The sequence below is a fragment of the Solenopsis invicta genome, chromosome 13, assembly GCF_016802725.1.
Source record: "Solenopsis invicta isolate M01_SB chromosome 13, UNIL_Sinv_3.0, whole genome shotgun sequence".
NCBI classification, from domain to species: domain Eukaryota; kingdom Metazoa; phylum Arthropoda; class Insecta; order Hymenoptera; family Formicidae; genus Solenopsis; species Solenopsis invicta.
Window position 1 is genome coordinate 12,868,366 of NC_052676.1, and position 72,089 is coordinate 12,940,454.

Sequence of the window (72,089 nt, forward strand, 5' to 3'; positions counted from 1 at the left end):
TTTCTGTTTGAGATAAAGGCAGCTGTCACCAGTCGTGGCTCTGGAGCGTGTGATAACACGTCCGGATACACGACAATTTATTTATACGGGCAAAAGGAAACATTTTGGGAAGGTATATACTTACGTGATTAATAAGCAGTAAATTTAGAAAAATCTAATAGCGTTTTATTGACATGAAAGAAGTTTTAACATGCGTGATTGAGCTTGGCGTGGGATTAAATAAGCGGTGACGCGTGTGCGATTGTTAAACTAAATATGTACATATATTTTTAATTATGTAGGAACGTATGTAAGAAGGTAACTTAAATACAATATAATTATCCGTGAGAGAGATGGAGGTGTCCGTGTCGATCCTTAGTTATCCTCATCTTAATGACTATATTTTTGACTACTACCGGGGTTTTGCGCGGTGCGCGCGTCTTCGGCCCATACTCTCTTCAAAAACGGCATGATGCTTAACATGAAGGATTGCCACGATGTAATACGAATGAGTAGATGACTTACCGGTCTTTCCAAAAGAATTAATTTTAAAGCGTTAACGATTGAAAGAGAAGTCAGTGCGAGTGATCTACGAATTTTAGTGAGACAAATTATTAATGATTGAAAACCAAATGGCAAAGAGAAAAACGAGTATGTGTTGAGAGAGACGAATTTGCTGGGTCGGAGTGGACACCCGTTAGAATGCCTTTTATAAGGTGGATATTATGTAGGAAAAAATTTCGAGTCACCGGGTAGAGAGACGGTGAGTGAGTCGAGGAGTCGCGTCTGCGAGTCTTCCTCGACAGGATAAGAGAGAAAGAGAGAAAGAAGGTGTCGAAGAGTCTCGTTAGCAAGTCTTCTTTGACCCTGTAGGAGAGGGAGAGAGAGAAGGAACACGTCGAAGAGTCGCTTTCGCGAGTCTTTTCCGACGCTCGGATGAAAGGGAGGAAGACTGAGAAACGAGTGAGACACTCAAGCTAATGCCCGGTGTAGTTCAACCCTCTGGATCTCTGGCGGGAGGGAGAGAAGAGAATTATAGTAAAGGAGAAAGGCAATTCGACCGGGGCCACCCCGAAGACCAACGTCTTCATCGGGAGTAAAACCACTCGTCGTTGAGATCGTACCTGGAGGTCTGCACGCTGGCGGTCGCCGATGGCAGCGAGTCCCGCTCGACCAACAAGATCTGAATTTTGGAGCTCCGATTTCGTTCTTTATATAGGCAAGGATATGGGCAAGAGGTGTTGCGGGACGATTCCTCAGGTTCGCGGAAAATTCAGAGCGATAATTTTTCGTAACGCGTAGTCCTGAACCCGCCCCGTTCGGCGACCGCGCGGCTCGCGCTTATAGTTCGCGCGAAGCGCTTGTCGACGGTTCCGGGGGTTGCGACTCGCGGGGATACCGCATACCACACTTCGATGCGAAATCTAATACTTGGAAAATTAATATAAATTAAGTTTTTTATAGGATCTCGATGAAGCGTACATGGTAGGGAGGACCATGTACCGAAGCATTATGCAATGTTAAATTCTATTGTTGCTACTACGGGGAGTTAATTTTAACAGGAAAGATTTCTAGAATTCTTTTATGAGTGTTACTTTTTGAATTATCGTACTTGAGAGTGTACGAGACAATAGCGCCAAGTACACGCTATCGTTTTATGCGTAAAAAGTTAAAGTTTTGTTGTTATCTATGAGAGAGCAGTCTTTATATTAATTCAAAATCTTTCAGCGTTTTTATTGGTCGCGATTTTAGAGTTGATTTAATTTGAGTTGCATGGTGCGGTAGTGGGAAGCATCCATGAAAGAATCACGCTTCAATAATTATAATTTTGCTGTTCCTAATATTTTATATTAAATTAGAAAGATGAATAGAATTCCACAGCGCGCAGCTTGGTGATAGAAGGGGTCGCGAGCCGAGGGGTCGGCGCACACGAGGTTTGCCCAGCGCCGATAGACACTCGCGGTGTTGCGCGTCGAGGGGGCGGCGCCGCGATGTTGCCAAGCGGTTGCGCATGTAAAAGCCGTATGAGCGATATCGAATTATAATTTTGATGTAGGATTTACTTAATTGATCGGAGGATGTCCCCAATTCCTAATTAGGCTATTATCAATACGGATGGCGCAGGAAAATAAAAATTTTTTCCGCCAGACGTAACAATATAATTCTTTTAATTTTTTTGGAAAGAGAAAAAGAGAGAGAAAGAGAGAGAAAGAATCAGTATTTATTACGCGCTCTGGGATAAGATCCCCTCAAGCGCAACATCAAAATACATTTTTAGAGATAATCATTATTTAAAGTTGGAAGTCGCAGAAAAGAAACTATGACTACTTACAGTAACGCATGTAAATATATACATCAAAATTACACTTAAGGTGAAAAATAATAAAAATAGAATATAAAAATAAAAATAAAAACAATGATAATAATAGTAATAGTAATAATAGCCGCACAGAGACCAGAGAACACCACAAGGCTGAATCAAGAAAAGGAAAGAAAGCGGGAAACGACGATAAATCAGCGGTTCGCACTGAGCAGAAAATCATAGAGTCTGCTCTTAAAAACATCTAAGGATTCGGTATTTCTAATGTTCAATGGAAAACCGTTCCATAGCTCAATAGAGGCACACCTGAAAGACCTCTTGAATAACTCGGTTCTACATTGTGGCAATGATAACGTATCGCTCGGAGCCCGGGTGTCGCGAGACGTGACGTCGGTACGGTGAACGTAACCTTTATGGATTACAGCCGGTTTTTTCGTACGTAGTATACAGAAGGTAAGGCTGTCCACCAAGTAATTACGTCTGGAATATGCCTTAAGCCATCCGAGTCTCTCAAAGTAGGGAGTAATGTGTTTATCCCTCCTTGCCTGATAGATGAACCTCACACAGGCGTTTAAGGCCCTTTGCAACTTAAGATTTTGCTCACGCGTGATATCTGTAAGAGCAGCAGAACAGTAATCGAGAATAGGAAAAATCAGCGTTTTTACCAACCTTTCCCTAAGGGAAATAGGCAAAAGATTTTTGCAGAGCTTTAATTGGTGTAGCAAAGCGAAAATTTTAGACGTAGTCTTCGTAACCTGATTTTCCCACGATAAGTTGTTTGTGATAGTAAAACCAAGATAGCCGATCGAGTCCACAAAAGGTATGTTAGTGTTGACCACTATGTTAGGAAGCTCATTTAAAGCTAGGCTGTTCACGTACCTCGCCGTACCCATTACCATTGCGGTAGTTTGGAAGGATTCAGTAATAGACAATTACTAGTGGCCAAGGCAGTAATGCTCTTGATATCCTCGTTTACTAACAGTATAGTGTTATACAGATTTCGAGCCTCAGTGTGTATGTAAATGAGCAGATCGTCCGCATAAAAACTGTAGTTACAAGCCTTTAAGATTCCCCTAAAGTCCAGGAGATATAGAACAAACAGCAAGGGGCCAGGAACATAGAGCCCTGTGGCACCCCAGATACGATGTCTCTGACCGTAGACTTGCCACGCGTGATTGGATCTCTCACCGCTTGCTTCCTGAGAAAAAGGTAAGCACAGATCCAGCGCAAGGAGGAACACGAGAAACGTGTCCCACCCTCCTCAGCTTCTCAATTAACATGTGATAGCAGACATAATCAAACGCTTTCGTGAAATCAAAGAAAACGCAGACGGTGACCTTACGCGAGTCCGCCGCTTGACGCACATCATTGAGACATCTAATCAAGGCAGTCTGGGTGGATGCGCCCTTCAGATACGCAGTCTGATTTAGATCCAAGATGTCATGCTCCCCCAGATAGACCCTGATTTGGTCTGCCACAACACGTTCCAAGGCTTTGGAAACAACACACAAAATGGAAATCGGTCTATAATCCTTTATTTGAGAAGGGGACCTGACTTTGGGTATTGGGCAGATGACAGCCGTGCACCACAGATCTGGATACACTCCAGCTTCAAAGCAGTAATTAAAGATGTGTGTTACCGCTGGTAAAATGCACGGTAGTGCTATCCGCAGCAGCCTCGATGCCAACCCATCCTCTCCAACCGCCTCAGACTTAAATGATGTTAAGGCCTTGAGAACCTGATGGGGCTCTATGTTGTTCCAGTAAAACTTGGAGTCATCATACGATTCTTCTCCGAGGTAGACAGCATTGCATCCTCGCTGCTCCGACGCCACAGCGTGGCTGGTGTAGAAATTATTAAGGTCCTCCGTGGAAAAGGGCAGTCTTCTCTCCATTGCCCTTGACTTGATCAACCCTAGATGTTTAAGCCTCTTCCACATGGCGCCGGACTCTTCCAACGCGCTGAAGGTCGCCTGATAGTAGTTTTGTTTCGCTATGCGTATCATATTTTGAATCTCGTTTCTCAGTCTCTTGAAGGTGACGTAATCCACTTCTGAACGACTCCTCCTCCATCTCCTCCGACTATTGTTTCTCTCCGCCATCCTCCCCCTAATCTCCTTCGTGATCCAAGGAGACGGTAGATGCTTCGGGACAATATCCTTTAAAGGAGCGTGTTTGTTCAGAGAAAGTTTAGATAAGCTTTGGAAGAAAGGATGGGAGAAAGAAAACATGCAATGCCGAGAGAGAGGTAAAGCACAGGCTTTATTCAACTTCGTACTTGCAACAGTGTAATGAAATGCGCGAGATAAAGACTTTTACATTAAGCGAGAGCGAGTGATTGTCTGCAAGCCGAATAGCGAAAGACTGGCGCGCTCCGGAATGCGAGCAGCGAGGATCCGCGATTTTGGCGGCAGGCAGTGGCGCGCGGAACCCGCGGATTGGCTCTGTTTGGAGCAGATCACGCGAACATGAGCGTGTTTGCGCGTGATGTTTTCGTGAAGCGACGCGGCAGGCAGGAATGCTCCGAGTCAATATTCTAAATAACGCGTGTTGGAATTGATAAAAGACCGATTTTGCTCTGAACATTCCCGCCCGCGTCGGGGTCTGACAAGACGCCGAAACGAAGCACGATACATGAATGAATGAGTAGCTCGTCCTGCGGCAGAGACAATGGCAAGCTCGAAGCGCGTTTAAACACCGCTGGAAGCTTCGGTCGGTATGGGTAACGGGCAGAGTTTTGCAATGGGTCGCTTGAAAATCGAAGTGGCCGTGCGCACGGTCACGACGCGGATGAGTCCATCGGCGCCAGCATGCTTCTCAAGGACTCGTCCGAGTGGCCACTTGGCAGGGGGATAACGCTCGTCCCTAATCAGGACAAGGGATCCCACCTTGATTTGTCGGGAGGAATGTTGCCATTTAGCGACGTCTTGCAGCCGTTGAAGTTATTCGGTGGACCAACGCTGCCAAAATCGTTCGACCATAAGTCGAACCTGTTGCCACCGGGAGAGTCGACCGAGCGGGACATCCGTTAGCGATGGTTCTGGAACCAGCGTGAGCGGGTCCCCCGTCAAAAAATGAGCGGGCGTGAGCGCGTCGATGTCCGATTGATCCTCAGACACTGGGCAGATGGGGCGAGAGTTGAGCACGGCCTCGATTTGAACGAGAACGGTGGTGAACTCCTCGTAGGTGAGGAGAGTGTCACCGATAACTCGCTTCAGGTGGAACTTGGTCGATTTAACGGCCGCCTCTCACTTGCCGCCGAAATGCGGCGCGGCGGGAGGGTTGAAAATCCACCGAGTGCCGTCGGAGGCTAAGAGGTTAGGCAGTTCACCCACATCTTTGGAGGCGGAGGAGAACATCCTTCGCAATTCCGCATCCGCCCCAACGAGGTTGGTGCCACAGTCGCTTGCTAGTGTGGCACAGATCCCACGACGAGAGCAGAATCTTTTGAAGGTGGCCAGGAATCCAGCTGAATAGTCGGTGGCGAGCTCTAAATGCACGGCGGAGGTGGCCATGCAAACAAAAAGGACCAGGAAGGCCTTGTAGCGACGAGCACAGCGACCGGGCCACGATTTCAGCAGGAACGGTCCGGCGTAGTCCACTCCGGCATTGGTAAAGGGCCGTGAAGGAGTAACTCGGGAAGGAGGAAGTTGACCCATAAGTTCCTCCGCGGCGGCGGTCCGATAACGTGCACATCGGACGCAACGCCGAATGACCTTGCTGATGGGAGCTCGACCGCCGAGGATCCAAAATTTACGCCTCAGAGTGGCGAGGACGAGTTGAACGCCGCCATGTAGGGTGCGGAGGTGAGTCTCCTCGATTATGAGGTGCGAGAGGAACGAATCGCGCGGCAAGAGGATGGGATGCTTAGCGTCGGGATCGAGCTGAGAATTCTGAAGCCGCCCGCCAAGCCGGAGGACGCCTTCCGGATCGAGGAATGGAGTAAGGCGCAGGAACGGATGTGAGCGAGGAAGCGCGGAGCCTTGAGAGAGAGTGGCAAGTTCAGCTGCAAAATGTGCCCTTTGAATGTGCAGCACCCAGAACTTTTCGGCGGCTGCGATTTCCTGCGGTGTGAGCGCGAGGGCGTCGGTGTCTGGAGGGCGTCGTCGAAATCGAGCGGCAGCCCGAAACAGCCAGGCAGTGATACGGATCAAGCGCATGAATTTGGAATAGCGGAAGACGAGCTCCCAGAGAGCGCCTGGTCGAGTTACATTCTATCACGGTCGAGCCGGTCGCTCCTCCAAATCGACTGCACCATCCGGAGGCGGAGCTGCGGTGTTCCAGGACGCAACGTGAGAGGAAAGCCAAGGTGGGCCATCCCACCAGAGTCGATGCGTTAGGAGCTCTCGAGGAGAGAGGCCCCGCGAGGCACAGTCCGCGGGGTTGTCGGTCCCGCTGACGTGATGCCAGGAAGCGTCAGGAGCGAGATCGTGAATGGCGACGACTCTGTTCGCCACGAAGTCCTTCCATCTGGATGGGTGGCCTTGCAGCCATGCCAAGACCACGCTGGAGTCAGTCCATAGATGCGCCGGCGTGCTCGAGAGTTGAAGAGTCGTCCGGACTCGGGACAGAAGGCGAGACAAAAGCAACGCTGCAGAAAGTTCGAGGCGCGGTATCGTCGTACGCTTGAGCGGAGCAACCTTACTTTTTCCGGTGATCAATGACACCGTTGTTTGACCTTCGATCGTGATACATCGAAGGTAGAGCACAGCTCCGAGGGCGGCGTTTGAAGCATCCGAAAACCCGTGGATTTCCATGGAGGCGGATGGATGGATGCCGAGCCAGCGAGAGAGAAAGATAGACGAGATGGCATTTAGTTCCGCCTCGAAGTCCAGCCATCGTTGAGCCCACGGTGCAGGAAGTGGCTGGTCCCACGGCACTTGAAGCTTCCACAGACCTTGGAGAAAGATCTTCGCCACGACGATGATGGGAGCGATCCACCCTAGAGGATCAAACAGTTGGGCGACTCGTGAGAGCACCACTCGCTTAGTCAACGTGGTGGACGCCCGCGGCAAGTTCAACTGAAAGATAAAGAAGTCATCACGCGGATTCCAGGCGAGACCGAGAGCCCGGGGCAATGCGTCGAGCGAGAACGCTCTTGGTGCAGTAGACGCAATGCGAGCATCCTCGACCTTGGTAAGGACGGCGGGATCGTTTGACACTCATTTGTGAAGGCGAAAGCCGCCCGCCATGAGCAGATTGTTCAATTGTTCAGCCTTGGCTTGCGCGAGAGATAGCGTATCCGCGCCGGACAGGACGTCGTCGACGTACATCTCACCTTGAAGAACTGGGGCAGCCAGTGGAAATTGAGGGCCGTCATCGGCGGCGAGCTGCGACAATAAGCGCAGGGCGAGGTACGGAGCGCACGACAACCCATAGGTCACCGTACACAATAGATACTCCTGCGGAGGCCCGTCTCTGCTCCAGAGAATCCGCTAAAAATGGCGGTCGTGTGGATGGACCTCGATCTGTCGGTACATCTTTTCCACGTCGGCGAGAAACACGAAGTTGTACCGACGCCAGCGGAGCAAGACATCGGTGAGATCCTGTTGGAGCTTTGGGCCTATGTGCAGGCATTCGTTGAGGGAGACCCCGGACGAGGAAGGAGCGGAGCCATTGAAAACGACGCGCAATTTGGACGATGAACTGCCGGGTCGCAACACCCCGTGATGCGGCAGGAAGAACGACGCGCCAGAATGCGTGTCTGCTGGCGACGTCTTAACCATATGGCCGAGAGTCTCGTATTCCTGGAGAAAATCGGCGTAGAGTTGCGCGATTTCTGGATTGGAGGCGAAGCGCTGTTGCAGTCGGCGGAGAGCACGCTCCGCGCGTGAGCGAGAGCTACCGAGAGATGAGACAGAGGTTTTAAACGGTAGGCGGACAATGTATCGGCCTGATGCAGAGCGCCGGTGAGTGTCACGAAAATGCGCCTCGCAGTGAGCTTCATCCTCCGTGAGTGCGGATTGAGACGTGGGTGCGACTTCCTCCTGCGTCCAGAATTGGCGGAGTAGAGTCTCGAGCTCCCGTTCTGGGCAGTTGCTAGTGCCGTGCGACGGCGATGCAGTGGGCGTAGACAGGTTCGGTACCACGCCAGACGGGCCGTATATTACCCAGCCGAGCTTGGAATGCTGCGCGACTGGTTGTCGCGGAGTACCACGACGGAAGGTTTCGCCGAATAGATGGCCAAGGACGTCCGAGCCAAGGATGAGGTCCAGGCTTATACCAGGTTGGATCAGCGAGAGGCAGATTGCCCAGATGGCTCCATGCGGTCGGGTCCACCAGCTCTCCAGGCGCCCGGCTCATCACGCAAGGCACAACGTAAGCAGCAGCGTCGAACTCGAACGTGGGGTCGACGCAGGATTGCAATCGGAGAGCAAGTGCGCCATGCGTGGTGTACGATGGTAAGGACCCGACTCCGAGTAGAGGAATGCTCGCGCGATGACGAGAACACCGCAGGAGCTGCGCGAACGATTCACGGACAAGGCTGAGCTCCGCGCCAAGATCGAGAAGAGCGCGCGCTTCAATTGCCTGCCCGGAGCGATTCAACACGCGGACGCGGGCGGTGGGCAGCAACGTCATCGCCGGCGCATCCAGGCGACACCCGGACGCGTGGAGTGAGATAGCGCCTGAGCCTGTGGCGACGGCAAATGCTGCAGCGGAGGATGAGGCTTCGCTCGCGGCACTTTGACCGGGCTGCAATGCAGCACTCGAGGTCGCGGACGCACGATGAATGAGAGTATGATGATGCCCACCGCAGAGCCGACATCGTTTAGCGGATTTGCATTCGATTAACCGGTGATTGCCGAGGCAGTTCGCACACAAGCGTTTTGATACAACGAACTCGCGTCGATCCTCCGTCGGTTTGGCAGCGAATTCGTTACAGGAGGCTATGAAGTGAGAACCGTCACAGAAGGAGCACTTGAGCAAGTAAGCGTTGACGGCGTTAACGCGCGAAGCGGGCTTCGTAGCGAGCGTTTTAGCGGCCTTGATATTCTTGCTGGAATTCCCGGGAGCGATCACCTCTAGAGCGCGAATGCGCCCATCCAGAAAATCGTCGAGCTCGCGGAACGTTGCCGGATCCGTGGCGGTACCCTGACGCAGCTCTCATGCCTCGCGCGTCTCAGGATCGAGTCGACGAGTAATGAAGTGAACCAAGATGAAGTCCCACGAATCGATAGGCGCACCGAGAGCTCCGAGCCCACCGAGCGCTTCCTTAACGGTAGATACCACACCTTTTAAATCACTGACGGATTTGCGCGCGATTGGGGCGATAGCGAAAAACTTGTCCAAATGAGCGCTAACGATAGCACGTTTGTTCTCGTACCGAGCCACGAGCGCATCCCACGCTGGACCGAAATTATCGTCGGTGACCGGGACGTTCGCGATATGCCGAGCGGCATCCCCAGTGAGACTGCTCTTGAGATGATAGAATTTTTCCACCGCAGGGATGTCGTCGTTGGAGCCGACCATGGACTGAAAGAGATCGCGAAATGACGTCCACGACTCGTAATCGCCCGAGAATTTCGGAAGCGTGATTTTCGGGAGGGATCGCGCGGTGCTAGAGACAAGGCGAGAAGTGTTATTGCCGAGAGAAGTATTGAACGCACACGGCGAAGCCGCACGATCGCGCATCCGAAGCACTTCCGCTTTGACGTCGATGTAAGCGGTCTCGCACTGATCATACAAGTCGTCTTGAAAATACTTGTGAGAATCGAGCTCCCTCGTTCGCTTACCGAGAAGGACAGAATGAGCGTCAGCGAACTTCCTCCATTTGGAATCGAGCAGCTCGAGCGTGGCGTCTAGATGCTGCCGAGTCAGGTTGTCCTTCCCCCGTTTTTTGAGATTCTCCACCGTGCGGTTGATTCGATAGAAGATATCGTTCTGTTGCAGGACGGTGGACTCGAACTCGGCCATGACGCTTGCGTGGAGCGGAACAGTCGATTAACACTCGAAGTCACAACTCGCGGAGGTCACTCAGTCCGAAATTAGTCAGTCACACTAGATGAGAGATTCCCGTCGAGTTGGAGAGTTAGAAGATAGGCGCGAACTCGCGAGTGTCTGAGCGGCGGCGAGATTGGAGTCACTGATACGGCCGGGCGCGCATACGCGATCGATCTCACTCGCGAATCCGGCTCGAAGGACCAGAAAATGTTCAGAGAAAGTTTAGATAAGCTTTGGAAGAAAGGATGGGAGAAAGAAAACATGCAATGCCGAGAGAGAGGTAAAGCACAGGCTTTATTCAACTTCGTACTTGCAACAGTGTAATGAAATGCGCGAGATAAAGACTTTTACATTAAGCAAGAGCGAGTGATTGTCTGCAAGCCGAATAGCGAAAGACTGGCGCGCTCCGGAATGCGAGCAGCGAGGATCCGCGATTTTGGCGGCAGGCAGTGGCGCGCGGAACCCGCGGATTGGCTCTGTTTGGAGCAGATCACGCGAACATGAGCGTGTTTGCGCGTGATGTTTTCGTGAAGCGACGCGGCAGGCAGGAATGCTCCGAGTCAATATTCTAAATAATAACGCGTGTTGGAATTGATAAAAGACCGATTTTGCTCTGAACAGTGTTTGTTAAAGCACCCCAGAACATAGCTATTAAATATGCTGACCTGTTTACATTATCCTCGCGATACAAGGCTTCCCAGTCGTACATGCTGAGCTCATCAAGGAAAGAGTCTTCATTGAAGGAGCAAAAATCTTGCGCTATTATGCTCTTTTTGCGAAAGCGATCTATTTTGATTCCGTACTTGATTTCAATCAGTTGATGCGTCGAGAGGAAGGTGACATCGTGCTAACCTTGCATGATAAGTTTGTCACCGTCATCAACCATGCATAGGTCAAGCCACGTAGAAGAAGAACGAGTGTGATGTGTTGGCTCAAAAGGCACCAGGAATAAGTTAGATGCTTCAACAAAAAACCGAATCTGATCCGAATCGTAAGACCGTGAACATAGATCAGCGTTAAAGTCACCGAAGATGATTGAATGCTTGTATAAGGTAGATAAATCTGTAAAGATGTTCAAGAAATCGGTCAAATACCCACAGTGTGGAGGCCTGTAGACCACGCCAAGGAGAATCTTGGACGCTCCATCCGGAACCATCTCCGTCAGTATGTACTCAGGTCTATGACAGTAGTCATTACCCGAGTGCTGCAGCAGTTAGACGCGCAGATGCTCACGCACGTAGAGAGCCACACCCCCACCCTGCTTCCCGTGACGGTCACATCTGAGCAGATAGAAGCCATTCAGTGAGATCATATGATCCGAGATTGCAGGTTTAAGCCAAGTTTCTGAGAGACTAATGATATGATATTTAAAATTTACAAAGTAAGCTCTAAATTCATCAATATGCGCGAGCAGCAATTGACAATTTACGTGAACTCGAATGTACTATGTCTCTTCACAGTCCATAGTCAATGATCTTGATACGGTCGGAGACCCTTTTCCGCAGGATAGGGCAGTTCTTGCAATCCAACGCTGAGTGAGATCGCTTCTCGTGAGGAAGCCATCTCTTACAGTTGCCACACATTGGATTTCTTGCCCTCGAGGCACAATCTCTGGATTTGTGTCCGTCCGCACAATGGCCACAAAGGGGTGGAAACTTGCAATGTCTAGCGAAATGACCGAAAGCCAAGCATTTAAAACACTGCAGAACCTTCACATAATCAGCGACCTTGCAAACAGAGTAATTTACAAAAATGAGCTCATCCTTGAGCAGCTGGACATGGATTTCGGGTGATACTTCTATGATGCAACTCGTGGATCTGCGATTATCCTTGGGTGGGAAAATATAAATTACCCTAATGTCCGGCGATTCAACGTTCTTCAAATTTAAAGAAATCTCCTTCTTGAGATCTTCACTCTTCATAGCGCAGGGAATACCGTGTACTATTAACCTGGGATTTATTTTAGCTTCCTGCTCTAGCCTGAGACCAGCCCTGTCCAGCACCTGCGACTTCCTCAGTTTAGCCAGATCCACAGAATGGGCCTCGATACGAATACCGTTCTTCCTAACTGATGATATTTTACATACCTTTAAGTCGTACTCGGAAGGCTTAAGAGTTTTTTCCAGGGCGTTTCTAGTTTCGCGGGAGGTCGCAAAGCCCGACTCATCGGAGGGAGTAACAATAAAATTTGTCGTCTTTGGAATGTCCAGTACCGGACCACGGGACACGCGGATCACCGGTGCGGAACAAGCGGACGCGTAGGTTTTCGCGCTTATATTTGTAGACGTGCTCGGAACGCAGGTAGCTCCGTCCACCGAGCCAGCCAGATCGATTCGCGTCCGCAAGGAGTTGAAAGCGTCAGATGCCTTATTTATATGGCTTTTAAGATCCTCCGATAGCGGAGGAGGGGACGCTTTGTGTTCTAAAGCATTTAAATAGGCCGATGAAAGTTCGAGAAATGCGTCCCTGCAGACGCAAAAAGCGGACTCGATCTGCCTCCGTCTCTTTAAAGATTCCTCGCTACTTAGTAGAATCTTAGCCAACTCGTCACTGTATCTATTTACAGTTTGACGTAAAGCGAGGATTTGAGACGCGCTTACGTTCGTCAAATTCGGGGCGAGAGACACATTTGTAAGAGATATCCTTTTCCTTAGTCCCTTATTTTTGTTTTCATCGCGCGCCGCATCAACACTATACTCGTCGGCTCCGACAAGATCACTCTCTGACATCGTGCACCAGTAGAAAGCCAGGCAGCCAATCACAGTCCTCCGCGTTGTTTGTCGACTCGTCTATGCCGTCGCAAGTAGAGATTTTCCCGGAAGATCACAGCGAGAAAAATCAAAAATCCCGGACAAGAGCCGCATAAACTCCGCAAGCAGAAAAACAGAGCAACCAAATAGCTTTAAAGAAACTCAGAGCTGCAACAAAGACGCCCCGCGGGGCAGAAAACTGCAGAAAAAGAGTCCAAAATAGCAGAACGAAATGACACACGACTGTACTCACGTAGCGCCAGAGAGAGGGAGAGAGAGAGAGAGAGAGAGAACTTCTAATTTAGATTTTAAAGACCTTAACATGAAGTATTATAGCTTCTTGCAATTCTACTTGAGTTGGTTTAAAGAAGTTCCTGCCAACTTTTGCTTTTGCAGATTTATTTGGTAATAGTGAAAATAATAGGTAAATTTTAATTAAAATTTTTGAATCTAAAAGAAAAAATATATTATTAGTTGATGCTTATGCAAATTATTCCATTCTTTAAAGTATTACCATTTGGAATATTGCCATTTAACATATCCAGTAATACTTTGTTAGAACAATCCAACTTCTTGCCTTTCAGTTTTAGTATACCATCAAATAACGAATGAAATTTTTCTTCAACATTTTTATGCTTTTCTTTATATAACCTTAAGTAATCCTTTTCAATCTGTAATTAAAAGATACAAATTAAAGTTTCCAATATTTTTATTCTGCAAGGAACATTATAAGGAACAACTCAATAGTAAGAAGTTAAATAAATATTAGTAACTAATACATTTGCTTAGACGCTTTAATTAAATAACTATTGCAAATTTTGCAAAATAATATTGATGAACATGACTTTTCATTTTAACTACTTGTACCCTTTTTTTGATTCACTAGTCATAGTCACATTATATCGGACACATTTTATGTATATACATATATGTTAATTACCAATACATAGCCCTGTTAAAATGTTAAAATATTCCAATCATCAAAGATTGAGCTCAGATTTCGATAAGTCGTATGGTCATGTAATAAATTTCTTCTAAGTTCAAACGATTTTTTCCAATGATGCAAAACCTCTTCCCAAGGTTCAAAATTATTTTTAAGCTAATTGCAATTCCGCTCTGCTTCCTCGCGATAATCTAACAAAAAATACAAATAAAAAACTACATATAAAAAAATTGTTACAAATTACATATGAAATAAATTATAAAATATGTCCTTCACACGAACCTTCATTAATTTCTTCATCTTTAGAATCATGTGTTGATGAAGATTTGTTCAGTGGAATCAATTGACATTTCCTTAAAAATGCTAGCATATTTCTATTTTTATCAACTAGTTTTTCTTTGGCAATACCATACTTCTCATTTTTCGAATCTTCCTTTTTTACTGATGGACAATAATATACTTCCTTACATTCTGCAGAAAAGAGAGTAATTATATGATCCGCAATTTTCTTTAATGTTTCATTATTTAATTAAACACTGAAAGAGTAAATATAGTTACATATGTAAGAAAAGTAATATTATTTTTAAATATGTGCTTACTTAATGTTATCAAAAAAATGGCTGATAATAATGTTTGCCAAATGTTATTGACATCTTGATGACAATCTACTCCTTGCATCGTACGAAGCTATAATGGCTTGTCCAGTTACTGTTTGTTGAAGTAACATTCTTTAAATCAAAGTTTTCTAACTGTAAAAGAAATGAATTGAAAGCATATTTATGAAAAGAAAATAGAAAACCAGGGTAGAAAATAGGACATTACTTCATTCGTTCTTTATTATATTTTAAACATGATAACATAATCCACATTAACCTGCTTAAAAAGTCGAATAAGTAATGATAGAAACATATAGAAATTTGATAGAAACTTATAGGTTCAGATAACATTATATAAGATTTCTATTAAATTTCTATGTGTTTCTATTATTTTTTATCTGTTTCCTTATATTTTTTAAGCAGGGTAGAAACAGCAAATAGCAATGATCATTTGTTAGTGAAGAACTGTACATATTATATTATCCACCGTTTCAATCCTTTGTTTTTTATTGGCTGGTTCGTTATCAGTTAATATTATAATATTTTATGTATTAGATGTCTTTAAGTTAGGTTCAATATTTTCTATACATTCTTCTATATTATTCACTGACTCATTGTCAAGAGATATTGCTGCATCTAATATATCTCGTGGTGTAATATTGGCGAGTGTCAGAGTTGGGGTCGCAGAAGGCGTTGAAACAGAAGATAGAGAAATGTGAGAAGAAGTTTCTGTTTCTTTGTCCAAATCATTGTTAATAAAATAATTTTGTAGTGCAATTCTCGCACCTACCGATGGTATAACATCGCTTAATTCTGGACACCAATTTACAACCATATATTTTAAAGTATCCCAGCAAACACAGTTACATAACAGCAATGTTAATAAAATAAAATCGAAAGTAACACGCAATATAACATGCGCGTTACATGTAATGTCCATGTTAGTTGTAATTTCCCACTCATAAGAAAAATAACAGTTACATAACAGTTGTATCATATTTGTTATACAGCCCTGCCGAAAATGTACGATTAAAACCGATAAAAAAAAAGTAATCCAAATCGATCAGGATTTCTGCACCGAAAATATAGTATTAAAACCGATTGAAAATAAAAACCCAATCAAAATCCAGATAGATTATTAAAACAGAATACATTAATGTAAATGTAATAAATGTTTAATTTACAAAAACATTTCTTGTACCTTTTTCGTTAACAAGGATTAAAAAAAGATTAAATTTGAATTAAACATTTCATTTAAGTACAAAATTAAATAACAATACAAATTACACATAAAAATATAAAATTTTATGTGGAACAGCGTTCCACACATACACATCATGTTTGAAAAAAGTGAGAGCGAGTATTCGTCTCGAGGTTATAATAAGCAGCTCCTAAAAGTCTCACTGAAGTATGAGTTGGCGAGTCGGCCGCCGTGACGCCTAGATATAACGCATGTGGCCGCATTCGACTCACGAGAAAATCTCCCACGGCGTGGCCACCTAGTGGTGGCGCCAGAACTCACTTGTTAAATCCATTTTAATTCAAAATTACAGAATTTCATAAATTATAATTAAATCAAATTTTAATGCAATGTGACACGTTGAGACGCTAACAATTCTTATGTACCATTTTTAAATAGATATTTTGAAGACAATACTATAAATCACGTTAACAAATTTGTAAAATTGTCCTAAAGCTATGTTTTTTTTTTGGCAATTAATAATTCTTGACAACCGTCAAGAAAAAAATAGTTTCCGAACAATTTTACAAATTAGTAAAAATGATGTACAATGTTATTTTATCAAAATAGCTTTTTATTTAAAAAATAGCACACAAGAATTTTTAGCGTTTCAGCATATCATTTCTCGCTACTAATGTCAGGATTTTGAAACGTGGTCGCTGAGAGTATTTAGGAGTCTTAATGCAAATGAATTAAAATATTAAAAAATTTATATATTATGCATTACACTTAAATAATTCACGAAAGCGATATTAAAATCAATTACGATTCGTATATAATTAAAACCGATTACTTTTTAATCCGCTCGTGGATTGAATCGATTAAAACAGATTAAAATTAATTAAAAAGATTCCGTTTTAATCAGTTTTAATCGCACATTTTTGGCAGGGAGGAGTCGTATTAATAATTTAGTTTTATAACTGTTATATTATTAAAATGAAATGTTTGTTATACAAACCTGATAAACGGCAGTTATATAACTGTTATAAGTTATTGTGTTGTAATATCAACAATTCAATTTTACATAACTACAATATTGCTAGAATGTAAAAATTCGTTATATAACGTGACACACACAAGTTATATAACTATTATTTACTGTGTTTGATGGGATTATACTTAATATCATTATCTAAAAATTTGAATTAATAAGATAATAATATGCATGTAAACATTATTAATTCTAAATTATTTAAGGGGGGAAATCCAATTAGAACTTTCAAAAAATCGAATTTTTTTTTTTGCATAAAATGTTTATTTAACAGTGTAAGAATATGTTCCCAACGTTTTAAATCGAAATTCGCAGCCATTCGGAAGTTATGGCCTCCGAGCGCAACAAATCTCTTGAGCAGCGTCGAAGCTCTAATAGCACGCAGCAGGTATATTCACCCGGAGCGGGGATTTTACCTTTCAGGACTGCGATCCAAAACGTATAGAGATGTAACTAGAGTTTTACTGTAAGATTTGGAACGCACTCCTGGTAGACGGCTTTTATTTCTGTTGTTACGTTTAGTCGAAACCGTTGGGTCCGTTGGCGCTGGCATCGAGCAGAACCGGTTCTCAGTTTAGCTCCGAAGTTCGGCCTGTACAAAACGACAGTGCAAATTCGAAATGTCCTATCCGAAAGGCACACACGCCGAACCAAAACAATCGAAACCACGCAAAAGAAAGTTCCATGGTAATCAGTTTTCAAATAAAAAGAGTGCAGATGAAGAAGGATGTAAAAGTACGAGTGCAAGAAAACTCTCCAATGCTAGTGCTGAAGATATTCACTGGAATCCATTGCATGGCTATCGTTTGATTGAAATATTCACCGTTTTTACAGCCTTGACAGAGCTCCTTGTTTGTCGTGTTTGTAAACAGAATGTAAAGTTTGAAGAAGCTGGGAATCGAGGCCTCGGTTTCAAGATAGTTTTACTTTGTCGCTGTGGTCAGAGAAACATCAATTCAGGACCACTAATCAACACTGGATACGAAGTGAATCGTCGGATGGTGTTTGTTATGCGACTCTTAGGTGTTGGCAGAGAGGGTATTAATTTATTCTGCAACCTCATGGACATTTGTAAAGGAATGAATGAGAGCACGTATAATAATATTATCACGTATATTCACTCCTGTACAAAATCTGTTTTTGAAAGTCTCTGCAAGAAAGCTATCGAAGAAGAAAAAAAATTCAATGAAGAACATGAGAGGTCTATTTTAGATTTGAAAGTCTCTGGAGATGGCTCGTGGAAAAAACGTGGATTCAAATTGCTGTACGGAGTTGTAACGGTCATAGGCTACTATTCGGGCAAAGTCATCGATTTAGTTATCAAAAGTAGCTATTGCCATGCATGCAGATTTTGGAAAAAGAAGGTGAACACTCCAGAATACGAAGAGTGGTATATAAATCACGAGGAAGAGTGTACAAAAAATCACGAGGGCTCAGCCGGAAAAATGGAGGTCGATGCGATTACAGAAATCTTTTTAAGATCAGAGGAAAAGTATGGCGTTAAATATGGTAATTATATTGGAGACGGAGACTCCAAAACTTTCAAGGCCATTCTAGATAAGAATCCTTACGGTGATGAATTTCAAGTTGCAAAAAGCGAATGCATTGGCCACGTAGCGAAAAGAATGGGCACTCGGCTCCGAAATATAAAAAAAACACAAAAACTCGGTGGTAAAGGCAAACTAACGGATGCTTTAATTAAAAAGCTCACAACGTACTACGGTCTGGCAATTAGAAGAAATGCGAATAGTATTGAGGGAATGAAAAAAAGTATTATAGCCACTTATTACCATTTGATCTCTACGGATGAGAAGCCACAGCACGAATACTGCCCGCCCGGCGAAGACAGCTGGTGTAAGTGGCAGAAAGAAAAAGCTATTGGAGCAAATTTGGATTCTTTCGAGCACCCTCCTCCACTCGATCCAACAGTCGCAAAACACATTCTTCCAATTTATGAAGATTTATCTAAGGAAGAATTACTTCAGAGATGCTTGGGCAGTCATACGCAGAATTCAAACGAAAGTTTCAATTCTACGATTTGGCGTTTAGCTCCAAAACATCTTAATTCTGGGCTGAAAATAGTTGAAATTGCATCCTACATCGCTGCTGGAGTCTTCAATGAAGGATATTCTTCCATTCTACAAATTATGATGGAGTTACAAATAATTATTGGGAGCCAGACCAAGAACTATGCTGAGAACGTCGACGGGCGCCGGGTATCTCGACAGGAGCGGCGCAACTCTTTCAACTCTAAAGAAACTCGAAAGGCCCAAAGAGAGCAGTTATTGGAGCAGAACGAGTTCTTCGAGGAAGCAGAAGGATTGTTCTATGGCGCCGGGATTGCTGACTAAGAGGTAAATTATAGATATCTTGTATCTTTTACTTGTCAAAACTTTAAACACGTTTTTCTCAAAACTGTATTTTTCTGCACTGCTGGAACTCTCATTTAAAAACTATTCAACCGATCGCGCTGAACTTTCGCACACAACTTCGTGACATCAGTACAATGTCGATGAACCTAAATGTTTGTGAAAATTATAATAAAAAATAACTTATTTATTGCAAAAATTGTGCAGAGAAAACGTCAAAAAATGGAAATTTATTTTCATAAGCGTTTCATATTCAAAATTTTTGACTTTTTTCATTTTTTTTAGGTTCAATTACGAATTATGGGTATAAATAATAAGAATTTTTTCGCTGCTTGTTATAGGATCAATATCACGGACGCCATTTGTCCAGCAGCTGAGCAACTCACACGCGGACCTGCCAAATGGGATGCTTCATATGTCCGCCATTTTTAAATATTTTTGGAAAAAAAAAATACGTATGGACAGTCCAAATCATATATAAATAAATGTTTAAGTTCGAAAAATATAGAAAAATCCTTTTTCCTACAAAAAAATTCTTGAAAATAGCTTATTTTTCCTCGTTCTAATTGGATTTCCCCCCTTAACCAATGCATAATTTTGAAAAGATGATTTCATGAATATATAAGATACTGCATACTTACTTATTAAATTATCGCTCCAACGCTCTAAATGCAAGAATTGCAGTAGTTGTATTAATTTATTTTGCATTACTGCCATAAATTACTGTAAAGCACCACAAAAGATCACTACACTTTAGTCATACCGTCACATCATGTGGCTTGTTCGTGCATGCACACCGTCACACCGCGTGGCTTGTACGTGCATGCACACCGCCGCCATATTGGTATGCATAATCATAGGTTATAAACCGTTAATTCAAACAAATAAAGATTTGTTTTTAAGAAATAAATATAATTGCTAGAAATAAATATTATTTATCTATAAAAATCAATCTTCTAACCAAATTTTATTTGCCATAATAAAACATTTATTTGCCTCAATTAAATTTATTTTTCCAGCAAGAATTAAACAAAAATATTTTTACAATTAATAAGAAAAATGAGATATACTTTACAGAAATATATATTTCGTTATCACAATCAAAATTTTTTTATTACAAATAAATATTGAGGGAAATGTCACAAATAACCATTTGTTCCTAAGAATTTCGATTTCTTTTCCTCAATGTGTAACAATAGCATCGTTAAACAGGTAAATTATATCTCTTTCTTGCTCGCACGCCGGATTATAACATATCGTTCTGTCTCTTTTACTCGCACGCTCGACCACGTGACGTCAGTACTCTCCGTCTCGCTCACTCGCGCGCGCGGCCACGTGACGTCGGTTCAGTTCTCCATCTCGCTCGCTTTTGCGCCAGGTCGCGCGTAGCATTGCCCGGGCACGTGCGCGTAGGTGCGCGCCGAAAAATGGGGTAAACACGTGGTTCCGACTGCGTGGGCGGCCAGAGGGTATAAATACGGAGCCACACCAGGAAGGAGCGATCAGTTGGTTCCAAATCACCGGTACTCCGGGAGTACTCGGAGCTCCTTGGCTAGGTGTTCTCGGCTTCCTTATACCGGGTGTACTAGGTTTCCTGAAAACCCCTGACACCGGGTGTTCTCGGTTATCCGCCTTCCTGACACCGGGCGTTCTCGGTTATCCGCACTTCTGTGCCGGGCGTTCTCGCCTTCCTGACACAGGCTGTTCACGGCTTCTTGACACTGGACGTACTCGGTTATTCTGTACCGCACTCCTGTGCCGGGCGTTCTCGGCTTTCTGATACCGGGCGTACTCGGTTATCCGTTTCGTTACTTACCTGTCCTGTATCGTTGACTCTTAATTTTCGTTTTATTTTCAGAGCAAATTTAAATTAATTTCACTCGGTCGGGGACAACGCGTTTACCCGGAGTTACAACTTTCTCGCCGGATTTTCCTTAGATATCCTCCGTCCCGAGCGTTCCGTCCGAACAAGCACCCTCCTAGCAAAGCGAGCGTATCTTGACCCATTCCTCAGGCAAGCGTTAGTTATTAAGTTGCGTTAGCATTAAGTACGCATTTCTTGTAATATTTTCCGAGCGTTAGTTATTAAGTTGCGTTAGCATTAAGTCCGCGTTTCTTGTAATATTTTCCGAGCGTTAGTTTGTAAGATCCGCATTTGTATTTAGACTTAAGATTTCAACTGACACCGCGAGCGTTATAATTTAGTTTTAAGTTCTCTCCGCGTGTGAACAAACGTTCCGGGGAACACGGGTTCCGAAGGTGTCAACTTCCTCCTTTCATAATAAATTTTTATTTTTGTATCACGGAGTGTGAGAAGATATTTAAAATAAATATTTTTGTTAATTTCTTTTCAAATCGGAGTTCCTTCTTTTTTCGACCCTGGGACCGGCGAGCTAATCCGCAACCGCGAGAAAAGTTGTACCGTTACAAGTGTATTGGCAGTAGCCGGGCAACGAATCTAGCTTAACCAACAAGACGGATCTGAAACCAGAGTTCCAATTTCGCTCTTTTTATAGGCAAGGATATGGGCAAGAAGTGTGGCGGAACGTTTCCGCAGGTTCGCGGAAAATTCGGAGCAATAGTTTTTCTAACGCGTAGCCCTTAGTAACCTGCACTATTCCCTCACTGCGCGGCTCGCGCCTATAGTTCGCACGAGGTGCTTATAGACGTCGTGAGTCGCGGCGGTACCACGTACTACGCGAATTCCTATACTTAGAAAATTAATATAAACTTTGTGTCTTGGAAGATTCTAATTCGACGTACATGGTATGATGGAGGACTATGTATTGAAGCGTTATGTAATGTCGGAAGTTTTATTGTAGTTACGACAAGAAACTAAATTTTAGCAGAAAGAATTTTGTATAAATTTTATAAGCTTTAATTTTTGAATTAGCGTAGATTGGAGTGTACAGGATTACGCCATGTACACGCTATTGTTTTATGTTTAAAAAGTTGAAGTTATTGTTATTTATTGTTATTTATATCAAATTAAATTTTATATTTATTCAAAATCTTCTAACATTTTTAGTGGTCACAATTTTAAAGTTATATAAATCTGGATTGCTTAGTACGGTAGTAGGAAGTATCTGCAAAAGAATTACGCTTCAATAATTATTATTTCATTGTTTCTAATATTTTTAATTATAGATGGAATTTCAATGCGCAAAGGCTCGTGGTGTTACAGGGAGTCGCAAGCCGAGGGGTCGGCGCACACAATGTTTGTGCAGCGCTTGTAGACGCTTGCAGTGGTCGCGCGTCGATGGAATGGCGCCCACGATGTTGCCAAGCGGTTGCGCATGTAAGAGCCGTATGAGATTTATTGAGATCAAGCGATAGCAAATTATGATTTTAATATGGGATTTATTTAATTGGTCAGAAGATGTTTCTGAATCGACGCGATTGATTCGCTATTGCCAAATAGTTTAATACGGATGGCGCAGAAAAATAAAAATTTTATCCACCAAACGTAACACTATTTTGTAAAATTTTTATTTTGTGGTTTGATTTTTGTAATTTCATGCCATTATGCAAATTCATGTAAAGACATAGTTTCAAATTCTTTTGGTCTATGCAAATAATGATTGTATAGCCATTTAAGGCAATGCTGGAGATACCAACTGAACACGATTATTTTTAATTACAGTAAACTTTTTATTAAATTCACAGAATTATAAATCCTTCTCCAGGATTAAAGTATGGACAAAAACACAATACGCTGGCAACAATTTTACACAAAAACCGAAAAAAGTTGCAAAACTATGTGCTTCTGTAGTAGTCTCGTGACAATATGTGCTGTGTATAAAAGTTTTAGACTTTGTACGTACAAAATAACCATCCAGCGTATAGTGAATTACATGTAAGATTGTTAGTGTGCTTTCAAAACGATCCTAGAAGCATTAGTAAAAAAAATCATTTCAATTAAAAATAACGTGGTTATGTGTGCGTGCAGAATCAGTGTGAAAATCGATGAAGAGTGAGACAGAGCACTAGTTTAGTTCCTCGATGTTGCGATAGCGGCGCTGTGCAGTGAAAGGCACCGCTGAATCATAGTAACGATCTCATTTATCGACTGACTCAGACCCGTAACTAGCTTTTTATGTGCACTGGGCAAAGTTTTATTTTCAATTCTTTATTTCTTTTAGAGGGGATATAATAATAAAATATTATTTTAAATGAATATTTAATATAAATTAAACATAAAATAAACGTTAATGCATATATTTCTAAATGTATAATTGTTGAAAAATTAACTTAAAAAACATTTTAAAAATATTATCTGGTTATTGAATAGAAATGTCCATGGCATGTTCAAAGAATGTCCTAATCTTTGTGTAGAGTGTGCTGTAAATAATTTCAAGATTACATCCAATGGATGTATATAAAAGTGCTTGAAAGAAAACGAAATAATTATAAAACTGTATGTATGAGTGTGTATAATCAAATAAAATATATTACTATATAATACTAATGTTTACTTGCATTATTTGTAAAAAAGTTTTGCATAAGCGTAACAATGCAAAATCTTTATAAAAATACGTAACGGCTGTAAAGTCTGTATCAGATTATGCATTACAGAAGAGAATTACGAGTTGAAGATTAAAATACAACCCGTCAAAACCAAACGCAAAATTTAAATCATCTAACTGGTCGAATTCTAATTTCGATCCTAATTTTTTTAGTTATTTTTGAGACAAAAAAAGTTTCCAGGCGTTTGATCGAATAGGCCTTAGTTTCAAAATAATAAATTTGTGAAAATTGGCCATACCGCAGCGCGCCATATGAGCCTTCCCGGTAAGTGTTCTCCCAACCAGTGCAGTTGGTTCTGTGCGTTAGGGGGCTCGCCGAGAGCGCTTGGCGGTGTCACATGGCATACAATCCAGTGGCACTTCTAAAACAAAAATAGTGAGAACACTATAAAAAAAAAAAAAAAACAAAGAATATATCATCCATATCAGTGATGAATAATAAAGAAGAAAAGGATCCAGAACCCGACTGGAACATGCTAGCTGATGAAGACAGCGAAATTTCCGAAGACTTCACCTCAAAAGTCAACAATCCAGCGCAAGGCAATATAATAAAGGCAGAAGACAATCAAGTTACTCTGCATAAAATATTAAATAAGTCGATAGGAAAGAAGAAATTCGAGCCCTTTTCTGCCACAAACATTAAACAATTCAAAATTAACCCGACCCCGAATCTAAGCAAGGGTCAAAGAAAAGAAAGGGAACCAAGAATCCCCCGCACCGCTTCCACAAAGGCAAGAGGTAAACACTAAGATACCGAACCTTAACGACATAATAGAGGAAAATAAAATATTAAAAGAAGAAGTACGTAGACTTTTCACAAGACTAGACGAAGAGCAAAAAGAAAACAAAAAACATGCGTTTAACATACCAACAAAAAATAGATTTGAAGCCTTGAATAAAGAGAAAGCTGCAAAGATAACATCGGATGAACAAATGGAGTGCCAAGATCAACCAGACACACAGGACTTCCTGACATACTTAAAACGAAAAAATCAACAAGGGAAAGAAGAAAACGACATAAAAAAAAAGCCAAGGAAACAACCCAAGGAAGAAGCAGAGAGCAGCAGAATAGAAAATCGGACACTCTCTCGTATAGGAAAACCAGCTCCAATACAACCGAGTAAAGCTACAAGAAAGGACAAGCCACCACCAATAAACATCCTCTACCAGGACCCCAAGGATACAAATAGACTACTACAAGTAAATTTAAAAAATATGAAAAACTTTTACATTAAGAGAATTAATAATGGTAAACACGTTCTACAAGTAGACACTCTAGAAAATTTCAATACAACTAAAAATTTACTTGAAAGTTGTAATACAAAATTTTATACGTATACTGCCAAAAGCGAAAAACCAATAACATTACTGCTAAAAGGTTTAAATGAGTCATATAACGAAAAAGAAGTCTTAGATGAATTGGAATCTTTGAGCATCACGAATGTAGAAATAAAAAAAGTAGTTAGATTTGTAACAAATAAGTCAAAACAACATAACAGACCATTACTTATATTTGTTACCTATAGTACAATTGTCACCACAGAGAGAATTAAATAATTTGAGAAAAATTAAATATTTTTTTCACTAATTAATACATTAGGAAAAACTGATGCGCAAAGATTCAATTCAATGCAAAATATGTCAGCGTATAGGACATGCAGCGTATAACTTACTAATTCATCTTACAGATGTGTAAAATGTGACACCAAACACGAACCAGGAAAATGCACCTGGCAGCCACATACAATTATTGAGAAAACAAAAATTTACTGCGTTAACTGCAATGAATACGGACACCCTGTGTCCTACAGAGGATGCCCCAAATTAACAGAAAACAATGCTCAAAACACTAATTATACGCAAAGGATATAGCTACGCTGACGCCACTAGAAATTCAACAAACACACAAAACACAGCAACAAACTACAACGACGCTGATCGACAAACAAATACAGTAAATGACATAAAAAATAATATGTTAAGAATTGAAAAACTAATAGAAAATAACTCAATAAGAATTAATACACTAGCTTCTTTACTAGAAAGATTTCTAAACCAAAATGTACAAAATGATTAATATCCTAACAAACGCGAATAATAATAAAAAAATACTAAAAAAACTTAAAATAATTTCAATAAATGTCAATTCAATAATAAAAAACCAAAGAAGAGCTACCCTCATGAATCTAATAGATAAACAAAATCCTGACATAATACTTCTAAGCGAAACAAAATTAAATAAAAAGCACGTAATAACCTTTGAAAAATATGACATAATAAAAAACGATCGCAATGAAAACGGCATGGGAGGCGGTACAGCCATAATAATTAAAAAAAATATAAAATACAAAGAAATAGAAACTCTAAAAACAATAAACTAGAACACTCCATAATAAAAATTAACACAAAAACAAACAAAAACTTATTTATTATTGCAGCATATGCTAGAGGTGGAAACCAAAAGGAGTTCATACCGGATATTAATAAATGTTTACAATCTTTAAATTAGATAATCTAGATAACTATTATATAATAGCAGGTGATCTAAACGCAAAGCACACAGACTGGAAAAATCCAAACAATAACGCTCGAGGAATAGCTCTAAAAATTGGCTAGACAACAATAATATTGAATACAAAACAAGACTACTAGGTACTAAATACCCATCGTACCCAAACGGTAACTCCTTCTTGGACATAGCACTAGCAGACGATAGAATAACGTTCCACAACTTAGACGATGACCAATACATTGATAACATACCTTATGATAGTGACCATAACGCAGTTAAATTTCAAGTCTCTCTCGACGAGGAGAGAGAGACTCGAACTAGATCCTGAACATAAGAAACACAAATACAACCTAAAAAAAGTAAACTGGATAAAATATAGCGAAGCATTAGAAAAAACAATTACTTTCCAAATTCCTAATAACAGAAACCTGTCCATCCAGGAAATAAATGAATACATACAAATATTAAATGATAAAATTATAGAAGCAATGGAAAACAATCTCCCCAAAATAAAAGATAAAAACTTGATAAATGCATATATAAACGACAAAATAAAAAAAATACAGAAACAAAAAATAAAATACCCAAATACACCACGCCCATAGAAACTGGCCGATAATTAACACAAGAAAAATAGAAAACCTGAAAAACAAATTAAATGAAATTAAGGAAAAACTAAAAATCGAATTTGCCAACTCTATAAATAGTTATTGGAAAAATAAAATAACAGGAATCTCAAAAAGGGACTCGGCAAGTATGTTTCCACAAATAAACCGAATATTCAGGAAAAAAGAAATAGCGCAAATTGAGACTCTAAAAATACCAGCAAATTCAACCATACTTAACAATGCCGAAATAGATATAGCAAAACTAGAAAAAGATACAGATGGCAGCATACTTCTCGAAACCCTACAAGATAAACTAAACATATTAGGAGCACATTTTGCTAAATAACAGAGAAATAAATAACAACCGTAAACAATTAAATGAAATAATAAATATAGAAACCAAATAATTTAAAGACAAAATTAATTCGGAGAAAAATGATAACATAACAATATGCACATTCAGCGACAGTAATACAGCAGAATTCCCTAACTTGGAAGAAGAATTCACAAGGTACTTTACAAATATCTATGAAATAAACAAAAAATTCAAAAAATTAAACAATAAAAAATCATTTGGGATCAATGGAATACCAAACATTGTATTAAAAATGAGTCCTCCAATACTAATATATAATTATACAATTATCTTTAACAACTTACTAAATTACGCATCCTTCCCGGACAAATGGAAAACGGCCAAAGTTGTACCCATACTAAAGAAAGGCAAAGATAAGACATCCCCCGCTAGTTACAGACCTATAAGTTTGCTACCAAACATCAGTAAAATATATGAAGCAATTATTAATGATCAAATCACTTTATTCTGCAGAGAAAATAACATTATCCCCGAATGCCAGTTTGGCTTCCGACGTAATCATTCTACAATACATGCGATAAACAAACTAACATCCGACATAAACTGGGCGCTTAACACGAAACAATGTGTAGGGGGATGCCTCATCGATTTAGAAAAAGCGTTTGATACCATATGGTTAGATGGGCTACTATACAAACTAATAAAGAAAAAATTCCCTACCCATTTAGTCAAACTAATTTGGGATATGATATCGGGAAGATCTTTACTAACGACAAGCGGAGACACTCGTTCAACAAATACACATAAAATCAACAACGGCCTTCAACAAGGCACAGTTAACGCACCTATACTGTTTAATATTTATATAAGCAAAATGCTTAAACTATTTCAATTAAATCAACCCGGCAAACCCAAAGCCATAGCATTCGCAGATGACCTCATAGTGTATGTGGCTGACAGGTGGATAACACAAATTAAAACTGATCTACAAAATATAGTACAAAAACTAGAACAGTATTACGAAACATGGAGACTAAAAATAAACATAGATAAATGCAAAACAATATTATTTAGAGCCGCCCTAGTCTACGCAAACAGTAATGTTAGAAAAAACTGTGAATCTTTTAAGATAGAAAGCTTGCCAAAAAATAACGGTACCAAAACCATTAAACACAAAAAAGTAGTAAAATACCTAGGCATAAATATTGATGAAAGATTGCACTACAAAGAACATATAGATATACAGCTGTAACAACCCGTGTTTCTTGAATAGATATCGCGCACGGACGTAGCTCGTCGGGAATTCCAGGGCACGATCCGGGTTAATAGAGAATTAGACTCGTGGTTTTGACGTATAAAATATGTACAGGTTTTATTTAGTGAAGCACACGGACGAATACAAACGTCTTAACGCTATTATTTACAGAGGTAACACGAGCGTCACCGCCGATACGTCGTCGGCCGTATTACGCGGGGGTGACGGTTATCTCGGTCGCGGCGATCGCGAGTACCGGTGGGTACCGGCTTCGGCGCGTGGAACGTCGTCGGCGCGGTTGCCGTTATTCGCACGTTAGGTGCGTTGTTTACGTTGTCGGCGTTCTTTTCGGTGCGCCGGGCAGCCTCGTGTTTATCGGCCTTGCGAGGTCGCGTGCACGGCTTTCGCGGTCGTCGGAGCGGTAGCGGAGCGCGGGGCGGCACTCGGCTGAGCGTCCCTTTAAATCCGCTGCTGGTATACCGCGGTATTGCTCGTAGGCAGGATGCGACGGCTACGTCGAGTACGCTCGACGGAGGCAAAGACGCTTTACCCCGTTTTTCTACAGCCGCCGCGGTAGGATCGGATCGGTTTCGAGGAAAGCCGGTCGGGCAAGTACGCTTGCCTGAGCCCAAGACGCTTGGGCCCAGCTTCGGCGAGGAGAGACGGGTGCGAGAGCGGTAGCCGCCGAGAACGCTCGGCAGAGGCCAAGACACTTGACCCCAGGACTATCTCGGGAGACTTCTTTGGAGACCGGTCGGCGGAATAACGGTCCGAACAGTCGGCGGAGAAGAAGCCCAGCATCTCGCTGCTCCGGCGCTTTTGTACCCGCATCTCGAGACGTCGGGAACGCTCGGTGGCGGTTTGGTTCGCGTCGGAGCCAGCGTCCCCGCCGCTCGAGATCGGTTGCGTGATGGGCGGACGGAGGCGAGCGAGCACGTTGCTAGCGCGTGCCGGTTTGGGCCGGTGCGCGTGCGCGGCGCGATCACCGCGACGCGCGGATGCCTCGCTGCGCGCATTGGCGCATTTGGAATTGTTTATCGGCGCGTAGCGCCTTGTTCGCTCGGCGGATGTTCGGCCGGCGTTTGGCGGACGATGACCGGTCCGTTGGGGGGAGGTTCGCGCGGAGACGGTTTGTTACACAGCTTAGAAAAGCAAAAAATACTTTCACACATTTGAAAAGACTATTTTATTCAAAATTCTTGAAACAAGATATCAAAATAATCTGTTACCAATTACTCATAAGGCCTTTAATCACGTATGGCTGTCCCATATGGTTCAATGTAAGTGCATCTCTCATAGAAAAAATCAGAATATTTGAAAGAAAATGCCTAAGAGCTTGTTTAAACATGACTAGAACAGCGGAATCTGATTACACAAAATACGCAAAGAATCAAACCCTTTACAATAAAGCGAACATTCCCAGGATCGATAATTTTATTATTAACTTAATTCGCGATCATTACCTTCAAGCAAGTAAAATAACGCAAAATAGTCTTATCTTTGGCGCACTATACCCGAACCCAATGTATTTCGAACATACAATAACATCAGGATTTATACCACCCGAAGGATTCTTACACCTAGATAAAAAAGGATACATACAGGACTGCGATAACGTACCAATAATCTACCACTATCCAAGACGCAACAATACCAAATGTCTGAGATACCCTCCATTCTCATCGTCGAAGAATAAGCGAATTGACTAGCGCTATGATGTATCGATACCAAAACAAGAAAATTTAAAGAAAAAAAAACAAAAAAGAATATTGGTGGTTAGAAGATAACTTATAGATCATGCAAAACTCTTACAATACACACACACACACACACACACACGCGCGCATACTGTCACACATCACCCATACAGATATTTCATTGTGACCCATCACTAAAAATTACCATAAGCAATAAACCTCTTATGTTATAACAAAAACACACCACAATATAGCAACGGATACTGCGTTAAGTATACCAATTATTTATTTTGTATTTATTATTACCTCATAAATATTATAAGAATCAGTTTTTTTAGACTTTTTTTAGGGCTTTTTTTCACTGAACTGTACAACTCAAATAACCAGAATAATCCATATTACCTGACTGGTAAGTCAATTACTTTAGAAATAGATATGTAAACCAAATGTAATATAAGTACAAAACTGTGATACAGTACGTAGCAGCGAGAGTAAACTACCGTACCGCTCAAAGTATAATAGTACAAATGCTTTTTTTATGAATTTATTACAGCGTTACATACAAAATATATATATTGTATTTCAGTCCTTAAAATAAACTATTTTATAACTAACTCCGTGCGTTAGGTGCTTGCTTCACGATCGTAAGATCCGTGTTTGTTCCCGAATATTTGTAATATTTTTTTTTTTTTTTTTAATAAGTGTATTTATTTATCTTGATGATATTGATATAGTATGCAAATTTCTAAAATAGAAAATTTAATTTAATATCACTTTCTAAACATTAATTTAAATTTAATTTGAAGGAAATTTGAATTCAAGTTGTAAGTCGATTCCCTTAAATTCCACGGAGAATCCGGGATAATAAATCAAAATACTGTTGTTGATGCTAGTTAACACTGAAATTTATTCAAAGTGAGGTTACAGGTTATCATGTATATACACTCTGTCCATAAAGCTTTTACAGTCTTGAGTTACCTGAATCAACAACATGTATACAATCTTCTAATAATTAGTTCTCACCGGTAAATCCAGCGGATCACTTTTATTTACGACAATATCTCAACTATTGAATTTGAGTAGGTCCAAGTCTTGACCATGTTGTCTATCGATTCACCATCGATTCTCTCCTGCCATCTTCAGCGTCAATCCCTACTGTACCGACGGTAACCGTGTTGGGCGGATTTGGCGAGTTAATTTGAACTAGTTCAAACTTACATCCCTCCCTCCCCGAAGGAGGAAACATTAGGTTCAGGGAGTCGGATATAAGGAATCATTTTGCTTGCATGGTAAATATTAGACTCTTTCTTTTTGAATCCAGACTCTATGATATATAGCAGGTTTGAAATCTTCTTTTTTATCTTAAAAAGCCCTGTTCTTATGGGATCCAATTTGTTTCTGTTTAAGCGGCTATTACTCTGAATATATACGAGGTCTCCTTCTTTATATGTAATCGGGTTTGTATTCTTATCATAGTACATTTTGTTCTGTTCGTGTATTTTTTTCGAGTTTATAAATGCAATCTTTCTATTTTCCTCTAGATTTTTCAAATTGTTTTCATTCAACTCTGTCGGTCCAAAAGATTTATCTATTTCATTGAGAAGGTAACTTGGTGTAAATTTCGTTGTACTATGAATCGTATTATTATAATTTTCTAACTTTCTATTGTTTCGCTATAATGCTCCACGAACGTTGTCTGTTTTCATATATTTTACAGCGAATCGAGTTTACCAACGTCTGATTTGTTCTTTCATTTTGCCCGTTAGAAAATGGGCAGTCTACAGCTGTAAATATACATGTTATTTTTTCGGATTTTAAATATTTTTTGAAATCTTGTGAATTAATTCCGGAGTATTGATCTGTTAAGAGGATTTCTATTTTACATTTTTTTGTAATGTTTTTGACTAATTTTATAAAATCTTTCCCTGTTTGTGTTTTAGATGTCAAGGCAAACGCATATTTTGTGAAATGGTCAATAATTAGGTGTAGATATTTTTTTGGTGATTTGTTACCTCCAAATCCTCCTACTGTGTCCAAAGATATTATCTGGAATGGTTTTTTTGCTGGCCCTATTTGCGACATCGGTTGTTTAAAATTTCCAAAACGGGTTTTATTTCTTACGCACGTATCACATGCTCGACAAACACTTTTTATATACTTATGCATGTTTTTAAAGTAGTATCTTGGGGACAACGTTAATGTAAGTTGTTTTACCCCCATATGGTTATTTTGGTGCAATTTTTTTATAAAATTAATTCCTAAATCTTCTGTTATCCATATTTTCTTTTTATTATTTAATATTTTATAATGAATCTCATTTTCTGTAATACAGTTCTCTTCTTTAGTATTTAATCTCTTTTGATTCTCTTTTATCTCATCTAAAGTCGCGAAGTTGACTATTTTTATCGCCGATTCACTATCGTCGTCGTTTTCCAGAACCGGATTACGTGAAAGACTATCAGCTTCTGTATTATCTTGACCCGGGTTATATTTAATCTCGAATTCGAAGTTAGATATATAATTTAACATTGCTCTCAATTCTATTTCGTTACAATTTTTTATATTAAAATTTTCAAGTGGTTTATGGTCCGAAAATATTGTGAATTTCCTTCCTATCAAATGGTATTGCCAGTATAGAATTGCTTCTTTAATTGCCAAGCATTCTAGGAATATTGCTTTTTTCCTTTTTTGCGGTTCCGTTAACTTTTTTGAAAAATAAAATACATCTTTTATTGTATCATCTTCTTGTGGTTGCTTTAAAATTGCTCCCACTCCTTCTATAGATGCATCTGTGAAGATGTACGCCGGACGATTTTGATCGAAAATTGCAAGTATGGGAGCAGTGCATAAATAGTCTTTAATTTCATTGAAGCTCTTATCACACTTTTGTGACCATTCAAATAGTACATTTTTCCTTAATAGATTATGTAACGGCTCTAATTTATTAGTCGCATTTGGTATAAATTTTAAATGAAAGTTAATCTTTCCCAAAAATTGTCTAACATTCTTTTGGTTTTGTGGTGTAGGGAATTTTTTCATTGCGATAAGGTTATCTCTCATTGGCCTTATTTCATTGTTCTGTAATTCATGTCCTAAATAAACTACTTTATTTTTTGCAAATGAACATTTCTGCAAATTCAGTTTAAAACCCGCTTCTCTCAGTGCCGTCAGGGTTTTATTTACATGACTCAAGGGTTCTGACATCGATTTAGAAAATATTAGTATGTCATCGATATAGTTTATCGCAAAGGTATTTAGCCCGTGTTTGAACAGTATGCCACTTAAAATTTTTTGAAAAATCGCCGGGGATGACTTCAGTCCAAAGGGAAGGCGCGCTCATTGCCAGTGCCCGTTGTGCGTGATGAATGCTGTTTTTTCCCTGTCTTTTTTCCTGATTGGTATCGACCAAAACGCCGAATTTATATCCAATTTCGTGAAAAGTGTGCAATCTCGCACCAACGGCATTAAGTCGTCAATTATCGGGAAAGGTTGGCTTTCCGGTATTATTATTTTATTTAATTCACGATAATCAATGCATAATCGTGATTTTCTTCCCTCTTCTCTCTTAAATACAAGAGTCACTGGGGAGGCAAACGGGCTCGTCGATTGTTCTATCAGGCCCGCTTTTAATAAATTTCTCACTTGATCCTCTATTTCATGTTTGTCCTGTAATGAACACTTGTACGGCTTTTTGGCAATATATCTATTTTGGGTTAATTTTATTGTAGCCTCAAAATCTTTGACTGTGCCGGTGTCGAATTTATTTTCAGCAAAAATGTCTTTGTGTTTCTTCAACATCTCTTTCAAATTTATTGGTCTCTTATTTTCTTCTTTTGTCATACTATTTATTATTATCTTTTTAACTAATTTTTTTTCTATTTTCTTATTTTGGGAAATTTTTAAATTTTCATCTTGGCATAATCTGAATTCTTTGATAATGTCTAAACCAAGGAGAATGTCGTCTGAAAATACATTATTCTCTACTACAAACAGAAAACATTTTTTTGTTATATCAAAAATTTTCAAGGGGATAATTATTGATCCCAGTGTTTTTGTCATACCAGATATAGTTTTAATTGTCTTCACCCCACTTATATTCTTACCTAAACCTAATCGATGAATGAAGTCATGATTTACTAATGATACATTAGCTCCTGAATCTTATAGACCAATTGCTGGTTTGTCAGCAGCTAAAATCTTCAGTTTTATGAGTGGGGTGGTTAATCGTTTTTTGCATCTTCTGATAGGGACACACTATTTTGAATTTCGGAATTATTTATTATCTTGATCTGTTTGTTTTTGTATTTTCCCTTCACTTCGGAATTCTTTAACCTGCAAATTTGTTCTAGATGGTATCTATTTGGGAAGCCTTTTTCTATACAATGTGGGCATGGTTTTTTTACCAAACCCTCATTTCCATTTTTATTTTTTATATTTATCCCACTTTGGTTTTTCTCTTTGCCTATATTTAAATGTTTCAATTGTCTTATAGTGGACATTAATTTATCTATAGAATCTATTTCTTTTTTTCCAATGCGAGACCTCACTTGTGATGGGAGTCCTAATACTATGAAATTAATCTGGCTATTTTCAGTAAGATCTGTGTCGGCATCTATAAGCAGGTTTCTCTTTTTTAGCGCATAATCTAGCAAGGGACCATTCATGTGTCTGAATGTGTATGCATAATTTATTTCTGACCAACTACGTTCAGAAAAAGTTTCCACAAAAGATTTCTCCCATAGTTCCCATGGATAAACCAGACTTTCTGTTTTCAGTAAGGCAAGATACCAGTCTAATGCTGGGCCCTCTAAAAATAATTTGAATGTCTCCGGGAATCTCTCCTCTTCTATTTGCATACGTTCACTTTCTTGTTTAAATAATTTTATAAAAGTTTTGGCATCCTGATTTTTTCCTGTGAATTTCGCTAGCACCATGTCTTTCGCCTATGAGTGAATTGATTTTTGTTGGAGGGATGAGGATATGGACGGAGGATTCGGGTCATTATCAGTCTGAACTTCATCCAAATATAACTCACCGTAGCAAACATTTCCTTCGTCGTCCAGGTATTTTCCTTCCAATCCACCCGTTAAAGATAATTTTATTCTTCTAAATTGTCCTCTTGATTTTAGGCTCTTGGTTGCATTTTTTACAGTGTTGGTGGCAAACAGTTCTTGATGGTGTTTCTTAAGTTGAAACTCTTCTGGGAATTTGTACAGTGTTTTTTCTGTTTCTAGTTGAATTGTTTTGACCTTTATAATTGAAGTTTTTGCATCTTTTCCTTCCAAGCAAAAATAAAATATTGCTTTTGTCATGCTGGATGTTGTTGATTTGTAAGTCGATTCCCTTAAATTCCACGGAGAATCCGGGATAATAAATCAAAATACTGCTGTTGATGCTGTTAACACTGAAATTTATTCAAAGTGAGGTTATAGGTTATCATGTATATACTACACTCTGTCCATAAAGCTTTTACAGTCTTGAGTTACCTGAATCAACAACATGTATACAATCTTCTAATAATTAGTTCTCACCGGTAAATCCAGCGGATCACTTTTATTTACGACAATATCTCAACTATTGAATTTGAGTAGGTCCAAGTCTCGACCACGTTGTCTATCGATTCACCATTGATTCTCTCTTGCCATCTTCAGCGTCAATCCCTACTGTACCGACGGTAACCGTGTTGGGCGGATTTGGCGAGTTAATTTGAACTAGTTCAAACTTACAAAGTAACAATATTTGAAATAATAAATAGGTTATAATAATAATAATATATAAGTTATTTGAAATGGATAATATATAAAGGCAACGTATCTAAATTTTCAAATTGTTTAATTTAAAATTTAATTGGAAATAATATTAACAGTATTTTAAAATTATAGTTTTTAAAATAATTAATCGTAGAAGAATACCAGTGTTAAAAAACAATTTAAAAATTTAGATACGTTGCTTTTATATGTTATCCATTTCAAATAACTTATATATTATTATTATTATTACCTATTTATTATTTCAAATATTATTATTTGTATTCAAATTCCCTTCAAATTAAATTAAAAATAATGTTTAGAAAGTAATATTACATTAAATTTTCTATTATAGAAATTTGCATACTATATCAATATTATCAAGATAAATAACTACACTTATTAAAAAAAAAATAAAAAAATAAAAAAAATTGCACCCATCATCCGGGAGTGAACCCGGATCTTACGATTGTGAAGCGAGCACCTAATGCACGTAGCCGACTGCACTGATTGAGAGAACAGTTACTGGGAAGGCTCATACGGCGCGCCACGGTATGACAAATTTTCACAAATTTATTATTTTGAAACTAAGGCCTATTCGATCAAACGCCGGGAGAGATAAACTTTTTTTTCGTCTCCAGAATAACTACAAAACTTGGGATCAAAATCCCAGGGTGACTCACCTGATCCCCCCCTTGTAAGTGAATGCTTTAAAATTTGTTTATGTGTATACACACATATATACTTGTATATATATATATGTATGTATGTGTGTGCGTGTGCGTGTGCGTGTGCGTGTGTGTGTGTGTGTGTGTGTATAAAATTTGTATAAATATACATGGATGTATATGTATACTCAAAACCATGTTTAATTGCTAGAAAGAAACATTAAAAATATAATACTAACTAAAAAAATAAATTGTACCTTTTTAGATACAAATTTTTTGAAACATTTTATTTTTATACATTTTTGCAATAGTTATACAAGTACAATTATTCTTATGATAATCAGTTCTTTCAACAATATTTGTACTTTAATTCAGAAGAAAGTAAAAAAATAATATATCTTGCAAATTATTATCACGAATATTTTATGTATCCCGGTGGTGCTGACGACGGCAATGCCGGAACGTACCCCGGCGCCACGGACGAAGCCGAGACGTACACTGGGGGGACGGTCAATGGTGCGACATATCCCAATGACACGGACGACGCCGGATTATATGATGCGGAGACGTATCCCGGTGGCATAGTTGATACTGGCGGTGCGGGTGTAGCAGGTGGAGCGGGCGGAACTGGCGAAACGGGCGGAGCGGGAGGAGCGGGCGGAGTGGCCTCCGCGGATGGAGTGGCTACCGCGGGTGGAGCGGCCACCGCATCCTGATCATGATAATTATAAGGCCGCTGCCTAGCGGCCCACTTATTCCGCTGCCGCCTCTGCTTCTGCCAGAGAGGACGTTCTACCTCCTCTTGTACTATCTGTAAAGAAAAAAGCTTTATTATATACGTGTATGTGCATATTTATGCATATACATATACATATATATCATACATAATTGAAACATGGTGCTCATATTTATTGCCGTTCTTATCCTTACTTCATTGCTGTTTTGAAAACAACAATGAAATAAGGAATAGGAACGGCAAGATATAAATACCGACACATTTCAATAAAAGGTTACTATGTACTTACTCGATATATAAAGATCTCCGGCATCTGAGTGTGCCGTGAGACCGTTTTCGGTCTCGTGGACATGATTTCTGCTGCTGCCGACGTCATCGCCGTCGCCGTCGCTGCCGACGTCGTCGCGGTCGCAGTCGTCGCCGTCGCTGCCGACGTCGTCGCGGTCGCAGTCGTCGCCGTCGCTGCCGACGTCGTCGCCGTCGCTGTCGACGTCGTCGCCGTCGTCGCCGTCGCTGGTGACGTCGTCGCCGTCGCTGCCTACGTCGTCGCCGTCGCCGTCGTCGCCGTTGCCATCGCTGCCGACGTCGTCGCCGTTGCCGTCGCTGCCGACGTCGTCGCCGTTGCCGTCGCTGCCAACGTCATCGCCATCGCTGGCGACGTCGTTGATTTTTTTGATAAAACAAGGGAAGTCACTTTGTAGCGACATCCCTTGCTTTGCTCTAGAAAATAAATTTATATATATTATATATATTTAGTAATATATAATATACTATATATTATATTTACTTACGCGTTCCACATCCAGCTCTTCTCCCCATGCTTGCACGCAATATCATGTCTGCACACACGCGGCAAAGAACGAGCAGCTGGGGGAGGTGCTCTGATCACATCACGTGGTGCGCGAGCAAATCAAAAAGCGTCGCATGTTTTGTACACTGCCCATCAAGATTTTGCGAGACTCATATCGCAGAACAAATATTATAGCTTGGTTTTTTTTAAATATATTAGGAGTACAAATTGAAAACCGCCGTTTTTTGTCAAAATTTGAGGATTGATTGTTGAAAAATGGTTACATACTTATTCTTGAAAGTATTGTCCATCGCTGGCCACTACTTTCTCCCACCTTTCGGGCAGCATACGAATCCCGCGTCGAAAAAACTGCTCGTCTTTTGCGGCGATCCACGAATCGACCCAGTTTTTGGCCTCTTCGTAATAATGGAAGTGCTGCTCAGCCAGGACATGCGCCATTGATCGGAACAAGTGGTAATCTGAAGGGGCGATGTCAGGAGAATACGCCGGATGAGGTAAGACGTCCCATTTCAATGTTTCCAGATAGGTTTTAACAACCTGAGCAACATGTGGCAGAGCGTTGTCGTGCAGCAACATCACTTTTTCGTGTCTTTGCTCGTATTGTGGCCGTTTTTCCTGCAATGCTCAGCTCAAACGCATTAGTTGTGTTCGGTAGCGAGCTCCTGTGATGGTTTCATCCGGTTGTAACAGGTCATAATAAATCACGCCGAGCTGGTCCCACCAAATACACAGCATGAGCTTCGAGCCATGGATGTTTGGCTTGGCCGTCGATGTTGATGCATGGCCGCGGTAGCCCCACGATTTTTTTCGCTTTGGATTATCATAATGGATCCACTTTTCATCGCCGGTTACAATATGATGCAGAAAACCCTTCCGTTTTTGCCGTTGGAGTAGCTGTTCGCACGCGAAAAAACGCCGTTTGACGTCTCTCGGCTTTAATTCGTATGGCACCCAGTGTCCATGCTTTTGGATCATTCCCATGGTTTTCAAACGATGTGAAATAGCTTGTTGAGTCACGCCCTATGAATCTGCAAGCTCCTGTTGCGTTTGAGATGAATCTTAGTAGAATGTATAAGCCGGTTCAAACTCGGGGATCTCAGGGGGGTGCGGGGAAGGGGGGGAATATTTCGGGTCGCGCGGGGGGACCTAACCGGCGATAAGGTCCCGCGGGTGGACCAAACCGGGCGGCGGAGGGGGAGGGGGGCTTAAAACGGGGTCACACGTGTAAACCTAACCGGTAGTTCTGCGCAATCAATGTTTATATAAACAGAGATAACGATTTGAGAACCATGTTCTTGGCCGATGTTTAAATAAATTTGACACCTTTGAAATGTGTCGCGTGGAGGCAACTGGCCATTTAATGTAAACATGGACCATGTACTTGTCACTCTGTTTACATAAACATAATAAATCACACCGCGAGGAGGTGAGTATGGCAGTACTTTGAAATCGGAAATGGTTCTTCGTAATCAATGTTTAAGTAAACAGAGTGATAAAGATTCGAGGATCATGTTCTTGACCGACACCTTTGAAATGTGCCGCGTGGAGGCAACTACTGACCATTTAATGTAAACATGGACCATGTACCTGTCACTCTGTTTACATAAACATAATAAATCACATCGCGAGGAGGTATGACTGTTCTTTGAAATCGGAAATGTCTGTCATCACGAGGGGGATAAGCGATACGATGGCGAAGGGGTGTGCGCGGCTATTTCCGCGGGGTCCGCCGCCGCCGCCGCCGCCGCCGCCGCGCGCCGCCGCCGCCGCCGCCGCCGCCGCCGCCGCCGCCGCCGCCGCCGCCGCCGCGTACGCGGAGGGGATGCGCGCTGTCTAACGCGGGTCCGCTGGGGCGATCCGCCGCGTGCGTGGAGGGGATGCGCGCTGTCTAACGCGGGGTCCGCTGGGGCGATCCGCCGCGTGCGTGGAGGGGATGCGCGCTGTCTAACGCGGGGTCCGCTGGGGCGATCCGCCGCCGCCGCTGGCACCACCACCACCACCACCACCACCACCACCACTATCACTATTGTTTTTCCTTCTCCTTGTCCTTGTCCTTCTCCTCCTCCTGCTCCTCCTTGTTCTCCTCCTTGTCCTCCTCCTGCTCCTCCTCCTCGTCCGGAGCCCGATCTTGAGAAGGTTCGAACTGATCTTGAGCCCTCTCATCCTTCTCCTCTTCCTGCTCCTCCTTGTCCTCCTCCTCCTTGTCCTCCTCCTCCCACTTCTGCTCCTCCTTCTCCTCATCCAAAGCCCGATCTCGTGAAGGTCCAGCCTGACCTTGAGCCCTCTCACGTCGCATAAAATCTAATAAAGCTGCCCCCCGACCACGAGGAGCAGCTTCGGCAGCATCATGTAGATGACGAGGCGGGCGTACGGGCAGGTCCATACGAGGGGAGACCAAGCGACCACCCCCGCGACCACGTAGAAGCGCGTTGTAGCGATCGAGATGAGGTCGGCGTATAGGCTGCATGTCCATACCGGGGAAGGGCAACAAGCGGCCATTCCCGCGACCACCATCGAAAATTGGTCCATCAGGCCTATCATTGTCTATGGCCGCAGCACGATGGTGAACGGCTGGTCTTTCTATCCTAAAGTAACGCAAACGAGCATGCAGCTCGTGAACACCCCGCTCGCGAAAATATCTTATCAACTCCGGGAAAGTTATAGGTTGACGCGGTTCAGGCACCACTAAACCTAATTCTATTTCCGGAATCGATATTTGCACGGGAATATTTGGACCGTAACCCATTTTTTTGCGTTGTTACAGTCGCGCGAGCTAGACTGAGACTGAAGAGCTAGAGCATTCTCCGTCGCTAAGACCTAACTTTACTCTCGTATACTAGCATCTTTTTAGCCTACGATTGAGCATTTGAAACACATGTTTTTTTAGCCTTACTTTATTCTCTTATACTCGCATCTTTTAAGCCTACGATTGAGTATTTGAAACACATGTTCTTTTTTACCTGAATTTATTCTCTTATACTCGCATCTTTTTTAGCCTACGACTGAGCATTTGAAACACACGTTTTTTTAGCCTGACTGTACTCTCGTATCTTCGCACATTCCTTTTTAAAATATTTCAAAACTAAATATCGTGGTATTGATACTAATGTATAACTGTGGATTTTTTGGAAGAGGAAAAAATAAAAAAAGTTTACAATTTTAATTTAATAAACAATTTATTGTCTGTTGTGAATACATTGTTTATGCAGTAAAAAATAAAGCTAACAGCTCACAATCGACGAGTTGACGCATATCGAAGATATTGCTCTCGCGTATCGCTTTTTCTTGATTCATTACATTGGACGCGATGTTTAAGTATTGTGTGTACTTAATATCGACTGTATCAACGATTCTAACTAAGCGCTCGAACATTACGTTGATACACTCGTACAAACTGAACATACGATGTAATGTGGATTCAATCACTGTCACATACACATTAGAAGATTCGAGACGTATGAGCCTAACGTCATTCATCACACTAACTTTGATTGTTAAGGGTCCGACGCTTATAAAATTGTCCTTGTAGTCATTCCGAATTAATTTGGAAATATTCCATCGTTGCTCGTAGAGACCTTTCCACGTTTCAACAGACAGTATCAATTCTCGTCCTTGATGATCTCCTATGGCGATCTCCACGTAACTCGGTGGACCGACGTTAATTCCAATCTCCAAATACTTGTAACTCGTAGCTGTCAAAGCGTAACGTCTGCTCAATAAGCGCGCTGTACGACGCTCCGTCGAAATGCTGTAAAAGAAAATCAAAAAGTTTATCACACAATGTTGCATAAACGCTATTAGAATATCGAAACTTACCCATTGCATTCCTTCTTCACTTCACCACTGTACAATGTGTTACCTCCCTCGGCAAAGTACATTGCGAATCGTTCGTTCGTTCGAACCTCTGATGCAATACTGATGTTGCGAGAAATTATGATGCTTATTTGAAGATTAATGCTTCTACACTTTTAAGGAGAGGGGAGGCTTCCCCCTCTTTCAACAATTTTATTATTGTCGTCGTTATCACTTTCACATGTCACGACACGTTTATGCTTCTGCAATTGTAAAGGAGTGGGGGATACTTTTCCCCTCTATCAAACAATTTCATCATCATCGTTATCGCTCGAACGTGTCACGACACGTTTTCGCGGTCTGGCAACGTTATACATGAAACGTGAAACATGACGTACATGAAACATGACGTACATGAAACGTGAAATATGATGTACATGAAACGTGACGTACATGAAATGTGAAACATGACATACATGAAACATGACGTACATGAAACGTGAAACATGACATACATGAAACATGACATACATGAAACGTGAAACATGAAAAAAGAACGTTAATCTAAACATGAAAAAACGTTAAACTAAACGTGAAAAAACATGAAAAACGTTAAACTAAACGTGAGAAACATGAAACGTGAAACGTTACGTACATGAAACGTGAAACGTTACGTACATGAAACGTGAAACATGACGTACATGAAACGTGACGTACATGAAACGTGAAACATGACGTACATGAAACGTGAAATATGGCATACATGAAACATGACGTACATGAAACGTAAAACATGACATACATGAAACATGGCGTACATGAAACGTGAAATATGAAAAAAACGTTAATCTAAACATGAGAAACGTTAAACTAAACGTGAGAAACATGAAAAAAAACGTTGGAGAAACGTAGATGTAATGGAAGGGGAAAAAAAAAAATGTATGTCGTATATTACATATGTTTATTTTTGCAATTGTGTCCACCAATTGTAAAGTTTGAATACATTTTGTAAAGCACAATGTTTATTCGTACGGTGTTGCCCACATTGAAAAGTATTAGCATCATCTAGATTATTCAGATTATCCACGTCTTCATAATCCACATCCAAGCTCTCGATGTATGCGTATTCTCGCCGATTGTCCAGAAGTAATTCTCCCAGCCATTCTCGTTTCTCATGTCCTTTGACGTATACAATCTCCTTGTCGTCAGGATTTTCAGCACCCAGTACTGCAGTTGTAATCACTTGTCTCGCTTTCCGGTACGGAACCACCCCGTCGGTGCCCCATCTTAGCCCATGATGCATGGCAGTGAGCCAGGAGGCGCAAGATCTTTCGGATTTCATCAGCCAATCCCATGGCTGGGGGCTGTCAAAGATATAATGCGCGAGAACGTTTCCCCCTCTAAGAGCAGCAAATTCTTTTACGATGAAACCTCTCAATCGTCCAAGGGGGAAACCTTGCAGATCCACGAACGTCGGCACGGACATGTCGCGATCGAAACGAAGACTGTGGTCTACGTCGATGTATCGTATAATATATATGCGTGGAATTAAGTGATTTTGCGCACAATGTTTGTCAACGGGTTGTACTGAATCACGCGATCGTGTATTATCAAGCAATAGGCACTAGTATTTTCTGGTACGTTATCCTTTGTCTCAAATTCCAATCGCACGTCAACGGTTGCGCTCTTGATTGATTCAACTTGCCGACTACAATCTATTATTACGAAAGGACCGTGACGTATAAAATTTGTCACTGTGAGATTCGGCTCGAGATACTCGTATCCGAGATAAGTTTTGCAGAAACGTGCATACATGTCGTACAGAATAGCCCATCTATTTTTACTAATATCTAAATTCATATCTTCATAAGGATAACTATCAGAGTTCAAGTACAGTTTCACGTTGATTAAATTGCAATGGTCGAATCGGCTCGTGTCCTCGGACATGACGTTTTTTCGACCGGTTTGCAGAGCAAAGATGACATATCGCGGCTTCTCGAGTTGAGTAGCGGTCTTGATAGCCCACGAGTGCTTGGTCGTACGTTGCAAAAGCGGATACTCGTATAGATCCCACGAGCGAAAAGCCATGCTGAGGTATCGTCCGCTCTCCAATGTGCGCAGCATCGAAAGTTTATTTATTTCATTCAGTATTACGTGCGGCATTCGCCACTGAATCTTAAACAATTCTATCACAGGCTCTACCGCTGAATTGCCCTTTAGGCAATTGTTATCGTTGCGCGCTCGTATCAAGATCAATTCGTGACGAGCGTTGATCACTACTCGACGGTAATCCTCGCAGAATCCCAACAGCACGTAAAGCGGAATGCAAAAGTTGAAGTAGCCATCAGCGGTAGTCAACTGTTCTTCCCAGCCAGCATTTCGCAAAATCACGCTTTTGTCGGATGACAGCGTTACATAGTTTTTGAGTGAGCTAGTTATACCCACGTTTCTATTACGATCAATCTCGACACCGTCGAGTTCATATCTTATCTCGTCAAACATAAATGCAACACAATTATTTCCCAAAACCACGTCACCGTTGACCTCCTCAGGTTTCTTCTTTTTTGTCAGCCTCCCTTCGACATATAGAAAGCTCTCGTACGGCAATGTATACAAATCCTGTTGCTGTATGGGTATTCTTATCTCGTCGCTGTGCCCGTACGTTGTGTTTGCATACGGCGAATAAGCATGCGTCTCAATCTTGACAATTCGATCGTCAAAGATTGGCTCGTCTCCGATATTTAGAATATCAGTCATTTTTTCTTTTTTAATCAAGATTGTCGTACCGCGAATCCCAGTGATTGTAAAAATTTAACGTTTGATACACTGAGCCTCTTTCGCTTCTCAGTTGATCGAGTCGGATTATCAATCGATGATGATGATGATGATGATGTCACCGGTCTTGTAAAGAATGCGTTATCTCTCTTTGCTCGCTCAGCTCCACTCAACACAAGCATCTCATGTGTCGCGTTATCGTTTTCGAACGTGCAACCTGACGGTAATTTCCTCCCCTCGAAAATCCAGCAATCGTCCGTTTTGATCGACAATGCGTATGGTAAGATCCGTAACGCTTCGTATGATCACTGGCAAGTAAATGACTGTTGCAGGCCTTTCACTGAGCTTATATCCTGAAGGCACGCTCGGAGAAAATTCATGAATCGTATGCACACGCGCACCGTTATTGTATGCACCTGCGGTGATACTACATTCGACGCGGATAATATTTACGTTCATAATATTAATTGACATGTCCGATTCGTGCCATCTACGTGGTTGCAGTATACGCTTCGAGAATCCCAGCAGCGATCCAATGCTGTTGGCTTTGTTAAAGTTTACTTTGTAAGCGCATTTAATTTCACATTTCATCGTGTTATGATTAGCTCGAATCACTATCGCTTCCTCGCTGTCATCATTGATCACGCCGATATCGCCGCGGACAACTAGCGTGTCACCGGCATCTGGCGCGTTGCGTCGTGGACGTTTCTGCGAGATTGCACGTTTCAAAAATTCGTTAATGGCCGGCAACTCGTACGATCCCTCGGGTATCGTAATCTCCACATCGTCTTTGCCGAAATAAAATTTATTGTTTGAGGCGTTCACGTTCGGTATCGTGTTGTAAGTCTCAAAAAGCGTTAAACCGAGTTCGTATTCGGCATCGGTCAAATCTATCGCCGGAGAGTAATTTGCAGCGAGAACGCTGCTCTTTCCGCTTAGCGTTAGCGTAAACGACATGATGGAAAAAGCGTTCAACGAATACTGAGACTCTTCGACACCTCATCGATCTTTTTAAAAGTCAACAGTTTGTAAAAATCTCAGGCACATTTGTCCGCAGAAATTTTGATTGTACGTCTGATAGGACGTTTGATTGTACTCTATCGTAACATTGCTTCCGAAATATCGCACCAACTCTCGAGGCGGTCGAAGATTGCCAAAGCTGTCGAAATATACAACGCGGTTGCCCCTCTTTGCGTAAGCCACCCAGTGCGTGCCAGGGCCCGTGGTATCGTCCAAATTAATGATACCGCTCTCGTTTCGACGTACACCACTCGTCGGTAAAGCATTACGCATGTACACACCTCTAAAATACGGTATGCGCATACGTCTCGCCAGCTGGTTCAATTGCACGTCGGTGGTCACGCCCGCAGGCATTTTTATCGTCTTTTCGACGTTTTTTTTTTCCTCTTAGTTGATACGCCCTGTCCGCGTTTATACGGCCCGAGATAAATTCCTCGTCCGTATTTATAAGGTGCCAAGTATAGACCGCGACCTTGTTCCATCGCGCGATTGTGACGTTGCAGTTCTTCAAGTTGACGTCGCGCATCTTTGCGGGCGCTGACTGCTTTCGCTACATTTGCAGCTCCACCGATCAGAGATCCTAGAACGCCCAACATTGGCAGAATCGGTATGCCGCCTCGTTTTGCCGATGGAAGTACTCGTTTTTTTTTCGTCGTCGTCGTTTTCCTCTTTCTCCTCTTTGCCTTAATACCCATGCCGATCTTGGTCTTGGCCTTCATCGCTGCCCAGATGGCTGCAGCGACGGCTCTCTCGCCCAAAGTCGAGTCTCTCGCGGTAATGCGTTTCCGTGCTGACGCTGCGAGTATATCGTCAGCAGCGTGTCTATCGACGAGTTACTCTTAGAATAAGTAATATCGTGTTCGCGGCACGCTGCGTCCAATGGATTTACGCCCGTGTTGCCTCTGGCTAATCGTTTCTTCAGCCGAGTGCCCGGACCGCAAAACTGGTAACCGGGAATATGTAACTCGAAAGGAAGCGCGTTTATCGCTCGATTCAGCAAACTTCCGGTTTTGTTCGATGCTGACATTCGCTGCAATCTTTTATCCTCGGTGCAGGGCCGTCGATGTGCGTACGCTGTCAAGGTTGATTATAATGCTCGTCGCAGCGACGATAAGTTTGAACTACCGGGTCCACCTGTATATGTTTCGGAAGCCGTTCCCAAACGTGGTCGATGTAATTACCGTACACGCGTAACAGTACGACTTTAGGTATATATTGCAACTACTCAGCGCTTAGGTCCAGAATATCGCTGGGATGTGACAGCGCGAGAAACATTTTTGATACTGAGCTACTCAAGATTTCACACATCTATAAATAGGTCCTCGACGCGTCACGCGAGTTTAGTGTGAAACATGAAATTCGTGCGGCAGTCGCTGACGATACGCGTCACAAACTGTGACGAGAAATTGCGAATGACGGGGGACAACGCGCAGTTGCGGAAACATGGTGAAATGCTGCCGAGTACAATCCGCGCAATAATTGCGGGACCATCTTCGTGCGGCAAGACTAATGTTCTGATAAGCCTGCTCGAGAGTCCGCATGGTGTACGTTTCGAGAATGTATATATTTATTCCAAGTCGCTGCAGCAGCCTAAATATCAATATCTCGAAAATCTGTTGAAATCGATCGATGAAATCGGCTACTTTACGTTCTCCAATAATAGCGACGTTATTCCACCGAGCGAGGCGCTTCCAAATTCAATCTTCGTCTTCGACGATGTTGCGTGCGATAAGCAGGATGCGGTGAGAGAACACTTTTCAATGGGCCGCCACTCGAATGTCGACTGCTTTTATCTTTGTCAAACGTACGCGAGGATACCTAAACATCTGATACGCGATAACGCCAATCTCCTAATTCTGTTTAAACAGGATGGTACCAACCTCAAACACGTTTACAACGATCACGTAAACACCGACATGTCGTACGACGAATTTTGTGCTTTGTGCCGTGCTTGTTGGCAACAAAAGTACGGATTTCTAGTGATAGACAAGGACAGCGCGCTTAGTAACGGACGCTACAGAAAAGGATTTAACGAGTTCGCGGTACCGCAAAACGATTAGTCATTATCGATACGTCAATGTTGAACGTTAACATGGCGGAAAATAACAAAGATATACGCAAGCGTGAGCAACTCGCGAGGGAGATTGAAAAAACGAGCGATGCGATCCGCAAGAAACATCGCGCTTTAAAAACCGGCAGGATCGAGGAGGAAATTGCAATGGAAAGACGTTTCAAGCCCATCGTCGCACCTCTGAAACAGATTGTCGAGGAATCTCAACCGATTAAAAGAAAAGAAGAAATCAAGGAAGAAAGAATAATTAAGAAAAGAGCGAGCGACGATGGTGCATCTTACGAATTGTCGAAAGCAACATCGAGCAAAAAGCAACGTTTTGAACAAGCGTACGAAGCAATGGATTCACCAGCGATAACGTCAACACCGCGTACGATGATTGGTCCTGCAACATTAACTAACAAGGCTCTCGAGGACGTTTTCGAAACCACAGACGATTCGTTTGGAACGTCTGTTCAACATCAGATGCAAACGTTGGAAGGTCGAAAAACGTTGTCTGAGCATTTTGGCCCGCTCGGTCAAAAGTACATTGGAGATTTCTTTAGCGGTGGTGGAAAAGAGAAAATTATAGACACCGTGTATGGTGTTCGTCTCGACAAGGATGGAATGATGCTTGGTAATAAAAAGTTTGACATGGACATCAATGATAACATAATTATCGACGGCGTGCGATACGCTGGCACACCCGGTCTTTACGAGTTGATTTTTAAGAGACTCCCCGATGATTTTCTCTATAAGGAGGACGATTTGCAAAAGTACAAGAGCATATTGTTGACTACAAACGTACATAGAAAAAATTACACCGCGGAGAGTCGACTACGGGGCAACAAAGGATACAAGTATAAATACGTGATTGCGCCATTGATGTCAATCGAATCTACACCAAAGAGAAAGAATAAATCCGGAAAGGGATTACCTCGCGCTATGATACTGAACGATAATAAGATCGATTACGTGCACTGGGACGATCCCAACGAATTAGTAGATCGTCTACGATTGCTAGACGCTTCACACCGAGCGGGCAATGACGCTCACGGCAACGAGATGTTGTCCATCGTGGAAGAACTTCGTGAAGCTGGCATAATTATAAATTAAATCGTATACCCACGAAACGAGTCAGACGAGAGGTTGATTTTGTTTGAGAAGGACGTGCGATAGACGACAAAAATGAGCAGCAATGAACGTCGAAAAGACGGTTACGAACGTTTAACGAATGACTTTGAACGATTCTTAAATAAAAATCGGACGTTTCAAGAACGGTTGTCAGACAATTATCGATCGGCTCAGGATCGCTATGAAAAGACACACGAACGAGTGAAGGATGGTTATCGAATGGCCGTAGATCGAGTCAAAAATGAGTATGAAAAATTATCTAATCGACAGAAACCGGAAGACAAAGAAAAGTTATTAAAGGAAGACAGAAAATACTGATAAATGGAGAAAAAACGTTTTTTTAAACAAAAGTAGAGGAACTTTGCAATGCCGACATTATAAATTACATCCTGTAACCGCTAAACGAGTCAGTCGTAATGCAATTCGTTTACGTGCCGAAATATGAGTTCATCGAAGAAAACAATAAGCTCCGAGAGGCGAGGAATCGTCGAAGAATTACACGCGTCAGCTAGACGCAATTTTCCTAGAAGACGTGTTATAATCAAAGGATTCAACGATCTTTGGCAAGCTGATATCATCGAGATGCGTCCCTATTCAAAGTACAATAGAGGTCATAATTACATACTTACCGTCATCGATGCGTTGAGTAAATACGCCTGGGCAGTACCGCTCAAGAGCAAGGCCGGGCGTGAGACGGCTGACGCAATCGCCAAGATAATTCGAGAGAGCGGAAGATGCCCGAAAAATTTACAAACGGATATGGGAAAGGAATTTTATAACGCCGATGTGCAAAATGTCTTGAAAAAGCATGACATTAATCATTATTCTACATATTCGGTTTTAAAAGCATCGATAATAGAGAGATGGAATCGCACACTTAAGAACGATATGTGGCGTATGTTTACACTTAACGGGTCGCACAAGTGGGTCAACGAGCTGCCGCGTCTGGTGTCAGATTACAACAACCGCAGGCATCGTACTATCGGCATGCGACCAGTCGACGTTAATTCGGAAGTTGCTGAAAAACTCCTGAGCACTGTATACTCTCACATAAAAATCATGGGACCCGCGAAATTCAAAGTAAACGATTCGGTGCGCGTGAGCAAGTACAAAACGACATTCTCTAAGGGGTACACCCCCAATTGGACTACCGAGGTGTTTAAGATCGTTAAAGTACAGCGCACTAATCCCGTAACTTATCTCCTGGAAGATTATCGCGGTAAACAAATAGCGGGTGCCTTCTATGAGTACGAGTTGCATCGCACGACTCATCCAAATGTATACCTGGTAGAGAAGATAATAAAGAAGAAAGGAAACAAGGTTTACGTCAAGTGGCTGGGATTCGATGATTCGCACAACTCATGGATAAATAAAAAAGATGTTATTTGATTTATTTCAATTAAATATGTATATATTTTATATCATATTAGCGTTTACAAAAATATATAAAATGAATACAAACAATTTTTTTTGGTCTTTATTCTTCTTCTATCCTTATTAATACAAAATGTCATATAAAAATTTTTATTAAAAAATGTATATCTAAAATTTGAAAAAATATCAAAATATCTTATTCATAAAACGTCAAATATATATTAAGCGTGTAACATATATGAAACAATACATAAGATGTATAAAAATGAAGCATACAGAATATAAAACAAAGTATAAAGTATGAATAACGTACTTATATAAAATATTACTAGCATATTAAACGTGTAAGAAATATAAAAAAAGTGTAATACAATAAAAGATTAAAATGCATAATATTTTGTAAAAATGTGAGAACATCTTATGATTATAATTGTATCTGCCAATGTCCCCATGGTAATGTATTTGTTAATGATGATGGAACAAGGTATCTTTTATCATCATATGGCGAGAGCGCCACTTTGGATTCTGAAACTGTAAACACTTGATGCAGCTTCGATCGTATACACGATTGGCTACGAGTTATTTCTATTTCATCGTTCAAACATCGCACATAATCTTCAAAAGTAATAGTTCGCGCTACTACATTGTTTTTCACACCTTTCGCTTTTTTGGTATCCTTTTTACCATCTACTTTGATCGCGTACATCTTTGCTCTAAGCCCTACAAATTGGGTCATGATCGCACCGTTGTTTTCATCTTTCATTAGACCGAGGACTTTTTTATTCGCGAGAGGCATACCGTACGGGTTGTCTGCGGGATAATCGCTTGTATCATATCTCGCTATATCACGTTTCATCGTTGAATAAATATCATCGCACTCGAGGAAATAAACAAGACTATCAGTATCTGAATATAACAATTTGCACTTGTCTTTATATAGCGGAAACATATATTCGTGATGAAATTCGTACAAGCAGATTTTTGATATGTCAAGTATACACATACCCACATAAATCGGCTTGTTAAACTTCACCTCGAGTTTACGCAGTTCGACGGCAACTAAATTTTCCGCAAAGACGCTGCGGCTGTGAAAATTTGGTTTAGCGATTATTGCCTCTGCACCGTAACGTCCTTCCCATTTTGTCAATAATTTTACGTCTACGTGATTTCGTACGTTTTCCATAGTTTTTCCAAACACGGCGTTGTTCATCAATTTGTACAAATTCTTTTCGAAATCATTTTTTGCGCTCATTCTAAATTTTGTGTTCAATTCTATATAATCGCGAAGCCATGGAGATTGAGCAAACTGTAATACGCGATGAATTTTTTTTACGCTAAGCCCATTGCGCATGCATTGTTGCAAATAACGGTAATGTATCACATATCGCTTTTTATCGTACAACGTTGCGAGAAGTTTTTTCTGCCGTGATCCTGGCGGTTTATCGTGTGTAGGACAGAAAGGTAAGTCAGTGTGTCGATCGTGCAGACATTGTGGATATGTGAGATCGACTTCTAGCACATACCCAGTGGGCGAATCCGAAGCGATCGCGTTCACGTCAAAATTGTCAACGTTTTCGATCCATTGAAACTCACCGTATGGTAATGGTTGACACATCGCAAAACCATACATATTGTTTATGTCAAAATACATTAGATAAGACGATGGTTTCGATGGATCGTAAGAACGCATGTACTTATTATTGGCTTTAGCATATCTACCGGAGCATTGACTCAAACCACCGCGTATACCGCGTTCTATAAATAAGATCATGTCTATATCGGTGAGCAACTCAAATCTTACGCGTGTTAGTTTCAACATTGCATCCCAAGTGTAGCCTGGCAATGTGTAATAATGCGCGGGATCAAGACCATAACTATTAATGCTACTTTCGCGGAAGTTTTGAAAAATATCAGCCAATAATAAGACATCGGTCTTGAGATATAAGTCGCTGTATTCACCCAGGGTTTTGATTGAGAACCGCTGCCAAACTTTTTGAGCATGAGCATAATCTGTCTGTGATACCGTCTGCTTGGTAAGAGAACTATAAAATGATTCACGCGGTGGTAGTTGCGTTTCATATAGTTTGTCAACATTATCCACGTATTCGTATGGAAAGACACCTTTGCGTGTCAACAATTCAAAGTCTTCGTTCGATAACGAGGAAAATTCCGAATGAGAAATTTTTAATTTATCAAGACTTAAAAACGATGCCAATTTGTCAAGACTTGAACTTAAAAACTTGTACGAATCGATGAACCGTAGCCGTATACAATTTCGTGCATTTTTGAAAATTATGTCTTTATCACAAGTATTTTCAACATATTTGGTAAAAGATATATATTTTTCTTTATTTATCGGTAGTAAATCGATTTTGCCTTCGAACGTGGTGGCAATTTCTTTTATGATGAAATGTGCATCGTAACCAGATAAATTATGAAATATGATCGGAATAACGTATGAATTTTTGTAATTTAAATTACAATCTGAATGAGCAGGACCACGGTAAGACCCTGTCAAATGGCAATGATCGCGCACACGTATACTATTCGGTGCGAACGGTTTTTCACATATATGACAATCTCTCGCGTTACTGTATGCCTCTTGCTGCTCTTTAGTTAATGATTCCATAGGAACATTGGCGGATATTCTAGCTTTCACGCTATGCGCCAGGTTTTCGAGTTCTTTCGCGAACCACACGACGCAATCGTTATCGCGACGAAAGTGATACTCTGACAACGCGTCGTCGTATGAGCACTTAACATAATATGCTATACTAAATACCTGGTGATGCTGATACGAGAAATTTGAAGTGTTCTCTGTTCCTGGGTCAATCTTCCGCAGTACGCACTCCAAATCTGAATAAACAACAAAGGGTACACGCTCCTTGTTGTTGTAATTATCGAATTCAAGCCACTTGTTATCCTCGCTCGGTAGTAGAACGGCGCAGTCGTTTAATTGCTGACAATCCACTTTGTGTGACTGCAACTTTTCTTCTGAGCTGAAGTAATGCAGACAACTATAAAAAAAAATAGAAGACGATTTTTTAAAATTAAAACGATTTTTATAAGTGAGAAATATTTTTTAACAGATTTTATTATTCTTACCGATCACAAATGAATTTCTTGTGTTCGTTTTTGCTCAGCTGTGAACTGACCAGTCGTGATAAGTTCTTAATCCACGCAAAGTGACCGAGGCTGTTATCACGTTCATCTTCCAAGTACAGTAGATTGGCATGCTTCTCCTTCTTATCCTCGGTGAGCCTTATCGGGAAAACGCGTAGTTTCTTTTCTTTTCTGTCGAATTCGGTATCGTACACATTTACCGACACGTCGTTCAAACGTTCAAATTTTCCAATGTCTTTTATGTTCATTGGGAATGTTATGTCACTAACATTTAAAACAGTCGAATAATGCGGATATGACGACTCCCGGTCTGCGTTTCTTTCGGCAGGGTACAGAGCGGCCACTACCGACCACGCGAAACACGCATTGTCTTTCGATTGCACATTAATCACGGCACGTTTATTCTTTATTCCCCGCGGCAATTCGATGCAACATCCCGCGTGCATGAGATTATGTTTATTAATGTTTACCGTTAAATTCAGTATTCGCGTAAGAGCCCAACCACTATCGCGTTCTTGGAACTCGTCGAGCATCGCCAACGTGACATCGATGACACTCTGCTGATACCACTCGCGCAAATTTGACGACCGATAAAGTTCATTGTTCCTCGTAGCGATATTTTTAATATTACGTTCATCATGATTATTAACATATTCACCATTAAATACGGTGTTTACCTTTACACTATCATGTTTCGCGATAGCGTCTTGCACTCGCTCAATCACCAAATCACTGGCGTCCTCCAAAAAATGTCGCGGCTCGATATAATCAATGTTAATAACAGCGCCAGTCACAATGCGATTCTTGAACGCGGTCTCGATCTCGCGCCATACGAGCGATTGCTTATCATCAGCGCCAGTGCTTGCATAATTGCCACCAACATGCATGAAACGTCTTTCTAACTGCGCTTTTTCACCTTTGAGTCGCGCGATTCTTGACACAAGTGATTGTCTTTTTCCCACGGCGAGTCGAGGACGTTTGGCACTACAATGTTCTTCGAGCTGAGCGAGGTACTCGTCGCATCGTTGCAACCACTCGAAACATTCAACTAAATTTGCAATCTGCGAGCATTGCTCGAGCAGTTCGCGTTCCACTCGCTCACTATTTTCCATTTTTCAAAATGTTTATCATAATATTTTTATGTTAAGGAAGTATAGCATCATAACGAAGTTCCACTGGTGAAGTTTCACTCTGTTCGTCAGAAAGCTTCCCACGAATCATGTGATTGCACGTATAAAGCCTTGAAATTATTTCATCATTACAATTACCATTATAATTTGATATATCAATAAATGTACGATAATGGTATCTGCCATGTAGAGAACAACGAAACAATCTATTTTCGTGTTGACGTGTTAAGGTAGCACAGTATTTACTTGTATCAGAGGCAAGCGCGTTATCAAATCCAAGTTCTCGACCACGAAGGAGATGCACTAACAAACAAGATTGATTAGTGGTTTCCATGCTCTTTTTTCACTGAGCGTATTAAAAATAATAATTGTTCAATGTAAGCACACTCTGCACATATTAGCTGGAATATACACAAACATGGGCCGGCGGCATTTGGAGCAGATACGTCCGTCAAGTCGTTCAAGAAAATCTGTTTCGTGGATTTGAACGGCGTCCATTGAGTCCAATTCGATGTCAGAAAGTTCAATCATGCACGATGCGCAAACGGCAAGGGCACCACCCGTCGAGTAGTAAAACTGTATCATGCAATGTTTCGTGCGATTCAAAGCGCGTAGTTCAGCAACTGATACAACACGAATCTCAGGATGCTCACTTAGATCACTGTCACATCCGCTATCGTTTGACATCTCTTCGTCACTTTCTTCGTCTATTAAATCTTCAAAATTTATTTCTGCATTTTCAAATGCATCATTCACTATGTCCATAAACTCGTCGTCTGCAATATTATCAACCATTTTTAGAGAGTAACTCTTACGACTGATTCGGTGTCCACATCGAGACTGACCGTATAATACATTCGTCAAACTTATAACCGAAACAGGAGTTTTGTTTAATCGATCGAAATATTAACGCTTCCCTCTTGCATCATCTAAATATTGTTTCAACGTGCAGCAGCCGAATTATCGGCGCTTATCTTTACTAAGAAAGATACCTTGCACGATTAGACATGCCACTGGGTGGTAACCGCACACGAAAAAGAGCTCACGTAAACAAATCTAAATATTGTTTCAACGTGCAGCAGCCGAATTATCGGCGCTTATCTTTACTAAGAAAGATACCTTGCACGATTAGACATGCCACTGGGTGGCAACCGCACACGAAAAAGAGCTCATGTAAACAAATCTAAATATTATTTACACGTGTCATTAGAAGCCGGACTATCGGCGCTTCTCTTTACTAAGAAAGATACCTTGCACGATTAGACATGCCACTGGGTGACAACCGCGCATGAAAGAGAGTTCACGTAAACAAATCTAAATAATATTTCAACGCGTTATTAGCACAGCTGAAAGAGCTGTTCAGCGCTTTTCTATCTCTCTCTTGCATCCACCTTGACCAAAAAATTATTAGAGGATAGCGAGCGTTGGGGGCGGCGGCGGCGGATCGCCCCAGCGGACCCCGCGTTAGACAGCGCGCATCCCCTCCGCGTACGCGGCGGCGGCGGTGGCGGCGGCGGCGGCGGACCCCGCGGAAATAGCCGCGCACACCCCTTCGCCATCGTATCGCTTATCCCCCTCGTGATGACAGACATTTCCGATTTCAAAGAACAGTCATACACACCTCCTCGCGATGTGATTTATTATGTTTATGTAAACAGAGTGACAGGTACATGGTCCATGTTTACATTAAATGGCCAGTTGCCTCCACGCGACACATTTCAAAGGTGTCGGCCAAGAACATGGTCCTCGAATCGTTATCACTCTGTTTACTTAAACATTGATTACGCAGAACTACCGGTTAGGTTCGTACACGTGTCCCCGATTTAATTCCCCTCTCGCCCCGGTCGCGTAACATCGTCTCCGGTTAGACCCCCCGTGAGACCCGAAATATTCCCCCCTTCCCCGCACGCGGCACATTTCAAAGGTGTCAAATTTATTTAAACATCGGCCAAGAACGTGGTCCTCGAATCGTTATCACTGTTTATATAAACATTGATTACGCAGAACCATTTCCGATTTCAAAGTACTGTCATACCCACCTCCTCGCGGTGCGATTTATTATGTTTATGTAAACAGAGTGACAAGTACACCTAACCATGTTTACATTAAATGGCCAGTTGCCTCCACGCGACACATTTCAAAGGTGTCAAATTGATTTAAACATCGGCCAAGAACATGGTCCTCGAATCGTTATCTCTGTTTATATAAACATTGATTACGCAGAACTACCGGTTAGGTTTACACGTGTGACCCCGTTTTAAGCCCCCCCTCCCCCTCCCCACCCGGTTTGGTCCACCCGCGGGACCTTATCACCGGTTAGGTCCCCCCGCGCGACCCGTAATATTCCCCCCCTTCCCCGCACCCCCCTGAGATCCCCGAGTTAGAACCGGCTTATACATTCTACTAATCTTCATTCAGTAATGTTTCCAATTGTGCGTCTTCAAACTTTTTCACCTGCCCGGGACGCTCTTCGTCTTCTACGCCGAAATCACCACTTTTGAAGCGTTGGAACCATTCTCGACACGTTCTTTCACTAATGGAAGCCTCACCATAAGTTTTTACAATCGTTCGACGCGCCTCACCCGCAGATTTTTTCGAATTGAAGGCAAAAAGCAAAACTTTCCGCAACTAACGCTTATTGGGCACAAATTTCGACATTTTCGATCACAAAAAGATATATAATGCCGATAAAAATTCACAACTGCAATGATAAGGAATTGTTGCCAGATGCCCAACCTTACATTTAAAATTTTTGATCTAACGTTTGGCGCCAGCATTTACCGCTGGCGCCATCTACTGGAAAACGGCGGTTTTCAATATGTACTCCTAATAGCATAATAATATTTGTACTACATCTGTAATAGATTTACGCAGGAACATACTCTTGCATAGCTGCAAAACTATGTGTATAAGAGAATTGATTGGTCCATTTGAAATATGCGTAAGAAAATGTACCAATCAATGTTCTTATGCTTATGGTTATGCAGCAATGCAAGAGTCTGTGCTTTGGACTTTACAAAATTATTTAAACATTTAATAAAAACATTTTGCAAGAATTTTATTGCTATCACATATGCGATGTGCACGGCTTCGCAAATTTGTTATAGGCAGTGTATAGGATTCATAAAGCACAAATCATCTTTTGTTGCCATCTCAAAAAGATACAAAATCATATTCATTTGTGCAAAAAAATTTATTTTTACAAAAATGCAGTGGCTCAACGGTGGTCAACTTGTCACCCCTTATATTGCACGTAGTGTGCATTTACACGGACAATGCCAGAACGTATTCCCGATGGCACGGACGATGCCGAGATTTGAACTCGAGTCTATCGGGTGTCAAGCTGACATCAACCCACCGAGCCACTGTGGATTGCTATACTTTCTCTACTTTGAAATGGGTTTATCTGCTACGCAGACTTTTACGAATTGTACGTTATTATACAAAAATATTAGGAAAAAATGCTCTTCTAAATAACACAAATTATATATTTGCCATGAAAATTTACAATTAGTAAAGAATGTAAAAAAAAGTGTTGAAAGTTTTACATACCTTTGGGTCCAATTTCAAATTGTAGAAGAGCATTTTTGAATTTCTTGATTTATTTTTAATACTACATTTTAAAAAAAAAAAAAAAAATTGTCCCAAGGAATAGAACCGGGAACCTTCAGCATGATAGTAAATTATAATAGCCACTCTAACAAAGGGATATCTTGTCAATTCTTCTTCTGTAACGCTAGTATAGCTGCTGAAAGTACTTTATCCATTTTTCAGGAATGCTTGAATAGCGGATTCTATCGCAGTACATGTATAAATGAATATATAAATCATAAAAAATTTCATAAAATCGATGACTAGAAATCGAGTTCCTCTCTAACGCAATACTGCAAAATTTTAGTCGCATGGTCGCCGAATCGAGATCGAAAATTATGTATCTAAAGCTGTAACGAGACAAAAATAACTCGAAACGTTAGAGGAGAGTTGGAGAGAGAAAGAAAACGCTTGTGAGAGATGGAAACAAAAGTCTTCTCCGATTCAGGTGGAGAGCTTTTTTATTTCCTTCTTTCTCAAGCGGTCTGTCTCCTTCTCGACCTATCATCTTCTCTCTCGACCGTTCTCGCTTTTTCTCATTACAGGACAATCCGGCAACACTGCACAGCTTAGCGACACGATTTCAGATTTTCGTGTCGCGGAGCCAAGTTTGCAACGCGCGCGCGACGTATTATGTATACGTTTCCTACTTATATACATATGTACACACACACGCACGCACGCACGGACGCACGCACGCACGCACGCACGCACGCACGCACGCACGCACGCACGCGCACGCACGCACGCACGCACGCACGCACGCACGCACGCACACACACACACACACACACACACACACACACACACATATATATTTATATATATATATTTATTTATTTATATATAAAATATATATACGGGAGACCGGGGTAAATCGTTAGACGAGGTAATTCGATAATTAGAAAATCTTTTTATGGGTACATATTAAAAATTTACTTTAAACACTGTAAACAAGTCCTAATGTAACGATGTTGCTAACAAAGATTTGTTGGTAACGGCGTCATATTGAAGTCGTAGTAGTGAAAAATGTGTTTTGCGACAGTCGAAGTAATTTATGACAGTCGGCATTTCTTCAAAATATAAATAAGATAATAAGGTTTTTTTGAAAACTTTGAATATATCGTGTCCAGTTGAACATACTTGAACCATTTCGTGTTTACTTTTTGCTGTGTGATGTCTATTTTTGTCGATCATACGCAATCATGCGCACAGGTGATGTTGGGGCTATTCGTAATACCGAGCACCGGGGCGATTCGTTAATACTGATTGCAGCGCTTAAGTTAGGTAACCCTAACCCTTCGGCTGTGTTACGAACGTCTGCACTACGCAGAGTTAAACATTGAGGTAAAGTTCTTCATTGATTTAGTTCAAACATGATATTATTGTGTCGTTTAGTACATAGAACATGAATATGAATATAAAATCGTCGCTCTTAAGCAGGTAAAAAGGTATAAAGCGTTACAGATTGACACTTGTGAGGTTAGAAAATCTGTCACACCGATGGCATAAAAGAACATGCAAACGTTGTTTTTTGTATACCTACATCCTTTTTTAAATAAAAGAAAGTTTTAACAACAGTTTTTTTTACAAACTTTCAACTTAAAATACAAATTTCGGAATATTCCCGGACTAGTTACGAATTACCCCGGGCTTGGGGCTATTCTTAATTCTTGACATTGGTCGACATTTTTATATGTACTTTAAAGCAAGTACATTTTCATGTTCTATTTATATCGGCGTTGCGAAGGGGAAGGTTCAAACCGGCTCATGTTTTTTTTTTTTTAATTAATATAGGACTCAGAAGACACAAAAGAAAAAAATCTAACGATTTGCCCCGGTCTCCCCTATTTATATTAAAAAAATAATACATATAAATATGATGAGGATTTTGGTATAACATTTTTGATATTTGCAACATGTTTTAAATCTGCACGCATCTTATAATATAACATTGTAAACTAAGTAATTTATATCTGTTTTTATATATTTTTTATTTTCAAATAAAAGGAAAAAAGTTACAATAACAAATACTAATAAAACAAATTCACAATATTTTTTATATTAGTTACATATATTTTAATATTTATAATAACAATATTTTTTTACTTTTACTTCTTGGTATCTTCAATTATATTATATTTGAAAAAGATATTAATTGAAAAATCCATAATCATTTTATAATAGCAAGTTAGTTAATAAAAAATGAAATTGGAGAAAAAAATTGATGTAATTTGTTTTTGATAATTTTCTTGATTTTGAGAGAATGTTATAAATATTCTGTATTTATTTAAAATTGTCGACATTTTTATTGGTCCAAAAATGCTGAGAAAAAATAAGAAAATCTTATTTTTTTAGTAAATAAATTATAACAAATGTAAAGAGTAACGTGCACTTGTAATTTTTTAATGAATTATTTTTTTTTTTAGTATGTATCCGTTTATACGATTACTCAGCAAGTTTATTATTTCTCTATTTATGCTTTTTTTAAGTACAGCAAACTACGCAAATCGTTAAATAAAATCTATTTTTTTAAATGTACATAGTAGGAAAATCTATAGTAGGAAAATTTCGATAGGACAACATTTATTACATTATATGACGATAAAATCTTGCATAAAAATAGATTGTATTGTTCGATTTGCGCAGTTTGCTGCACATAAAAAAAAATCATAAATAGAGAAATAATAAACTTGCTGAGTAATCGTATAATGGAGTACATTCTTAAAAAGAAGTAATTCATTAAAAAATTACAAGCGCACGTTACTCTTTACATTTGTTACAATTTATTTACTAATAAAATAGGATTTTATTATTTTTTCTTTTCATCTTTGGGCCAATAAAAATGTCGACAATTTTGAATAAATATAGAATATTTGTAACATTCTCTCAAAATCAAGAAAATTATCAAAAACAAATTTAATCGAACTTTTTTTCCAATTGTATTTTTTAATAAATAACCTGCTATTGTAAAATAATTATGAAATTTTCAATACATATTTTCTTCAAATATATAACTTGATTCCAAGAAGTAAAAGTAATGAAATATTGTTATTATAAATATTTAAATATATGTAAATAACATAAAAAATATTGTGAATGTTTTATTAGTATTTTTTATTGTAATTTTTTTTAGTCTTTTTATTTGAAAATATTTAACAGAAAAAATAAATCAAAACAGATATAAATTATATACGCATACACATATATACGCATACACTATATACACATACAGATATAAATTATAAACAGATATAAATTATTTAGTTTACAATGTTACATAATACAATGCGTGTAGATTTGAAACATTTTGCAAATATAAAAAATTTAATCTAAAAAGCCCTCATCATATTTACATGTATTTTTTTTAAATAATAATGACGTATTTATCTGTCAAAGAATATTTAGACTTATTTGTAATATATTATAAAAATGCATGTGCTTAGATTATCAAGAATAAACTCATTGTCAGTACACTCAATATCTATCGCATCGCATCATTACAGTAGTATTGCCATACTGCAAAGTAAACGGACTCTTCTATTCGCCGATATCATATACTGCGTGGATCGTTGCACGCGCGCAAAACAACAGCGCGAGGCAAATCTATCCACGATCCGTGCTATAACCCGTGCGTATTGTTCACGGCATCGCTGACTGCGAACGTATGTTGTGTTACTTCTGTGTAGTTTTCATTGTCAGTGAAGTGTGTATATGTGTGTACTAATAATACAAACTAGTGCATATATATATATATATATATATATATATATATATATATATATATATATATATATATATACAGGGTGTTTCAGACCACACGTACACCCCTTTTCTCTTCGCAGGATTAGGACCAATCAAAAATATGTTCAGACGAAAGTTGTAGGGTTTTAAAAAATCTATTCAATGATCTTATCAGTTTGACCTTGGATGGCGTCGCCAAGGTCAGATCGAAATCACATTAAGTTTTTTAAATGGAACACCCTATTTTTTATTCCAGAATCTAATAGCTGGTGTCAAGACCTTTCCAAAACACTATAAGAATGTTTATTTTCGTTGACTACTTTCCGAGTTGTGCGGCTTGAAAGTTACACTACCGCCAGCATCAGCATTACTCAAGATGTACCATGTGGTGGTTACTTAGTCGGATTTAATCTTGTGTGTGGGTGTGTGCATACGTGCATGCGTATGTGTATGGGGGAGGAAAAGGGGAGTCAAAGTTTTATGTACTCTGCTTTTGTTTATTAACTGAATTGATTATGTTTGATGATCAATCATGTCCAGATTGACTGTATGCATTTTCCCGTGCTTAGCATTATCCAGAATGAACGACGTGGACGTGACGAGAATTTCATCACATTGGGGTGCTTGATTCACGTGAGTCCCCTTGCCTCTCACGTTTGTGGTGCTTGATTCACGTGAGTCCCCTTGCCTCTCACGTTTGGGGTGCTTGATTCACGTGAGTCCCCTTGCCTCTCACGTTTGGGGTGCTTGATTCACGTGAGTCCCCTTGCCTCTCACGTTTGGGGTGCTTGATTCACGTGAGTCCCCTTGCCTCTCACGTTTGGGGTGCTTGATTCACGTGAGTCCCCTTGCCTCTCACGTTTGGGGTGCTTGATTCACGTGAGTCCCCTTGCCTCTCACGTTCGGGAATGAATGAGTGTATGTTTTGTTAAGCGACTAAATGTTCAAAGTGAGCACCATTCTCTGCGATGCAAGCATCAACTCTATTTTGAAAATCATTGGTTGCTCGAAGAATTTCCTCGGCACGTAAGGATCGAATTGCTTCACTTATTCTACGAATCATATTATCCCTCGTAGTCGGACGTTCATGATAGACCAAGTTTTTTATCCTTCCCCAGAAATAATAATCAAGGACGGTGAGATCTGGTGATCGGGGTGGATAATTGATTGGACCGTATTTGCCTATCCACTTGTCGGGGAACATAGTATTTAATGCCGCACGAGCAACTCTCGATGTATGAGACGGACATGCATCTTGTTGGAACCACATGTTCAGGCGCAATTGCAGAGGAATATTTTCTAGTAAGACAGGAAGATCTGTCATTATCAAGGCGGAATATCTATCACCGTTTAGATTTTCGTCAAAGAAAACAGGACCTATGATTTGACTTCCAATAATTCCACACCAAACATTGACTTTCCAAATGGTTTGATGATCTACTTCTCTCAACCAGTGAGGATTATTTTGTGCCCAATAACGAGATTTCCAAGTATTAACAGATCCATCACTTTTAAGTGTACATTCGTCAAAAAATAAAATTTTCAAGTGGAAATCAAGTGGTTGCTGTCTTATAAAGTTGCAAAATACAAGTCTCTGTCTAATATCGTTATAATTCAACGCTTGATGAACAGACATTCTGTAAGGGTGAAATTTGTTATTTTTTAGAATGCGCCAAACACTGATTTTACTAACACCAGAATCTTGTTCTCGTCTTCTTAAAGAATCATAAGGGTTCAATTCTGTCGATGCAAGAATTTCCACTGTTCTTTCATCCATAATCGGACGACGAATTTGTGTACCTTTGTTATGTTGAGGCTGAACGACACCTTTAATTTTGATTCGTTTAGCCAAACGTGAAAAAACATTTCGCGAGTGAGGAGTCCGATCAGGATAACGTTCCCGCCATAATCTTTCCGCTGCAATGAATGTACCTCGACACTCACCTAAAATTAGCAGCATATCATATGCTTCTTCATTGGAATAGGACATGGCTAAATAAACCTAGACTAATAAAGAGGGTCGGATTTTTGTTGCGCGATTGATACTGATATGACGATTATTGAAGACGTAGGTGACAAGTTTGAGAGAGTTATTGTCACTCGTGTTGAGTTGAGTCACAATAGCGTTGTGGTGAATACATCTCTACTACATCCTATGCAAATAACAATATGTATAAAATCACGAGTTAGACATCGTTACGCAGAAAGCCGCGCTCGTTATTGCTCGTGTGCTACCGTTAAAGTAATAATGTAATTACATAATATTATGACATATGTATGTGACTATCTACGGTCGTGACAGCTAACTTTCACGATTTTTCATGATCTGTTTTTGTTGGCCCGGCTCGCGTGTTTACTTTCTTTGTGTCGGCTGCACGGCTTTCTGCGTAACGCGTGATTTTATATTGTTATTTACATGGTGTTGGCGGTAGTGTAACTTTCAAGCCGCACAACTCGGAAAGTAGTCAACGAAAATAAACTTTCTTGTAGTGTTTTGGAAAGGTCTTGACACCAGCTATTAGATTCTGGAATCAAAAATAGGGTGTTTCATTTAAAAAACTTAATGTGATTTCGATCTGACCTTGGCGACGCCATCCAAGGTCAAACTGATAAGATCATTAAATAGATCTTTTGAAACCCTACAACTTTCGTCTGAACATATTTTTGTTTGGTCCTAATCCTGCGAAGAGAAAAGGGGTGTACGTGTGGTCTGAAACACCCTGTGTATAATATATATATATATATATATATATATATATATATATATATATATATATATATACGAGGTGTGTTCAAAAAGTATCGCGAATTTTGTGTGTTTTCAAAAATTATTTATTTATTCATGAATATCTATTTTGTCCCCTTCAAAGTAATCCCCATGAGATATTATACACTTGTGCCAACGGTTTTTCCAATCTTCGAAGCACTTCAAAAAATCATTTTTTTTTATCTTGTTCAGCTCCTCCTTCGATGCCGTCTTTATCTCGTCAAGCGTAGCGTAACGTCGTCCTTTCATGGGCCTCTTTAGTTTAGGGAACAAGAAAAAGTCACAGGGGGCCAGATCTGGGGAATACGGTGGCTGCGGCATCATTAGTGTGTTGTTTTTGGCCAAAAAGTCGCGCACAAGCAACGATGTGTGAGCAGGGGCGTTTGGTACGAATTTCGCGGCGACCCGTCTCATGCCCAAATCATTGATAAAAATCGAATGGCACGAGCCAATCGATATGTTTAGGTCCTCAGCAACTTCTCTAACGGTGATTCGACGATTGGCCAATACCATTTTCTCCACTTCATTAATTTTTTCGTCTGTTGTTGAAGTGCTCGGGCGTTCGGCACGCTTTTCGTCGTTCACATCTTCTCGGCCTTCTGAGAACATTTTGTACCACCGATAAACGTTGCTTCGGTCCAAGGTAGCTTCTCCGTATGCCACAGTCAACATTCGGAATGCATCCGCGCATTTAATTTCGTTTTTCACACAAAATTTGATACAGGTTCTTTGATCCATTTTTTTGAATAGGTAAAAATCGAAGACGATCCAAAACACGTGCAAGCAAAGCAGCTGTCAACAATTAAGTGAACATTCAAAATGGCCGAGCTTGTCGGCATAAGTGAGAGACATGAGTACCAACATAACGCCACAAAAAGATCGAAATTCGAATATACGTAACCCGCGAAAATTCAAAATTCGCGATACTTTTTGAACACACCTAGTATACAGGGTGCGAGAAAAGTTCCGGGACGGCGAAATATCTCGAAAACTAAGCATTTTAGGAAAACGTGTTTCAGACAAAAGTTGTAGGGTTTCAAAAGTTCTATTTACTGATCTTATCAGTTTGACCTTGGATGGCGTCGCCAAGGTCAGATCGAAATCACATTAACTTTTTTAAATCGAACTTCCTACTTTTTATTACATATTCTTATAGCTTATCTCAAGGCCTTTTCAAAACACTATAAACAAATTTATTTTCGTTAAGTATTTTTCCAATTGTGAAGCTTGATATTTACAGTACATTACAGCTTTCAAGCCTCACAACTCGGAAAATACTCAACGAAAATAAACTTTCTTGTAGTGTTTTGGAAAGGTCACAATATCATTTACAAGAAAATGCAATAAAAAATATGCAGGGTGTTCAAAAAGTCCGGAATATTCAACCGGTCCAAAACTTTTTGAACACCCTGCATATTTTTTATTGCATTTTCTTGTAATCGATTTCGAGACTTTTCCAAAACACTACAAGAAAGTTTATTTTCGTTGAGTATTTTCCGAGTTGTGAGGCTTGAAAGCTGTAATGTACTGTAACTTTCAAGCTTCACAACACAAATAATACTTAACGAAAATACATTTGTTTATAGTGTTTTGGAAAAGTCTTGAAATAAGCTACAAAAATATGTAATAAAAAGTAGGCAGTTCCGTTTAAAAATGTTAATATAATTTTGATCTGACCTTGGCGACGCCATCCAAGGTCAAACTGATAAGATCAGTAAATAGATCTTTTGAAACCCTACAACTTTCGTCTGAAACACTTTTTCCTAAAATGCTTAGTTTTCGAGATATTTTGCCGTCCCGGAACTTTTCTCGCACCCTGATATATATATATATATATATATATATATATATATATATATATATATATATATATATGTATATATATATGTATATGATAAACTTCTGAATTCTAAACGTGCCATCTCATCTTTTTAAGTTATAACAATTTTAATTTTTGGAACGTGTTGCACATTAAGCATTATGCACATCAAAAAGATGGTTAGACAATGTTTTGAAGAGTTTTTGAGATGATAGGACTTAAAACGTTTTTTGAACGTCGCCAAATGTATGCATGCTGTTCGATATTAACATTGTTAACATAAGATTTACATAAAATTTGTTACGCATATCTTTTAAAAGTTATTTTGAAGTCGTCGTGTGTATACAGAGTTTCCATAAAGTCTCGCTTCACTTCTATAATTGTCAGCTACTTGCAACTTTCGGCCGGATTTTTTGATGCACGCCTATTGCTCCCCTCCCGCCGCTCGCGTCTTAGCAACGCCGTCGCCGGACGGCGTAACTAAGGAGCGCGATACATCGTCTCAGGACCGTGCGTAATACAAAAGTTATATGATCATGAGTCATAAAACAGTCTAATTATTTAATGTCTAATAATTCTACAAAGTTATTTAAATTTTTTTTTGATATTTTAATAATTAAATTTAAGTAATATTTTATTATTACATAATTAAATAATTATTATTATACTATTATTACGTATAATATAACGTATGTGTATTGTAAAATTAAGAATTTGTGCAATTTATTTATTATTTAAAATTCAACGTTTTTAAAGTACCTTTTCAATTATATTGGTTTATTTAAAATCATTATATGTATATAAAACTAATTATAATGTATAATTATACCAAACTATTATAAATAATAGGTGTCCGTATCACTCTATTATTGAAGCATTTTTTGTAAAGTAGTTTCTCTAGTAAAGCTTATTTCATTAACAAAAAATAAGAAAATAATTTGCGTAGAAAATGTGTAAATATTTACAGATATTTAAGCAAAAAAAAAAAAAAGAAAGAATATTTGCAGAAATAATAAATTAATTAATTTTATTTTCTAAACTGTTCATATGAATTTATGAGAGATAAAATATTTGATATTAAAAAAAAAGACATTTGCATCAGTGAAGATTATGAAATATTATTTAAGCAAGAACGCTTATCTACTTTTGTATATTTAAATTTTGAAAAGGGACATTCGAAATATGTGGATATAAACATTGAAAAGTTTAAAGACGGAAATTAACCCATTTTTATTAATTTTATGTATCTTAAATCTTTAAAAAGATTTTTCTTTTGGTCGCGCTTTAAGAAACAAATCATTTTGCAAATCGCATAGTACTTTCTAAAATTATAAATTTTTTTATAAATTGTTTCTCAATCGTCTTTAATCATTAGCGTCTTTTAATCATTAGCGGATTTTCAAAACAAGTTAAATTTCTTCTTAGTTAAAAATCACTAAAACGCGTATTAAATTGAATTATTAAAGATTTAATTAAATGGAAACATTGAACTATTTTTCCACACAACGCTTCTTGGTGAATGATATAGTTCATAACTTTAAGGGGATGCTAAAGTGACCGGCGAACTCAATCGAGGTCGGTCTAGACTCTAATGGTTCTGCGACATCTGCGGCCCTCCGTGGAACTAAATGCGACATCTGCGGATCTCTGCAGAACTAAAAATGATAAATATCGATAATACCAACATTTTTATCGACATTTATCATATAAGCGTCGTTTCTCTTCTATTTTCACATGAGCTCTAGTAGACAGATACTCTATTTCTTTTTGTTACATAACAAAAAGAGAAGAGAAGAAGTACAATGAAGTACAGCGTTTTATAAAAATTATATGCGTACGATAAACATTTATAGTATTGTGTCATAATTAGCTAGTTCAAACGCCTCCGATATTTGGTTATAACTATTTACAGCACAATGTACAGCTGTAGCATTCTTTTAATAACAAGCCAGTACACGATAAATGCCCCTGGCAAAGAATTAGAAAGTCAGCACAAAATAAATGCATCTGATATTTGGTTATAACTATCTATAGCACGATTTACAGCTGTGGCATTTTGTTATAACAAGCCAGCTCACAATACGCCTGTGGCAATAATCAAAAATTGTTTATAACTATCCACAGCACGATTTACAGCTGTGGTATTTTGTTATAACAAGCCAGCTCACAAAACGCCTCTGGCAATAATCAAAATTTGTTTATAACTATCCACAGCACGATTTACAGCTGTGGCATTTTGTTATAAATCAGCCCACCATAAATGCCTCTGATTTATTAGTTTATTAAAAGCCAATCCACGATAAATACCCCTGGCAAAATAATTAGAAAACCAGCTCACAAAATGCATCTGGCAATAATTAAAATGATTACAATTAATTGTTTACTGGTAGAATCTATGGCGAAAGAAACTTTTTGACATTATATTATGTCTTTATAAGTTTCTTACACCACCGTTGTCCGTCTTCGCAGATGATGTGGCATCCCCGCGGTATTGTCCTCCACTGCCGCCGTCACCGTCATCACCTCTCTTTCTCCTCCTTCCTCGTTGTCGCAAAGACGGACATCGCGAAGACGGACAACGTTGCTTTCTGTCTGCCCTCGCGATCCCGGTGGTCGTTTCATTTCCAGTGCACTGTCTTTGACGCCGAGCATTGCGGCTGTGGTTGCGGTAATGACGTCGGCGTTCTCGATACCAACGCGTGTCGCCGCGTTATTATTGCCACCAGTCATGATTCCCGCGATACCACCACTATTATCACTATTACAGTCACTAACGACCACGATGACGTCGCCGTCGCCGTTGCCGCTGCCGTCACCGTCGACGACGCTGCCGCTACCGTTGTCATGGTCGTCCACTATTGTGGTACAAACCGACCACTGCTTCTGCACTATAACCTCACACTATTGCGCGGGAACAACAGTGAATACGAGTGACAGCTCGCACACATCGTCGTTTAGTGTGCCACGTGCTCTCTCTCGCTTGCTTGCCCGCGACCATTGTCGCGGAGTGTGCACAAGACTTGAACATACGCGCTCGAGCGCACCCATTGTGTCATAATTAGCAAGTTCAAACGCCTCCGATATTTGGTTATAACTATCCACAGCACGATTTACAGCTGTGGCATTTTGTTATAACAACCCAGCTCACAAAACGCCTCTGGCAATAATCAAAAATTGTTTATAACTATCCACAGCACGATTTACAGCTGTGGCATTTTGTTATAACAAGCCAGCTCACAAAACGCCTCTGGCAATAATCAAAAATTGTTTATAACTATCCACAGCACGATTTACAGCTATGGCATTTTGTTATAACAAGCCAGTTCACAAAACGCCTCTGGCAATAATCAAAAATTGTTTATAACTATCCACAGCACGATTTACAGCTGTGGCATTTTGTTATAACAAGCCAGCTCACAAAACGCCTCTGGCAGTAATTACAAATGTAATTATAATTAGAATGGTTTACCGGTCTATGGAGAAAAAAACCTTTTGATATCTCATTATAGATTTCTTACATAACGTAGTTCGTCTTCGCAGACGATACGGCGGCTTCCCGCTGTCCCCCGCTGCCGTTACCGATATCGTAGTCGTTCACTAGCTATTATCACCAGCACTAACGACGACGGCGACGGCGACGGCGACGACGTTACCGTTGTCGTGGTCGCCCACTATTGTGGTACGACTTCTGCCTCTGCATTATAACCTCAAACTTTTGCGCGGGAACGATACGGTGAATGCGAGTGACCACGAGTGACAACGCGTCACGATGGAGACTGGAGACGCGAAAGAAACAAGAAAGACAGGAAAGAGACAGACAGAAAGAGAGAGAGAGAGAGAGAGAGAGAGAGAGAGAGAGAGAGAGAGAGAGAGAGAGAGAGAGAGAGAGAGAGAGAGACGATACGCAGGAGTACGCGCGGAGTAAATTATCTTGACCCACAAGCTGTACTATGCAACGATAACAACTGTATTGTCTGAACGTTTATTTCACTGCGGGTTACTCACGAAGACTCGGACGTATGTGTAAAAAGGACTCTACCGGTGACAAACGGCACGAAGCACACCGTAAAGATGCCATCAGATGCGATACTACTAGAGTGGCACTACACGCTCGCGCGTTGCGGCAGTAGGATTGTAATTTTCATACAAATTTTTGTAGAATTCAGACATTCTTGAGAAAATAGTCAAATACTTTTAGCACGTACAGTACCGTTACGAAAGAAGACGTGTCAAGTTGGGCATGTATCTCTATAGTAAAATGCGTGGCTCATACGCCGAAAGTTTCTAGGTTCAATCCCTCAGGACAAATTTTTTTTTGTTAATCTAGTATTGAAAAAAATAAAGAAATAAAAAAATGCTGTTCTGTTATTAATGAAATTGAAATTAGACACAAAACGTATGTAAAAATTGTAACACTTATTTTGACGTTCAAACACTCATTGTTAATTTTCATGGCAAATACATTTTTCGTGTTTTTGAAAAATTTTAATTTGATTGATAATAAAAAAGCATTTTTTAATTTCCTAATATTTTTTTTAATGACGAACTTAGTGTTAAATATGAAAATAGTTTAAAAAATATACGTTACATAACAATTTTAAAAAATCATACTAACTTTTATATAATTCTACATACATTATAAATAATTGTATTTACGGATGTATCAAAAATAATGTTTTTTACAATTATTCATATATATATATATATATATATATATATATATATATATATAAATATATATATATATATATATATTTGTGAAGAATGTGACAAATAAAATCACAGATATTGTAAAAATTGTAAAAAAAATTATTCTTTATACATACGTACATATAATTATTTATATTGTACGTAGAATTATATAAAAGTTAGTGGGATTTTTTAAAATTGTTACATGTATTTTTTAAACTTTTTTTTTATTATTTAACACTAAGTAAGTCATTATGAAAAAATATTAGAAAATTAAAAAATGCCAAAAATCTTCTATTGCCAATCGAATTAAAATTTAAAGAGCACGAAAGATGTATTTGCCATGAAAATTTACAATGAGTGTTTGAACGTCAAAAGAAGTGTTACAATTTTTACATATGTTCTGCGTCCAATTTCCATTTAATTAATAAAAAAAAGCATTTTGTAATTTCTTTATTTTTTTCAATACTAAATTGTAATATATTTCATACTGCAATATTCTTACAATGGTAATTTTGAAAGAATTAAGCATTTTTGAAAACATGTATATGGATTATATTTATAAATGTTTCATCCATAACGCAGCTATATTTAAAAAATTTTTTTCGAATTTTGTAAATATATCATGATATAAAATTGATATATATCGTCATAGGGTTGTCAAAATACTATTTTGAAATTACATCGGCAGTTATCAATACTTTACAAAAGGTCAATACTTTTACATATATTTTTCTAAATGTACCTACATAATTGCTGATTAAAATTGTTATGCAAGATTTTATTGTCATATAATATAATAAATATTGTCCTATCGAGATTTTCCTACTAATATATGTAATATATATATACAGGGTGTTTCAGACCACCCGTACACCCCTTTTCTCTTCGCAGGATTAGGACCAATCAAAAATATGTTCAGACGAAAGTTGTAGGGTTTCAAAAGATCTATTCAATGATCTTATCAGTTTGACCTTGGATGGCGTCGCCAAGGTCAGATCGAAATCACATTAAGTTTTTTAAATGAAACACCCTATTTTTGATTCCAGAATCTAATAGCTGGTGTCAAGACCTTT

General features: G+C 40.0%; 3 protein-coding genes across 3 annotated transcripts; all 3 read right to left on the reverse strand.

Annotated features, from left to right (window-relative positions):
* Positions 1-5,547: 5,547 nt before the first annotated feature.
* Positions 5,548-6,459, reverse strand: LOC120359344. The gene has a single exon (XM_039456487.1). The coding sequence runs from the start codon at positions 6,457-6,459 to the stop codon at positions 5,548-5,550; it is 912 nt and encodes a 303-aa protein (XP_039312421.1).
* A 57-nt stretch (positions 6,460-6,516) lies between these two features.
* Positions 6,517-10,213, reverse strand: LOC120359345. The gene is made up of 5 exons (XM_039456488.1): positions 9,452-10,213; positions 8,491-9,391; positions 7,814-8,435; positions 7,489-7,717; positions 6,517-7,431 (listed from the first exon to the last, which is right to left on the reverse strand). Exons 1-5 carry the CDS (start codon positions 10,211-10,213, stop codon positions 6,517-6,519), a joined length of 3,429 nt encoding a protein of 1,142 aa, XP_039312422.1.
* Positions 10,214-11,694: 1,481 nt separating this feature from the next.
* Positions 11,695-12,969, reverse strand: LOC105203880. The gene has a single exon (XM_011172804.1). It carries the CDS (start codon positions 12,967-12,969, stop codon positions 11,695-11,697), a length of 1,275 nt encoding a protein of 424 aa, XP_011171106.1.
* Positions 12,970-72,089: the final 59,120 nt, after the last annotated feature.

Excerpts from the sequence above, each read along its gene's own strand:
- LOC120359344 (XM_039456487.1), bottom strand. The coding sequence starts at position 6,459 with ATGCGCTTGATCCGTATCACTGCCTGGCTGTTTCGGGCTGCCGCTCGA.
- LOC120359345 (XM_039456488.1), bottom strand. The coding sequence starts at position 10,213 with ATGGCCGAGTTCGAGTCCACCGTCCTGCAACAGAACGATATCTTCTAT. Across the intron at positions 9,392-9,451 it reads ATTCGTGGGACTTCATCTTG|GGTACCGCCACGGATCCGGC; the intron begins GTTCACTTCATT and ends GAGCTGCGTCAG. Across the intron at positions 7,718-7,813 it reads GTCTTGCTCCGCTGGCGTCG|AGACGGGCCTCCGCAGGAGT; the intron begins GTACAACTTCGT and ends TCTCTGGAGCAG.
- LOC105203880 (XM_011172804.1), bottom strand. The coding sequence starts at position 12,969 with ATGTCAGAGAGTGATCTTGTCGGAGCCGACGAGTATAGTGTTGATGCG.